At 32.4% G+C, this 66,550-nt stretch overlaps 6 protein-coding genes and 1 pseudogene across 8 annotated transcripts; 2 read left to right on the plus strand and 5 right to left on the minus strand.

The window, feature by feature from the left end:
• Window positions 1–1,969: 1,969 nt before the first annotated feature.
• On the minus strand, window positions 1,970–8,150 carry LOC102601882 (U1 small nuclear ribonucleoprotein 70 kDa). Of its 2 annotated transcripts, none has more exons than XM_006340541.2 (11): window positions 7,871–8,150; window positions 6,988–7,102; window positions 6,823–6,902; window positions 5,975–6,050; window positions 5,815–5,879; window positions 5,633–5,695; window positions 3,990–4,071; window positions 3,767–3,914; window positions 3,196–3,264; window positions 2,370–3,034; window positions 1,970–2,272 (listed from the first exon to the last, which is right to left on the minus strand). In XM_006340541.2, the coding sequence occupies exons 1-10, from the start codon at window positions 7,964–7,966 to the stop codon at window positions 2,404–2,406; spliced, it is 1,425 nt and encodes a 474-aa protein (XP_006340603.1). In that variant the 5' UTR covers window positions 7,967–8,150; the 3' UTR covers window positions 1,970–2,272; window positions 2,370–2,403. The 2 variants fall into 2 exon arrangements, with proteins under 2 accessions (XP_006340603.1, XP_006340602.1); XM_006340540.2 differs by having other exon boundaries at window positions 2,370–3,037.
• Window positions 8,151–11,258: 3,108 nt separating this feature from the next.
• On the minus strand, window positions 11,259–15,153 carry LOC102602438 (proline-rich receptor-like protein kinase PERK5; annotated as a pseudogene).
• A 507-nt stretch (window positions 15,154–15,660) lies between these two features.
• Window positions 15,661–18,686, minus strand: LOC102602776 (F-box protein At5g49610-like). The gene is made up of 3 exons (XM_006340543.2): window positions 18,546–18,686; window positions 17,892–18,009; window positions 15,661–17,131 (listed from the first exon to the last, which is right to left on the minus strand). Exons 2-3 carry the CDS (start codon window positions 18,003–18,005, stop codon window positions 15,980–15,982), a joined length of 1,266 nt encoding a protein of 421 aa, XP_006340605.1. The 5' UTR covers window positions 18,006–18,009; window positions 18,546–18,686; the 3' UTR covers window positions 15,661–15,979.
• Window positions 18,687–27,950: 9,264 nt separating this feature from the next.
• On the minus strand, window positions 27,951–28,938 carry LOC102603112 (uncharacterized). Its single transcript, XM_006340544.2, has 2 exons — window positions 28,255–28,938; window positions 27,951–28,155 (listed from the first exon to the last, which is right to left on the minus strand). Exons 1-2 carry the CDS (start codon window positions 28,915–28,917, stop codon window positions 28,081–28,083), a joined length of 738 nt encoding a protein of 245 aa, XP_006340606.2. The 5' UTR covers window positions 28,918–28,938; the 3' UTR covers window positions 27,951–28,080.
• A 55-nt stretch (window positions 28,939–28,993) lies between these two features.
• Window positions 28,994–31,350, minus strand: LOC102596050 (uncharacterized). 2 transcript variants are annotated; one of them, XM_015304363.1, is made up of 3 exons: window positions 31,138–31,350; window positions 30,956–31,037; window positions 28,994–30,788 (listed from the first exon to the last, which is right to left on the minus strand). In XM_015304363.1, exons 2-3 carry the CDS (start codon window positions 30,999–31,001, stop codon window positions 28,999–29,001), a joined length of 1,836 nt encoding a protein of 611 aa, XP_015159849.1. In that variant the 5' UTR covers window positions 31,002–31,037; window positions 31,138–31,350; the 3' UTR covers window positions 28,994–28,998. The 2 variants fall into 2 exon arrangements, with proteins under 2 accessions (XP_015159849.1, XP_015159853.1); XM_015304367.1 differs by having other exon boundaries at window positions 30,956–31,350.
• Window positions 31,351–31,475: 125 nt separating this feature from the next.
• On the plus strand, window positions 31,476–37,891 carry LOC102603443 (uncharacterized). The gene is made up of 2 exons (XM_006340545.2): window positions 31,476–31,794; window positions 37,124–37,891. Exons 1-2 carry the CDS (start codon window positions 31,685–31,687, stop codon window positions 37,320–37,322), a joined length of 309 nt encoding a protein of 102 aa, XP_006340607.1. The 5' UTR covers window positions 31,476–31,684; the 3' UTR covers window positions 37,323–37,891.
• A 19,742-nt stretch (window positions 37,892–57,633) lies between these two features.
• On the plus strand, window positions 57,634–62,420 carry LOC102603786 (cytochrome P450 90B1). The gene is made up of 8 exons (XM_006340546.2): window positions 57,634–58,026; window positions 58,102–58,426; window positions 58,740–58,892; window positions 59,021–59,257; window positions 59,342–59,434; window positions 59,593–59,671; window positions 59,782–59,888; window positions 61,947–62,420. The coding sequence occupies exons 1-8, from the start codon at window positions 57,824–57,826 to the stop codon at window positions 62,223–62,225; spliced, it is 1,476 nt and encodes a 491-aa protein (XP_006340608.1). The 5' UTR covers window positions 57,634–57,823; the 3' UTR covers window positions 62,226–62,420.
• Window positions 62,421–66,550: the final 4,130 nt, after the last annotated feature.

Genomic DNA, 66,550 nt, shown 5'->3' on the forward strand with positions numbered 1-66,550 from the left:
TTTGTATTACGAATTAAAATAATATAATTTTTACATAGAGATGCATGTAATTACTTGATGATACAGATATTCTTTACACCGTCAATATACAAAAACTTAAGTGATTCTTTCCGATCCTCTGATGAGGCTTAGTTCAGCTAGCCCTAGACAGATCACATCTCATTAGAAAGGCTCTTTTCTTTATAACTATTCCAAAACTTTAAAAATGACAAGTAAAAATGAGCTAGGGCGGAAAATGGAACCATCTAGGAGGACATAGAATTCGAAATTTCTCAACATAAAATTATATAGTAAATTTTCATACCCATCACGTTCAAACTCAATAATGATAGAACTAGTGCTTGTTTCTTAATGTTAATTACTTACGTCTACACTAAACAACCATCGAAAAATTTGCAAAGTTTAGTAGTTTTGTCGTGTATATGCAAATTAAAGGGAGATAGGAAAGAAAGTCCTTATTTATTTTTTTGCTTCTACTCCACAAATTAGGAATTAAAAAAATTAGAGGGAAGCAGTGTTGTTTGTCTTATTAATGTGAAATTTCCAGGAAACCCTCCAATTCATCATCTTACGCACGGATATAACCATGCATGTCTGACAATATATATGTACTTCAGAGCATGAAATTACACTTGATGTTGCTATGAATATCATGATGATAACACGTACATCTGATTACTTAATATTTAGGATTATTAACGGTGAAATCAGGATTTTCACTATGAAAATTATTTGTAATCCGTTCTAAGTTTGGAGTTTCATATCTATTTTCTTGTTGGTTTGGGTTATACATGTATTAGTAATATAATGATTAGTTATGAGAGAATCTATGTATTATTTTTCGTAGGAATTAGTTATGCAATTGCATATTTTATCCAGTATAAAACATTAGTTTCCTCGTTAACTTATACATGCATATACTAATTATACATCGCAAAAGAATAGTACTCACAAAACACTTTATTTCTTATGCGTGATCTAATTAATACATCAATAGCCTAATCAGCAACCAAACGACTAGAGAGAAAATGTAATTAATCAGCGAGGACGGAAAAATAAACATTCGTGAGTTAAGAAATGATAATATACAGTTGGGGATTATGGCGTCTGTATACAAACAATTTAGAGGTTTTCGAGAGAATGAGCGATGAAGATGTAACAAACAGAAATATTTTGGTTGGTTGAATATAAAAGTTATAACAGCCTAAACAATTTGTATCTTTCTGGGAAACTTCTGAAGATGTATCACTACAAGTACAGAAATTTTTAGCTTTCAGCATGGTACCAAATTGTTTAATTTGGATCACATATGTCCTACGCGTTCAACCCCTATCATAAGTTCATGCACATTTACGCGCTATCAATTTGGGGGAAAAGACATATGAAGTAGGATGTTTTGGTTTTTAGCCCTCCAACCTCCACCCATTTTTGCTCCCTTGAATCTTGATGATTCGAACCACCCACAAGACATATTGTAGTCTTGCTAAGATTTTGTGTATAAAAGTTTGCATTTAACGACAAATTAAGTTGATGTAAATGCCATATATGTTCTTATTGAGTTGATATAAATGCCATATATGAAACTCTTTTTACCTTAAATACAACAAAACAAAAAAAGAGGCATGCCTTTGAACAAAGTCAGAGCGGTGTCTTTATTTGGAACTAGACAACTCCAAGTACTTTCTATTCAACATTTTACGTAAAGGAACTGTACATCTTCGCTATCAAAATTCAAAACTCTCACCATCCAAAAATATACATAGCATACAACCCAGAAAGGGAGAGGCATATCACTCAAAAACTCAAAACCTCAAAACCTCTAGTTAAAGGGTAAGAATGAAATCCACAACTTTGAAGCCTTAGAGACACTGTATCATTTAGACGCTGGACGATTTTATTTATTTATTAATATTCTACAGAATCCCAGCCCCCTCAAAGAAATTTCAAACTATTTTCATAGGAGATAATATCCAAAAACAAATATGCTAATAAAGAACCAAAATACCATAACATGAGCGAATAGTCTGTTCAACATACAAGTACTCGTAACAAACACAAAAGCGCACACAAATCCCGAATAAATTCACATTTAACAAGTTCACATAAGAACTCCGCAAGTAATTTACCAAACAATTCCAAAAGCAGATACAAAATTTAAAACATGGGCCGATGCGTCGCACCATCATCTTAGTGTTTCCATTCCCGCACTAGTCAAGCAGGTATTCCAACAGATAGTTGCATTTTCATTGAGGTATCAGTAGGCCATGTCTTCCTGCGAGTCAAAAATTCAGACAAATCTAGTGCAGCAATATTATTGAATGAGATATTAAAATTACCTACATAGCATATGGATTTTATTGCAACCTTACCACAGCAACACAAGCTGAAGCATACTCTTCATCGTCAGTAGTCATATTCACGAGAATGTGACCTATCTGAACGCTTGTAATCCTGGTCCCTTTCTTTTGCCTCAGATGCCCCGTGGTCATAGGCATAATTATCCTCTTCCATTTGATCATAACGATCATGACCACGACTGGCATCTTTATAGCGATCATCACCACCTTGTGCATCTGGATTCTCATAGTCTCCTCGACCTTGGTGGTGATCATAATAGTCATAATGTCCATGATCATCTTCAGGTTCGGCAGGATCATAATTCCTTTCTTTGTCACCGTGTCGTCCCCGCTCGTGTTTTGATTCAACATGCTCATAATCATATTCTCTATCACGAGAACGCTCACGACCCTGGTCAACCTCACCTTCATCCTTACCTTTTTCCCTGTCCTTCTCGCGGTGGCGATCTCGCTCACGGTGACCATCCCGGTCTTTGTCTTTGCCTCGCTCACGGTCACGTGTCCTATCACGTTCGCGATCACGGTCACGACCGCGATCTTTTTCTCTTTCTCTGGTTCTTTCGCGTTCCCTATGATGTTTGTCATCTCTTTCACGTTCCCTTGGTCTGTCATGAGAACGCTCACGAGATTTCTCTCTGTCCTTATCTCGCACCCTTTCACGGGACTTCTCCCGATCCCTGCTAATATGGGAATTCATAATAATATTAGACGTGAAACACATTATAGCATTAACTCACATTTAAACTAAACAGAGTAGTGAATCGGACAACTCATCCTTGGAGAAGTAGAAATTTGTCTGGGAGTTTAATTGCCAGAAAGGAACTCAAAGCCAGCATACCTGTCCCTGTCATCTCGTGCTCTTGGCTCCTCAGAGCGAGATGCTGCCCTTCCCGGCTGAACCACCTCTCTGAAAAATAGAAGAAGTATAGAGTCGACAATAATTAAAATTTCATGTAAGAATTTAAGCTTTTCACTTGACAATCATACCAGCATCTAAACAAGAAAAAACTACTTTGAGAACATTTTATGAGTAATTATCAAACTGAATGCCAAACAATAACAAATTCAACTTGTAGACAAGATATCATACATAGAAGCTCAGAGCAGCAAGTCATTTTTAGGAAAAAGGAACACAAACTGAAGCATCTATATACCCCGAAAGACGGGTTGAAATTCAGAAAAGCAGTTTATGTCAACTACAAGCAAACATGTCTTGTTGTATCTAGCAAATTAGCATTTTAAGCAATATGCAACAATAAAATCAACTCAAACAGAGAAGAGGAGACATTCCCATTGCGATTTTTACTCCATAGACACCACAGGAACACCGTTATTGCACTAAAGAAGAGCTGAGATCAATGTCCTTTTTAGCACTATGCATATGTACATATGACAAGTTCATGCAATACCTATTAGCATCTTCATTTCCAACTCTTGTTGTTCCAAGTCCACCGCCAAGTCTGCGGGGACGCCAATTGGGGACTGTTCTACCACGTTCAACATCAACCAGCACTCTTCTATTATCAATCTTCTTTCCATCAGCTTGTTTATATGCAGCTGAATTATATCCAAAAGAATTAGAGATGGAAGTGAGACTTCCAAAAAGACAGAAGCATAGGAGTTTAGAGAAACCTTTCATATCCCGTGTATGCACAAACTCAATGAAAGCATAACCCCTGGGTTTATTGTTTGTCTTGTCCATAACCAAGCGAACCTGAAACTCGAACAATTTATGGAATTAACACTACTAATAACATTATAATCATGTTTGATGCAGCGGTCAAAAAAGTTTATGTTTTTTATCTACTCAGCACGATTAGGTACAGTAAGCTCCTAATGGCACGGCAGGCACTATGCCTAATTAGCCGTGCTCACCTTTGAATCAAAGAGCTCCCAGGCGAGATGCTTCATCATCACTGCTAGAGTTGAACAAGAACTGTGGCCTTATGTTTGCAATATATTCTAACTCCCCTTACCAGGGAACATTTTAAAATAAAATAAATTATTATAGAAGTATAGTCAAATACCAGGTGTCTCCTGAAATGCTTGAAACTTTTTTGATAGCCTTTGAATCCAAAAGTAAAATCTTAGCAGCATAGATGGGATGTAAGAAGAATAAAGAAGAGAACAAGGTCAATACTCCCAACAATTTTTTACCCAGTAAAGGCAAGTATCAATCTCCGGTGTTGCTTGGAATAAGAGGCCAAAGATATATTGCATCATTGCTCTGCTCATCTAAGTGTTCAGCTTTGTTTCATGTAATGTAGCTCGGACTTGGAAATTGAATGGTCATGTTTGGCAACTCAAAAAAACAAAAGCTACCAGAAAATTAAGTTTTACCCTTACCAGGAAAATACCTAGGAGTCGAACATCTTTACCTTTGTGGTTCTAGAAACTAATGGAATATCAGAATGAATAGCACTTGAAACTAATGATATCCAAACCAGGATAAGAGGATAAAGACATCGAACTGATACTCAATAATTGGAGCACTGTTACCTGAGGAAGGGCATACTGGCAATCTGACCTTTATTTTACAAAGCAAAGAAATGCTAGTAACTTCACAAAAAAATTCACCCATTTTCAGAATGCAGAATGCACCTCGAACACCAGGGAATAGTGCTAGCAGTTCAAACAACAATCCATTTCTTAACTACAGCCTGAGGAGATGCATCCGAAGGTACAATTGAAAAAAAAAAAAGTTCTCCAGATAAAATGTGATTTTGAAAGCTTATAGCATAAACCATTTCTTTTTCTTTTTTAATAATCTGAAGCACTAAGGAAGTCGAGAGCTAATCAGTTTATTACTATTTAACAGACTGCCAAATTCAATAACTTCTCATCAAAATACTGAAGTGCAATCCATGCTATAAGTTTATACACATAAAGAATGCATCGCATGCACCTTAAGTGAAAGTTTGAAACTTAAGTAGAGTAATGTGGGGTACTTCTTTTATGTACTCCATCCTCATTTTGAAGGACTCAACTATAAAGACAACCTTTCAAAAAGTGTATCGACCCCACAGTTCTTTAAATTTTGGTGATTAAAATCTGTTTTGAGATAAGATGCTAATTTTTTTTATGAAGTACATAAAGAGAAGCTGCTAAAAATTGTAAGATGTTCAGTGCTTTCAGAAAATAATAAGTTGTGGAAATATCAATTTGAGAAACGGCTGGATAGTAGGAGGAAGTACCATGCCACCATAAAAGTACACATCTTACCAACCAAAAGCCAGTAACCTGAGCCCCACAAAGGGATGCTCTATAATACCTACCCGCTTGATTGGACCATAAGCCTCGAATTCGCGTTTGACTCTGCTTTCTGTTGTTTCATAATTCTGAGAAAATGTGAAAGACAATCAACAAAATTAAGAAGATATTTCATTGTCAAAAAAAACAAAACTTAGATGATATTCCCAAGTAACAGCAAAATTGATCTAAAAAGATCTTCACTCACAAGTCGTGCAACAAAGAGTGTCTTGTATGGATCTCCGGTAACATTTGGGTCGCTGCTAGGATCATCTGTTCAGCAGAAAAAAACAAAAATTTATTCCATTTTTTATCATAAAATATGGCTCTCAAATATTCAGAAAATAAAAAACTTAGGCACTTCATACATTTTTCAAGCTCCTCAGCAGCCTTTTTAGCACCCTCCTCCAGCCGTAACTTGTGGATCCTAGCTCTTCGTTCAGTCTGCATCCAATAACAAAAGCAATCAATGAGCATAAACAAAAATATACACAGATTCACCATAGTATGTAATTGCACATCTTATGTTACATCTTATTATACTTTGCTGGAATAAAGTAACTCTTCAGAACCGGTTTGGATACCAGAGGATGTAACTGTCTCGATCCCAAATTAGTTGGATTAGATAACCCACATCTCAAGTTAAATAGTAAATATAATCCACTCCTCTAACTACATGCACTACCAATTTACAACAGATTCATCTCTATTGACTTGGGGAGACAACAGTATCTTCCAGATAAGATGAGATCCAATGGTTACAACAGCTCCACACCTTGGGGAGATAATAATAGAAGCTTTCAATTACACAGAAAATTTTGGCATTATTCAGTGCAAGACAAACATAAAACACACAACTAAAACTACCCTGAGGGAAAAATATAAAGAACAAGACATGATATTACCACTAATTCAACTACAACACAATGTTTTAGTGTCATTTGTTGGACATTCAAGATTCATTCATCTCGAGATAGAAAAAAAAATCAGCAGAACATTATATGGCAAAACACACAAATAATCAAGCAAACATCAAATTGATGAAATTAAAATATCACTGTTAAGAGAACATGGATGATTGCTTATTGCTAATTGGTGTTGAAGCAGTTAATAAGGCAAGAAGAAGGGAGAAGAATGAATATCCAACCCTCAATTAAACATAACGACCTACCCAAATAGATCAGAAAAGAAATTGCAGCATATAAAATAATCTTACCGGGGTTTCAACCTCAGGGATTGGTGGAGCATATTCTGGATCACCAGGTTGAGCGAAGTTACTAACAAATTGTGCCATCCCTAAAAAACAAATGAGAATAGTTCTAAGAATTATACAAGATAACTGACGGAACAAGAAATGACTCAATCCATGAAGAATGTTAACCAGTATATGAAGGGCATTTTCTCTTCTCGGGGGGTGGTTTGTACTCCAAAGGTGGGCGGGGCTCAAACAGCTTCAGAAGATTAGCAGTCAACCCAGTTGGATGACTTTGACCAATCTGCATATATTACATATATCAACAAAGAAAATACACAAACTTGCAGCACCAGTGAGGAACAAAGAAAAGGATTGCCAATACTGCAACAGCCTGACAACATAGTTCTACACTTCTACTGTTATTCTAAGCCAACTATCTAGTCACACAGTATATTTAGCTGTCATAAAAGCACAACAAATATGCATCTTAGACAATTTCTAGTCTCATTTCACAAAAACAAAAATAATAAACTTGAGTTGGAATTGGAACAATTCTAAAAATATCACGAAACAAGAAATAAACCACAACACCTTACTCACTACTACATAATGACAAATCATGAAGACATCAAGAAACCAACAACGTTGTTCTAATTTCCCCAAACCACTTGGGGGTTGACATATGAATCCACATCAATTCCACTCCATCTAGGTCTGTTTCCCCCCAGTATTATACAATTAATATTTTGGGAAAGATTAGAGGTACCTAAGACTATGAATTAATAAACATTGAGAATCCATAACCAAACTAAGAGAGGGACTTAATGTGAGTTTACCGACAACAACTGACTAGACCATAATCCTAACAAGTCGGTATAGTCTATATCGATACTTCACTTCTACTCTCTTTTTTTCCTTTGCTAAATCCACACGAACGCAATAAATCACAAATACCAAACAAGTTGAAGCAACAGGGCACAAAATCATCTAAATTTCTAACCTCATATTCATCAAGAAAGAACCTAAGTCAGTAATCAACAAAGACAACAGATCGAATGTTATAACTTACCAGCTTGAGTTGCATGACATTAGCGCGATTCTGGGCCTTTGCACGGGCCTGAACGTTAGGGTTGTTCCGCATGAAGGCATCGTTGAAGTCTCCCATTGAAGCCGACTAGGGTTTTTGCTAGATGCGAATCGCCGCCACAAGAAGTGGAGTTACGTTAATCGGACGATTGGAGAGATGGAGAAGATAGCTGAGAGCGGCACGAAAACCAAAATAGAAACAAGGGTTTATCCGGCGAAGAGAAGCGGCTCATATAAAGACTCCATCAGAGATCTCACTCCATCACTCGCGAGTTCATTTATACCAAAATTTTAGAAATAATTTTTTTAAAACTAAAAATACGAAATATCATTTAATCTTTTAAATATGTCATGTGAAAAGATAAAAAAAAATATCAAAAAATAAAAAGAAATTTTCTTTTTAAAATTAACTAAAAAGAAAAAATAAACAAATAAATTATAACGAATGAAACAATAACGATGAACAAGGGATAAATACAGATTTTTTGTGTCTTGAATACGAAATTTCATGAAGTTGTGAGACTATTGAATTTTAAGGATATATGTATGATACTGAAGAAAAAATAAATATAAAAAGTGAATTCTTAAAGAAAATAAATCAACTCAAAAAGAAAGACATATAAATTGAATGTAATTAATATTTTCTCTAATTCATATTAAGTAAATTATGTTTGAACGAATGTAATTTTAATTCTTGACAAAAGTTCTAGCAAGAAATTATTGTTGTTAACCTTTCAATTCAATATATTTTGATTTATTTTAAAGGAAGATTGTGATATGCTGAGCAGGTGAAAACGAGTTTGCTTAAACACCTTATAATTGTCACTTTGATCAATTGAAAGAAGTCAAAACACAACAAAAAAAAATTATATTACTTTTAAAAAATTCACAATTACAAGTTTTTTAAGCAAGCGGGCTTTCACCTACCCTCTCAGAATCATCCCAATCTTCCTTAATAATTGATAAATATCAATATCAAAATACCTAGAATTGAAAGGTTTTACTACAAAAGCTTATTATTTCCTACTCTTGTTATTTTATTTCCTTTCTCTCCATTTAGGAATTATTTATAGTTAAATATACCTTACAGTGAATGAGCAATTAGAACTGTCAAAAAGGGTCGGTCCAGCCCCATCCAACCCAAGAAATTTGAAGGGCTAGGGCGGGTTGGCCCTTCATTTGGAAGGGAATGTCCAACCCAACCCAACCCTACAAGGGCTGAGGGCTACGGCGGGCTAGCCCTTCTTTTTTTTTTCTTTTCAAGCTTATAATTATATAACATCAAAATAATGAGAAGATTTTCAAATCAATATGACAAACAATGGTAGTGTTTCAATAACACTAGCAAAAACTAAAATGTAATTAGCATGTATCTTGCATACCAAATACGTGAGCGAGATAAGAGAGTGACAAGCAAGATGGGAGGGAGGCGAGGGCGCGAGATTTGTCTATATATCCTATATACATGCGAATCTACTTGGATAAAGTGTATCTAGAACAAATTAACCTAATTTTGAGTCCATATATTATGAGATACATGTATTTGGACATACCAAAATCTGGTAAGATTCATAATATTACAACCTAGCGTGTATTTAAGTAATTAGATTATATACTAGCGAGATTATTGTAAGTTATCCTTAAATAAAAAGTTTTGGTCCATGGGTCGACCCTGATTAAGCCTCAAGGACTAAGGGCTTATATAAACTGAGCTTATAAGCCCTAGTTTTAGATGGGATTGAAAAATCCTATCCCAACCCTACCCCAATAACGGGTTGGGTTGGGCCGGCCCCATGGGCTAAGCCCATTTTTACGACTCTACGTGCAATACACGCTTTTATTGTCCAAAAGACGTCATGTTGGGCATGTGTCAGGGTCCCAATGCGTTGTATTTATCGTCAATAAAAAATTAAAACCTTACGAAGGACGTGCATTGGGACCTTAACATGTTATCTTACAATGTTAACCAACGCTTTTGAAATTTAAGTTTTGACTACTTTTCTCCTGCCAACTGCTCTCATTGTGCACCAAACTTACGTTACTATGTTTCAATATGGGTTTTTCAAAATCAAATTATAACCAATAATTCAATTGTAAATTTGACTTATTGGTATTGGTTATTGAATTAACAATTGATAATTAAACAAATTAAAAGTATATAATTAATAATAATTGATGTAGAGATAAATTACTCAATTTTCTTATATGATAAATTATCAATCCATTAAAATTATTATATTTATAAATTATAATTGTTTCCTAGCATATATTTATACTTTCCCCGCTACTTCTAATTTTTTTTCTTGTTAATGTAGCATAAAGATTTGGTTTGTTCCTGCTGGGGGATAGATCTCGTGATATATTTAATGAAACAAAGAGAAATAAGTTAACTAAAGCAATGATAAGTATTTTCTTGTTGTGATTTTAATTGAAGAAAAGGAATAATATAACAGTAGTACTTAAGATGTAAATTGATGACTGCTCGATAATCGTTAGATAATTGTTAATTTGATATTAAATTAATCAATATTTTATTGGTTAAATTGCAAATTAATACATAAATCTAATCGTTGTTTTATTTTATCTTTTTTTTTTTTTAATTTCATCTTTTGTCTATTTCTTAAATACTATTCCCCCGATTTCAATTTATGTGGCAACTTTCGAATTTCAATCTTATTATTAATTGTTGTGACTTATAGTACTTTTTACGTAATTTACAAATGTATAAATTTCATATTTTTATGTAATTTACAAATATATAAATTTCATTTAAAAAATTGAAAATTTCATGAGCAAATTTCAGTTAAACTTAAATTGATTGACTCTCAAAATATGAAAAGTGTCACATAAATTGTTTGATGGTTGATATTAAGCTATACCTGCATAAATGTTATATGCAAATCTTGATATTGCCTATTTTATATTAAATATGATATTATAATCCTAGATAATCCTATTTCCAACCGAACAACCCATAGATGTTTTGCAAGAATGGGTGAGAAGGAGATCTACCGTCCTTAATCACTCTTAATTAGGGATAAAATTTGTTCATTGGATATTTACACCAAATCAATAGAAGCATGATATGTATTTACACATAATATTAAAAGCCAAACTATAGTTAATTAACATGAATTCTTATCTCATTAGATCACCAAACTAAAATAAATTTACATAATTTAATATAAACACAAAATACGACTAAATATTTACTCTTAATCATACTTAGTGGACAGGCTTTTGGCAGAATAAAAGCGTTTGAAAACCATAAGAAGAAATTATAAAATCAAATATTATATATATAGTACAAATGTACAGAATATTGAGACAAAAATGATACTGTGCTATATATAACGTAATGTAATGTAATATATACATAAGCATATTTTGCTGCTATGCCTTTGATTTTGTATATTTATTTGACAAAATCACGAAAGAGTAAGATCCATTAATTGGATCAGTTCTAGGGAAGAAGTCAAAATGTTAGCTATTCATCCTGTCAAGCTTCAAGTCTTCAGCTAGTTAGCTATTCATCCTCTACCTCTTTGATGATGATCAAGCTCACTGGAATCACCGCTCGAGGAGGAAGGGTTGAGTCCATAGTCACTTGTCCCTCCATATTCACTGCTATCGAATTCTTGGTTTGATATCATTTTCCTAAACTTGACCATGTCAGCGTTGTATGCACCAGTATCGTAGGTATCAGTCTTTGCACCATCGCTCATGTCCTCCAAAGATGAATCGCCATCCAAAGCTCGCATAATCTGTTCATTAGAATGTGCATCACTAATTGTCTCCAGAAAGTAGAAGAGAAGAGGAACATATACAATGAGTCTAATTGCAATGGTATAAGATATAAGTTCACAGTAATAGATAAAGGTAAACCACAAAACCATGTACTAACCGGACTTAACAAAGGAGGGTCTAGTTTGATAGCTCTATTCTAGAAGATGACATACCTGAGTCATCTTTGGACGTCTTTTAGCAGAATGACGAGTGCTAGCAGCAGCACAGACTACTAGCCGATGCAGCTCCTTTGGAACACTGTTTCCTTCAAAAGGAGCACCTACCAATTCGTCATATTTTCCCTCTTCCAAGGTGTTTTAAGAAGCGGCCTAGCCTGTTCATATTCATACATTAGGTTAATAAGGGTATGCATATACAAAAATTGGTGTCTAAATACACGTTAAAATCTAGGTATTGTTGATGCAATGAATAAGATATGGAAACTTGAGATCAAGAGCGAACCCAGTCTACTAAACTGTCTTCCATAATATTGCTAGGATCAATAGGTCGCTTCCCAGTTATGAGTTCCAAAAGCACAATTCCAAATGAAAACACATCTGATCTGTCTGTTAGCTTGCCACTTGATGCATATTCAGGAGCCATGTACCTGCAGTATAAGGATAAGATGGCTTTTTCATTACTGATGCCTAATTTCTTCTAGAATCAAGCACCCGCATTTATTACTTTAACCAAGAGGTCCGAAAAAGTTAAAATGACTTCTAAAACATTTTTCATGTATGTTAAACATTGGTTTTTTTTTTTGCCTTCACTGTGGATATCTCTTGCCTAAGCTACTATGACTAAGCATATGAAAAGTTCTCTGAAAATTAGAGACCTTTAGAACCCCAAAACAAAAACATCAAACTGATTTTCAGGGCATTCTAAATCTTGCTCAGAATTATCAAATTTCTAGGCTTTTTAGATTGATAACATGGTATATGATTGGATTTCGACCAATTAAGATTTTTCGGTAAGTCTGGAAACATTTAAAGATAAAAGATTATATGTCACTTCTAAAGATAAGCACTAACCTTCACCTAGTATTTCTTTTACCTCTCAAAAAGTAGAAAAATGCTATGCTCAACTCACCCGAAAGTTCCCATAACACGGGTGGAGACATGAGTAAAGTTGTCAGAAGAAAGCTTAGCCAATCCAAAATCTGCCACCTGAGAAACCAGAAACACTCTTGTAATTCCCAAGGTTATCATGATTATTAAGCAACACTTCTAATAAAAGTGGAGATTTACGTTGAAAACCAACCTCCCAAGTTTCCTGACACATGCAAAATACATAATAACAAATACACGAGACAATAATGACTACAATAATTTTACCTTAGCTTCAAAGTTGTCCTCAAGTAGAATGTTTGCAGCCTTTATATCACGGTGGATAATTTTAGGATGGCCTGTGTATAGAAACAAGGGTTGAGAAAGAGAAACAAAGAGAAAAAGAAAAGGGGAGCATTGCGAATAGAAAAAATTGTATACAATCTTCATGGAGGTAAGCTAATCCTCTGGCTGATCCCAACGCAATTTTAAGCCTTGTTCCCCAATCCATAACACGATGGCCCTTCCCTGCAAACAAATTTAATTTAACCATTAGCATGGAGAGCATTTTCAACAGTTCAAATGGTTTTTTAAAAGAATTTAACTCATACATATTTACCATGTAAATAATTTTTATGTCATTACTTGGTGTATTTTCTCACTTGTAGTAAGACGTAATTTGTGTTATTCTTTAGGTTACTAATTCCACTTTTTATGAATAGTTACATGTAGTTATATTTAAGGCGACGTGATAGTGTAATAATTCTTTATACTAGCTAGTGTATATAAACTCTTAAGGAAGTCTTTCAATTATGTATCATAAAAGGGAGTATTCAACGACAGGGGAAGTACCATGAAGATGGAATTCCAAGGTTTTGTTGGGAACATACTCATATACCAACATTCGCTGGCTATCAGCAATGCAATATCCAACAAGAGAAACAAGGTGGCGATGATGAACTCTGCTAATGATATCAACCTCTGCCTGAAATTCTCGTTCACCTTGTCCACTGCCTGACTTCAAACTCTTGACAGCTACCACCGTTCCATCAACCAAAACACCTTTATGTACATACCCAAAACCACCTTGGCCTAACAAATTGGCCTTAGAAAATCCAGAAGTTGCTCTAGCTAGCTCCTCATAAGTGAACTGACTCTTAGAGAACCCACCAAGACTCGGAGATGGCACAAGAGCTTGGCCATTAACAGCAAAGGTGCTGTCGCTACTTGTATAAACTATGGTAGGAACCTTTACAATGTGTTCCGTGGGCTTAGGACCTTTGTAGTATGGATCAGTACTACCTGCACCTAAGAACAAAAATATACACTGTTACTAGGATGGTGAAACCTCCTACAGTTTTTGAGTTTCTCATTAAAACAACAAATGTATACTTGAATAATTATGACAGAAATTGGATATGCATATAAGTTAAACTCTTACTTACACAAGAGAGTACTAATTATGCTTTTAAGCGACTCGATAGTTCAAGTTTTTATCAATTTACAATATCAGGATATGTAACTTATACTCGGAAAGAAATAAAGACACATAGGTTACAATTTTACGAACCTTTAGGTGGACGTCTAGGAGGACCAGGAGTACCAGGAGGACCATTGGTATAGTAGTGTTCTTTCTTCTTCCTTCTCCAGTAAATTAAACAAACAATGATAGTGGCAAAAATCATCAATCCTGCCACTGCTATTCCAGCAACTATAAACATATCAGATGAACCTGAATTAGACGAAGGCGAGCCATTGTTGTTTCCTGAAGAACCAGCTGCTGGTTTGCCTGAACGTTGTGCACCGCCTGGTTTTTCAAAAGGTGCTGATTTTTCTGAAGGTGGAGGAGGAGATAATTTTCCAGCAGATAATGAAGGCGGTCCTGAGGAAACTGGGGGTGGGGGATTAAATTTGGATGAGGTAGGAGGAGACGCCTCATCAGGAGCATTGGGTGATGTGGTAGTGTATTCTGACGGAGGTGGTGGTGATTCAGAAGCTGAGGGTGGTGGTGATGACGGAGGAGAAGATTCCTTTGCGGGTGGAGGAGATTCTGGGGGTGGGGAGGTAGGCGGAGCTGGTGGTGGCGGAGATGGGGAGGAATTAGAAGGAGAGGAGGAAGTAGTGTCATTTTTGTCGGACGAAGCAGTACCAGGAGGTGATTGCATATTTCAACAACGGTGAAATTTCCGGCAGCCCAGAAATTCAACCTCTCCCGTTAACTGCTCGTCTCAACAAATCTTCAATGCTCCTATATTTCCATGAAAAACGAAAAAAAGAAAATGTTATGTTAAACAACAAAATTGAAGATCCTATACAATATAGTAACAAAAATGATTCAATTTGGACATGAAGAGAAGAAATTTACCTGAAAGATGTATGAGAACAGAGGGTTCTCAAAAGGGAGAAAGAGAAATCTTAGCATTGTGATGTTCAAAGAAAGCCTACCCCCTTTCCCCTCTCTCACCCTCAAATTGTTTGCTCCTACAAACAAGGACCCTTCTCTCTCTCCCTAGTTTTATTTTATTTTGCATTTTTAACACCGGAGAAAACATTAGTCTATTAACAAGAATATTATGTGGAATTAGTCGAGATGCCCGATATTTTAGTCAACTACAGAGCATTGCAGTAGTAGTACATACTCCAATTAAGTTGGACTATTCTGATTCCTGAATCCTGATCTTTCATAACAAGGCAATATTTCATATTCAAGACTTGATTTCTCTATTTCCCGTTTATTATAAGTATAACTGTGAGTGCATAATTGAGAAGGAATGATTTACTTTATTCTATTTGCTTTATGAAGATTCGAGGCAGTACGTAATTGTGGGAGCAAGCAAAGAGAAGACAATCAGCTCATCTTCTATCAGACCTGATATGACATAGGAGGAAGTTGATGCCAATTGTAGTTCCAAAGTGTAAGTAGTTCTTAACACTTATCTCGTCAAAAGAGAATCTGACTATTCAATTCCAACATTTTGCACTTGTTTATGTAACAATGAAAAGCACCAAAACTAACAACTAGCAGCAAGAAAGTAAAATGAATGAAGGACAAAAACAAATCATACTACTTTGTCCAAATGAAACAATATCATCAAGGGCACTACTTCCTATTCTCCAGATCCTTGTAACATAACGAGGCTATTTATGTAGGGTGAGAACCTCTTATCAGTATCCACTCGTCCCGGACTCCACAGTGTCTCACAGTTCTGCTCCCTTAGGTGACAAGAGTATATCGTCGTATCAGTACAGGGTACTACTTCTTATTCTCCAGAATTGTGTACCGTAACGAGGCTGTTTATGTAGGGTAAGAACCTCTTATCAGTATCCACTCGTCCCGGACTCTGCAGTGTCTCAAGCTTCTGCTCCCTAAGGTGATAAAAGTATATCGTTGTGTCTGTGTGGATCACCACAGTATCACTGTCAGTACAGGGTAGTACCTCACAACACTCCTCCTTGGGTATTCCAAGCACTTGAGTACGAGGCTTCTTGCTTCCAAGATTTACACTGACACTGCGCTTCAGGCCCATGTCCACACCTCCATAGATGTCTATTACGAAAACACTTCCACTGTCATTATAAGCAGTAACATAGCACACCTCATCTCCTATCTGCGTTAAGGCACCACGTTGTTCAGATTGAATATTAGGTACATGTAAAACTGCTGGAATCTCATTTTTCACATCGAACGCTAACACTTCATTCGATGATGTATTCCTCCAGTAAGCCACCCCCTTCATATAAGATCCTCCACCTGCAAGCCTTGTATTTTCCAGCTCTAGACAGTCTGAAGGAGAGCACCTCCATGAATCTGATTCAGAACAGTAAATCTCAAAGCAGACAACTGGATGATCAAGAACAGGGACTGCAGCGACCACGCGATAAAATGATTCAATATTAAACTGAGGATCAAATGCAAGAGCAACTGCAGGATCAGATCCATGGTAATATTGAGGAGGAGGAAGCTTTTTCCAGTGTTTGGTTGCAGGATTGCAAACGTAATAACTGTCCTTCCCCTGACAAAGGAGCAACCCACTGCTAGAACTTAGTACTTTAACAACCTCAGGCAAGAAACCAAGGGAAGGACTCGGGACTCCGTTCGCGGAACGATGCAGAGACAAAAATATAGGAGGATCATCTTTATTTTCCAGTCTTTGATAAAAGTAGCCTGAAAGTTTCTGGAATGTTGAACTTTGATTGTACGCGAGTAATGGACTAGTTATCCACTGATTCCATTCTTTGGACACTGCCCGAAACTTCATCAGTGATTTAGCAGGGAGGAAAGGCAGTACATGTCTCTTCGCTACATCTTTGATTGTCATGTCCACTCTCATTATGATGTCTACAGGATATTTAGAACCATTGTTCCCTTCCTCCACCTTATAAGCGGCAGTCGTCAAGTCAAACTCTGCTAACTGCAATCCAAACCGAAAGACTTGTTAAAAGAGGTACGGTAATCAGAAGCAAGAGCGATTTACTAACTATGCTGCAATCTCGTACTAGTTAGGATGATCAATATTTGTATCCACTCCTCTTTTTAGGCTGGGCATGTTGTTCACTCAGAAAGACTCATTTAAAAAACAATAATTCATAAATGTCAAAAAATAAAAAAATAACAATAGAAGAATATTAGCACTAGAAAGCAAGATCTTATGAAGTAGCTTCCCAGCAAAACAGGGAAGCAGAGATTGCCCATGACATTGTGAAAATAAAAGAATGGCATCCTTGGAATGAGATGGATAGTGGATTAGTACATTTGGCCCCAACTAGCTTGGAATTGAGGCTTAGTCATTGTTACAATTGTAACTTTAGGTAAGGCGGAATATGGAAGAACTGAGATCCAAGGACATTATGAGGACTAACTTACACCACTTTAATACGTCTGCCATCTGCCAATTTTGAAATGGACATCATAGAAATCACCACTTAGAAAGAAAAAACTTGAAAAGACAAAGTATACAGTATACACCATGTTCAGTACAATTCTTTTAAGACACAAAAAAAGGACATTAACAGGCAACAAGAGACTTCAAGTTCTGTTATTGAGACTTCAAGACCTTAACATACCGAAACAAGTAAAGAGTGCATTAACGAGTTTGATCGAAGAGATGATGATAAAAAAAACTGTTGAACAATTGAAACAAGAAAACAAAATAAAAGGGAAGAAAACTATACCGAGTCAATCCCACCACCCTGAGGTTTAATAGCAACGTAAAAGTCAGAGGAGTCAGAATAGATGTCCTCCTCCAAAGATTCATCACTCAGCATGTCAATCTCAGAACATGCCATTTTTCTGCATAGATATATAAAAATTAGAGCCTCTATTACTTAACAAAAAGAATATATGGAAACGAGAAAATCAAGAAATTGATCTCCAATTCACCTATTAGCAGAGCCCTTGATAACTTGGGTTTCAAGAAATCAAGAAATTTCACTATACTATAAATGAGAAAATCACGAAAATCATTAGTAACGCAGAAATAAGAAGAAAAAAAAAAGCAAGAAAATCCCAGATTGAACAGAGCATCTTATCAGGAAAATCCCATGAACAGAGCACTAAATATAGTTACATTTATTTCATCAAGAAAAGCAAGAACATAAAACGATACATTCAAAGAAGTAGAGGAAACAACAACACATTACCAAAAATTGGAACAAAAGAAAAACGAAAATGATCCTATCTTTTCATGCTAAAATTGATCAACAATTGTAAAACGGAGAAATTCAGTGTTTTTTCTTCTTCTTTTTTTTGTTTTGGATAAATAAACAACAGCATGCGATGATCAGTACCGGTAAGCAAACGAAGAATTAAGAAGAGGAAGAACTCACAAAGTGCAATGCGCGCAAATTCTGGTGAGTAAAGTCGCCGGAAAACCAAGGAAGAAATGGCAAAGAATCGCCGGAAAACCCTAACGACGACGGAGACGAGGAAAAACGCGTGGAGATCGGAGAGTTCAAAACTGACGTGAATGAGAGTTATAGTTTGAGGAGGTGTGCATTCTTTGGCTTTAAGGAAATAAATTCACGGGCTTACCCGGTCATTTTAATTTAATTAAATAAATAAACTTCACTTGTGCCTAAAATAAAAAATAGATGTGCATATTTATTTAGGGAAAATATATTTGACATCTTTTTGGCATAAATTGCATGACCGGGCAAGTTCGTAATTAAAGGGTATTATTGCTGTAAATTCATTTTTTCACTCAAAATGTCAATAGATGACTTCAAGAAATTACACTACCCAATAAATTTTTTATTTTTAATAAAAAAACACTTTCCAAGAAAGTATTTATTACTCTTATTTATATTCACTTCAATACTCTACTCACTCTCTTTCTTTCAATTTTTTGATCTTGTTGTTTATTCTTCTATTCTTCTTTCTTTTCAATATCTTAAATACTATTTTCGTTCATAAATCTCATGGGCAAGTATGTTTGTTTTTAAGGGGAAAAAACAAGGTATATTCATTAAATTAATATTTGTTAATTAATATCTCTACAAAATAATAATATTTTACAATTTCAATAATTATATTTCATTTTGAGGAATGAGAATAGGACTATTAGTTTTCATGAAAATTCAGAACGTTTAATGAATTTATTTTTATTTTTTTAAAATGAAGATCACATTAAGAAGAGTAATTTTTTAATATAAGGATATAGTTAGTATTTAGTAACTGTTAATTTCTATATTTTAATTTATTTGTCTTACTTCCTTTCAAATATGTTTTAAAAAGAATATATTTTTTCTTTTAAAAACAAATCTTTAAGTCCATTTTTTCACGTGACATATTTAAAATCTCAAAATTATACATTTTACATATCTTTAATTCACTATGCAATGAATGACATTCTCAACAATCTTTAGTTTAAGATCTAAAGTACTTGAAACTTCCTATCTTTTAAATAATTTTGGATATCCAACTTCATTTCTATATAAATCTCATGAATTACATCACTGAACTTACACTTCAAATATTCACTAAAAGTATTATGGCTAAGTATGGATTAATAGTCTGAAAGATAATATATATAACCTAAATGTATAAATTATACTGAATGTAAAAATAGTTCATATGTGATATCCTTGATTAAATAGTAGTTAACTCTTTGCGTTATCATCAAATCTGATGCTCAACTGTAGTTTAATCAGTTGATTGCATCGGAAATTTATGATATTCTTTCCATCTCAATTTATTTGATATAATTTGTTTGGATACAAAGTTTAAGAAATATAATTTTTTTAAATAATATTTTAAAATTATCATTAAAATAAATAAATTTTCAAATAAATCAGTACATTGTAAACCTTTTGTCAAATAAGTAAAGAGTAAAATATTGATAGTATGGTTTAATATTTATCAGATAATTTTATTTTTTTTGTGGGGGAGTAACTTTAAAAAAAAATGTCAATAGACAAAGAGGGAGTAAATAAATAAGCATTCTTAGCTAGAGAAGTAGGAGATTTTCAAGCCCTCAAGTCCCTTAAGTGCAAGATTTGAATTCAAAATTTGCACATGAATTTACGATGAAGGATAAAAAAAAATGCCTATATATAACAATAAGAAATTGAAATAATTTTGTTCACCATTATAAGGATGTCTCATTCTTATCTATATAGTTAGAAAAAATGGTTCTAATTTGTCTAATCGCAATCGATAAAATATAAATTTAGATTATTCGTAAAGTTCAATTAACATTGATTTGAAAGTAAATGTTTTTTCTGAAGATAATCTGCGGGCTTGGAAACCTACTTTCTGAAGCGGGCCCTACCACGTACTCGTACTACCCCCCATTGCGCATCCTGTGTAACATCAAGGAAAGGGAAAGAGTACCTTCTCATTGGGGCATGCCGAAAGGGACAAGGGCGGTCTTGCTTGGCGCGAAGGCTGCTGGTTCGGGGGTAGAGTACAGTACTAAAGGTCCTCGGACTTCCAGTGTAAAATTTATTTTTTAAGAAGATAATTAATAAGAACATAAAGCAAAATAGTAAAGTTGATCAATCTATTAAGAATTTATTAATAACCATGTAAAATAAAAAATAAATATTATTTGTAAAATATTCACATAAGAAATGTAAATATTAATTCTAATTATTATTTATTCCATATGATGCACTACTTGATCTTGGTTCTTTCTCGACTAAGAAGCAAATTATTGGAGAATGTAACTATCACTTATCCCTAATTAAGAAGAAACATAAAATTAAAAGTAAAAATAGTTAACCTTACTATCCAACGCCAACGGAGAAGACCATTGAACATTGAAGCAAAAAATGAAGGTGAATAACCATTTAGAGAAAACGAAATAAAGCAATACACAAAATTAAAACATAATCGCTATTTTTTTTATAGCATATAGGAAGGCAAGATAGGAACAAAGTGGCATAACCAGTGTCAAACACCTATGCTCTCAAGGCTATAGAAACTAACAAGAAGCTTTCCATAAAATACCAATACATCTTCTAATATGAATTTGCTTCTGTGAAGCAGGCATGTTGATACCATATTTAACTAACTCTTTTAATATAGTAGAAGAAGATGATATATTATATTAGAAGATAGTAGAAACTAGAATAAAGAAAGAAAAAAGGAAAAATATTCCAAACTTAGGCCTTTAAAAATGAGATATATGTTTAGGTCCCCAAATTAGAGGGTATCTATTTTTCTTTTTAAGTAATAATAAAATTATAATAAGTTTTCTTTTAACAAAAAATAATAATATTATATCTTTCTTTTAGTTCGTTTTGAAATATAAAATAATGTTTCTTCTTTTTTATCAATTTTAAAATTTAATTTTCACCTGATATGTTTAACACCACAAGATTAAAAAATATTTTGATATATTATATATTTATATATTAGTTTAAGACCATACAAAGTGGCATAACCAGTGTCAAACACCTATGCTCTCAATGCTATAGGAACAAAGAAGAAGCTTTCCATAAAATACCAATATATCTTCTAATATGAATTTGTTTCGTGAAGCATACATGTCGATACCACGTCTAACTAAATTATTTTTCTAATATAGTAGAAAAGGAATATAGTAGAAATTAGAATAAGAAAAAAGAAAAATATTGTAAACTTTCTTAAACTTTACATTAACAAATACTGCAAAGTGTCTGAAGGACAAAGATAAGATTTCACGATGTTTGATTGGAGAATGGTAATGACAACAACATATTTTGTTAAAGATTGCTATGGAACGCTTAAACGCATGTATTTTTCTTGTATTCGTATTTAGATATGAATTTTGATTACATGGAGAGAGGGGATGGAACAACTGGGAAGTTTTGTAAGTGGTTATTCTTGGAGAAATGGTCGGAACAAGTCGGAAGTTATTTGATTATTTTTCTTTAGTAATTATAGAGAATATGTTTGGAACCTTGAGGAAGAACTAGGAATCTTAGATGCCAATGAGCTTGAAATTGTGAATTGTGCAAAATGACTATTTGTGTGGTTATGTTTTGTTAAATTCTTACTTTTGCTCGTCTTAATAATATTTGATCGGAGAAATGAGATTGAAACCTTACCAAATCGCATGAAACATCTTCATCCCATTTGAACTTGAAAACATTTTCTTTAATTGTGGTTTTACAGCCGTAACAAATCATACTCTTGACATCATTTCACATCTTCCTCAGAAGTTGTTTCAGATCCTTTGCATGCAGGAGTTGTTACGTCACCACTCTATCTATCAGCTTATACATTCAATACCTATGGACATGGTATCACTACTACTCCTATCTCCCCTAATTCTATATTGCATCCGATCTCACTATTGCTACTCCTAAACATCCCACTGGAAATAATGTCTCTCGCTCGGAGCAATCAAAAACCATCTTCTCACCAACTCCAATCTTCCTCCATCCTCCCCAACCATGGTCAAAGGATCAAGTCAAAAGAAAACGGAAAATGAAAATGATAGTCAACAAATCAATCAAAAAATAAAATAAAATGTATTATTTGAGGTTGTGAATCAACATAAACTTGTAACTCTTTATAAATTTATTTTAAATTTTATGTCTTTTAGATAAAATATAGTAATTTATTTTTATCTTTTATTCATAAGAAATCTTCATTTTTATATATCATTCATCGCAAAAATCACAAAAAATCTTTAGTTTACTGCTTGATTCTTCTATTTAATAAGGTAAGTGAGTGCCCTTCCAAAATGCATAGTATTCTGAAGGTGGGCAATCCTTTGAAGATTTTGCTCTCGCTAGAGTAAACTTGCAACATTTTTATATAGATTAGACCTCTGTATTCTATTCTACTTTCGGAAGATAATTTAGTTGTGCATCCTAATTTGTTATTTTCTTTGTTCATTTTCACTTGTCCATCATATTGAAAATAAATGTCCACTTTTACTTATCTAATTTAAAAAATTAAGAGATCTTTTACCATTTAAAACCTATTTGACTTTACATTCAATTGTTTGAAGTGTTATCAATTTCTAATCTGCTAGATATAATAGATCATATCTCACACATAATGATTTTCTTTTTTTTCCCCTGATTCGTTTTTAATACATGCTCTTGATATAGTGTAAATTGAGATAATATCTCATATGGTCGCTCATTTAATTTGATTTTTAATTTCAAAGTCACTCAACTATAGATTTTTCTCTCATAAAGTCATTCAACTTTGAATTTTAACTCAAAAATCACTCAAATATAAACTTTTCTCTTAGAAAGTCACTTAACTTTGAATTTTAACAAAAAATCACCTAACTAACTATGCAAATTTTACTTACAAAACCACTCAATCTATTTTATTATTTTTTAAATTAAAATTACTTATATAATTTTTTTACTTAAAATCAAATTTTAAATAAATAAAAATATGCTTATCTATTTAAATCATTTTAATGACCCACCCAATCAAGTTTACTATGGGTGGATTGGTAAAGCTACTTCCTTTTTTTTGTTCATGCAATAGTCATTTTACCCAAAAATTAAACCAATCTAGAATGTAAATATTTATGTTCTAGTAATTAATCAAATTTATGAAAAAAATGATCTAGGAAACATCAGCATTCGGGCTCTCAAGTCATAGAAGAAAAGAAATTTCGAGATAGTAATTGACTTTTGGCCTTGTTTAGTTGATCCCAAGAAGGGCGATCTAGGAATAGTTGCACCCATTGCAATTGGCTGGTGATATTTTTTAATTTTTTAAAATTTTGACATTAAATAAAATTTTCATATAAATGAAAAAATTGATTAAATAGTTATGAGCATAACTTCACATACCCCAAAGCCTTCGTATATACTCATTTAACACTGCAAATGGTGGGTGACCCCCCAAAACATAACAAACAACAACATTCTTCTCATAATCAATTTCAGTACTAATATATATTCCCTCTAGTGTAAAATAATTGAATGTTAAGACACATTTTTCATATTTCAAATTAATTTAATTTTTCAATCTTTAGAATATTTTTCCATTTTTATTCTTCATTTGAATTTTCTATTTGATGAGTTCATAATCTTTAATTGTTTTAAATTATTCTAAAGATTAATTAAACAATAATCCTTTTGTCCTTAATTACTTATTCACTTTTGAATTGACACACCTATTAAGAAAACAATGATTGACATAATGAGTTTATCATTTTACCCCTATTAATTATGAAGTGGATAAATTAAAAACTTAAGATTTTCAAGAAATTTTACCTTTTTCAAAGTAATTAATTGAGGGGTATAATAAGTAGAAAAAAGGGGATCTCTCATAGATGTATGCTTAAAGTAGATATGCAAAAACCTATGATTCACTAGAATGGATCTTTGTCAAGCAAGTAATGACACATCTGAATTTTCCTACAAAATCATACACTAGATAATGAAGTACCTTCAAACTGTCTCTTACTCAGTCTGTATCAATGGCTGACCTTTTGATGCTAGAAGAGGATTGAGACAAGGGGTCTCTATGTCCCCCTTTCTCTTTGTTTTAGTAATGGAGTACTTCTCATGATTATTGAAGAGCTTAATCACCCGTCCGGACTTTAAATTTCTCTCCAGGTGCTTAAAGATAAAACTTATTTAATTAGGTTTTGCGAACGACTTATTATTATTTTGCAAGGGTGACATAAGGTCTGTACAACTGTTGTTTGATTGTTTTCAATAATTTTCTCATGTTTCATGTCTGATTGCAAACAAAGACCAAAGCGTTGTATATTTTGGAGGTGTGAATGACATAAATCAAACAGTTATCTTGAATATTCTTGTCTTTACTAGAGTGAGATGCCTTTTAGATACTTCAGTGTGCCTCTAAGTACTAAACAACTATCAATCACTCAATGTCAACTCTTGATTGACAAGATGCTAGGAAGAATAACATGTTGAACAACAAAGTTCCTATCTTATGTAGGCAGATAGTAGCTAATTAAATCAAAATATTATTCTCTATCCATATTTATCTGTCACAAATTTTTGTGCTACCCGCCAAGGTGATCAAACTTATAAAGCAACTTGTAAGAGGTTCTTATGGATATAAGGTACAAAAGTAACAAAGAATGCTTTGCTAGCCTGGGATAAAGTGTGCTTACCAAGACCTGCTGGTGTCCTAAACATTTTTGATATTACAGTGTGGAACAGAGTAGCCATTAGCAAATTGCTCTAAAACCTGTGCTCTAGAAAAAAATACTTAATGGGTTAGATAGGTGCATTGTTACTATATAAAATGAAGGCCAATATGGGAATCCAATACCCAACATAAGCATCGTGGGTTGTCCAAAAGATTTTGAAGATGAAGCTATACCTGCAGGATATTGGTTTGCAAGCAAGTGATCTGTCAAACATGCGTACTTATACCATTAGGGTGATGTATGTCTTGCTGAGGGGTGAGTTACGTTTCATTAAGTATAGTAGAGTAAAATTATTTTCAACAATCCAGGTTCCCCAAAATGATTTTTTATCCTTAGATTGACTGCCCTTAGAAAACTACTTACAAAACACAGGTTGCTACAATGGGGTGTAGTTGATGAACAACAATGTGAGTTGTGCAACAATGAGAATAAGACCAGTGAACACCTTTCTTTCAGGTGTGACTACTCTAGTGAAATCTGGTATAGGCTACATCAATAGCAGTGCATTAATAGAGTGACCATGGATTGAAAAGATGAACTTAACTGGGCTTGCACTAATGCCAATGAAAATGGACAAACAACAATCATATTCATGATGACATTTGCTGCAAGCCTGCAACACTATATCAAGTGTAGATAGAGAGAAATCACAGTGAACCTAAAATGGTGGCTAGGAGAATTATGCTGGACATATTCTTCAAAGGATCACTCAAGAAGAAACTTGCGAGAAGACTAAATAGCCTTAATTTCTACCGATAATTAGCTATAGATTACCATAACACATGGATTTTTGATGTCTAGTTGTTTGGTTTGCAGCTGTGTGAATGTCATACAATCACAACTTTACTATGTACAGATCTGCTATTTGGTAATAAAATGTTAGTTTTAATTGCCAAAAAAAGAATAAGTAATTTTTTTTGTCCTTTCTTGATTTATTAAAATAAACAAGTAATTAGGGACAATTAAAAAAAGAAAAAGTGAACAAGTAATTAGAGATAAAGGTAATAATTAATAAAAATAAAAATGGAAAATAATATCTAATTTATGTCATAATCTTCTTTTCTTAGTGGATGTGAAACACCCAACAATTTAACTAATTTTAAAAATTTAATTATTTTAAAATGGAGGAAGTATCAACTTATTCACCATGGATCAGGAAACAGACATATATAAGTTTAAATCCACCAACATAAAAAACGAGCCAATTCCAGGAGTTTCATTAGTTACATTTAGCAACATTAATATTATCATAAAACATAAAACATAAAACATAAAACATAAAACAGAGAGTTTGGTATTTAAGAAAAATATAAGTAGTCCCAATTCCCAAACCCTACAACATTACCTCGGTTTTTTTCCAGTTTAAACCACTGCCGGCTGCCGCTCCTCGCCGTCACTTGTCAGCGATCAGGTTTCTTCTTGCCTTGTATTCTTTGTATTATACTATTTAACAATTTTAATTTAAAACATGCTATCTCGATCTACCCAAATTTCTAAGTATATTTTATGGACCAATTTTGTAATATGAATAAACATCTCATTGGGCTCATACGTATCCCTCTCGAGTTTTTGGCTAAAACCATCCCTCAAGTATAACTCAAACTTAGGGTACATCCTTGTGGTATAATTGTGAACAAAAAACATCCTTCTACTATCTCAAAATTTGCATAAACATCCTTTCTGTTAACTAACTGTTAAAAACTAACAGAAAGAAAAACATATGCTAAGCACGTGACTTTCCTCCCAAAGTCTCCATATACTGTAAATTGATTGCTTCATCTTTTTATAAACAATAGCTCACGTGCAGACTCTTCTTTCATATGTTTGTACAGAAAAATAATTTGCTCTGTCCCACTTTCAGTTTAACCTTCAGAAAATGCGTCCCTAACTGAGGGTTTAAATTGACTGCTTATATAACTCATACATATCCATTCTCCTATGCGAGCAAAGAGGAAGCGAGACAAGCCTAATGTGCCTAGTTGAGAAATGATAAACAACGCTCATAGAAATGCATCGCGTCTGAAAAAGAAGTAAGCCGATAAGAGGAAGGATTGGCCTCACTTTGAAAAGAGAGAAGACGAGAATTTGGAGTTGTAGTAAAAGTAGTCGTTTTATGTTGGATCAGTCTCGCTTTGAGTTTTTCGTATTAAACGTATCTTGTGTGTTTGCCAAGCGCAATGAAAGTACTCTGAGTTGCCTAAAAGCATTTGTTTTTTCTTCTTTTTTCCACCTTGAGCATTTTAACACTTCAAACCAGCAAAAAAGGCTAATATTTCACCTGAAAAATAGGATCAAAACTTGCACAAAAAGCACACTCAAGAATACATCAAGGCAGCTAATTAAAAACAAGGAAAAAGGATTATGAAAACTGGTAAATCAGTACAAAAATAGCATAAAAATCAGCAAAACAATACCAAATTAGCCAAACACAGCAACACATTAGAAAACAACAAAAAAATTGATAAACCAGTATATAAACAACAAGAAAATCAGCAAAACAACACCAAACTAGCATAAAACAACAAAAACAAACAGCAATACAACAGAAAAATTGGTAAACCAATAGTAAACAACAAATTGTTTGCCAAAAAATAAGAAAAGCAACATGAAAAGACCAGCAAAACAATAGAAAAACCAATAAAAATAAGTAGAAACAGAGTCTAGTACCATTAAATTAACAGAATAAGTAAATGAACAGCAAAAACCAGTAGCATATCATCAGTTTGATATACAAGAACAAAAATAACTCAATAAATAAAAAAGAAGTAATTTCTTCAATCGTTCCTGCCATTTTGAGATGTCTGGAAAATGTAACTTTGATGGCCGACTTGAGATTTGCCTTTTCTAACCTGAAATAAGAAATGAAAATATTACATATTTGCATTTATATACTATATTAAAAAACTTAAATAATTGAAATTTAGATGAGAATATTTGAACACTCTTACAGGTAGCTTTTCCACATTATGATAACTTGATGCTCTCTCGATCATGATGGAGTCCAAACTACAAGGATGGTCCGATGGATGAATTTCAACGGCATCAGATGAAGGAGTGCAAGTTCTACTATTATGGCCAGGCCTACCACATTTCTTACAATGAACTGATTTTTGTTTCCTTTTTAACTTCATCCTGCTAGCTCCCGATTCATCATCTTCTTTCTTTCTTAGTTTTTGTTTCTTCCCTTTCTTTGTCTTTTTCAAGTATAAAGGTGGTAATAGTGGAGGATTCTGTGACTTCGGCCATAAATCAGGACCATTCATAGGCAATATTGGAACTTCATAAATTTTTTGATATGTCTCGACCTTGTAACAATCATCGACATAGTTTAAAACTTCATCATTTTTCAACCAAATAGATGATATAGCATGCTTACAAGGGATACCCGAAAGTTCCCATTGCCTACAACTACATGTCCTGTTATATAAATCAACAGCCCAAGTATCACCTTCAACAGGTCCAATCACTTCATAGTTCCACATATTCGACTTTTTAGGAATATAAGTGGCAGCATCCTCCATAATTTTAGTCAACTTCTTCTTAATAGTAGGACAAATATCATTCAAGTTCCATTTTTCAGCTTTCTCCCTATTAGAATTAATTCTTGTCATGAGTAAGTGCCTAATGGTCTCCAGAAGTTTAACAATTGATTTATCTCTTGCATCAAGAATAAACTTATTAAAAACCTCACATTAGTTGTTCAAAAGAATGTCACATTTAGGAAGAGACGAGAAATGTGATCTTGACCATTCACTAGGCAATTTCGTAGAAAGCCATGCATAAGCATCTCTATCTAACTCAAACAAATCAGCCATAGAAGCATCAAACCTGTCAACAGTTGTTGCTAAAGCTGCCTTCCAAAGAGCATTTTTTAATGCCATTCCACAGAACCCAGCTTTCTTGAAATTGTTATGCAAGTGTCGCACACAAAATCTATGAGAAACATCAGGCAACACTAATTCAAAAGCTTCAAGAAGTCCCTTTTGCTTATCTGACATAAAAGTCCACAGGTATTGCTCTTCAATTTCAAGGTCGTTCATTAAATATGTTAAAAACCAACACCATGTTTCCTTATTTTCCTTCTCAACTATTGCATAAGCTATTGGAAAGATGTTGTTATTTCCATCCAAAGTAACCGCTGATAATAACTGTGCCCCATACATGGTGGCCTTCAGCCAACACCCATCGACCCCAACAATCTTCCTACAACCAGCCTTGAATCCTACTTTACATGCTGCAAAACAAATATAAAACCTTTGAAATCTCATCAACTTGTTAGGTATCTCATTTGGAGTTACTTTCAGGAAAACGGAAGTCCCAAGATTGGTTCGAACAATTTCATTGCAATAATTCCATAATATACTAAACTGAACGTTTATATCTCCATCGATCATTGCAATAGCTTTTTCCTTTGCCCTTCTTGCTTGATGCATACTTACATGTAGCCGTAATTCCCTACTCAATGTATCTCTAAATTCTGATGTTTTCCAATTCTTATTTGATCTAACTCTATCAACATACCTCCTTGCAATCCAACTGGAAGTGATATTTTTGTTGTTATAATTCCACCCAAAACAAGTATGGTTGGGGACAAACGTCTTTATTTGAAAAGATGTGTCCCTTTGCATCGATGAACCCAATATCCTCCAGTTACATCCATTTTTCCTACATTTGGCCCTTGCTCTTCTTCTGTCATCTTTGATCCACTCAATTGACTTTCCTATTTTGGCTTGATTTGCAATCACAGCTTCTTTGAATTCTTTCTTGTTACCGAATATCAGTCCCAACTCCAATTTGGGATTAAGGGCATCCGTTTTTGGATTGTGCTTCGGAAAGTTAGAATCTTCATTTTCAGAATTGCAATCACTATTTAAACTCCCTGTATCATCAGAATCTACACAATCTGAATCACCTTCCACATTCTGCATCTTTTCATTTACATAATCTTGATTTACATCATTTTTCTCATGTCTCTGATTTATATTGATCCCAAAAGATTCAGCAGAAGGATCAATATATTTAGAAAATAATATATCATCTTCCTCTAATGAATAATCAAAATCTTCAAAATCATCATCATGAGAATCATCACTATTTGCTTCTGTATCACTTGTTGGCAAAGAATCCATTCCCGTCTTCTCGCAATGTTGATGATCATCATGATAGAAATTCAAATGTTCAAAATATATCTCAATCACTCTATCCTTTGGAATGCAAGTAGCAAATTTAGCTACTTCAATGTTGCTACCAACTAACCGAACCTTATAAAGGGTTAAACCATACTTGTGCCAGAACACCACAGACTCCTTGTCATAACCACATTGTTCGGCCATATTTTTAAAATCTGATAAGCTTATCATTGTTCTGTTTACATAGTCAAAAAATACAACTTTCCCACCTATGTAGCCTCTTGTCGGACCACGCACAAATGATCCGCCATGATGTACTTTAATTGTGAAAAGGGATGCCTCAGAAATAGGATCTACACAAATATAGAACTTGTTCTTATATATAAAAAATATGAAATATATAAATCCAAGAATGAACTACAAGTTCAATAAAACTAATATCATAACATGTATAAGTTACTGAAAAATCTGTTATATATGATATTAACAAATGCTTAAAGGTTTTGAATATCAACAATACCATAGTTGGGTGTGACAGATCTGTCAGTTAATCTTCGAGCCAACATTCTTCGTATTGTTTCTTGTTTTTCAACCTACAAAATCTGATGTTATTGAGAATGAAAACGATGTTTAGTTTGAGAAATAAAAAATATACTACAGTAATGGTAAAACCAAAACTTCTTCAATGACTATTTTGTTTACCTTGTTTGTGAGGCAAGGAAAGAGGAGATAGAAAATAACCCCAGCTTCAGTTCTTCTGTTGAAAAAGAACTTGTCTAGTTGCTTAAGTTCAGAAGAAGATGAAATTTTGTTTTTGGAAGCTGATCGGGCAGGATTTGGGAGGAAATCAATAGTACAATGTATGGGGATTTGGGGAAGTCATGTGCTTGGCACATGTTTTTCTTTCTGTTAGTTTTTAACAGTAGTTAACAGAAGGATGCTTATGCAAGTTTTGGGATACTAGAAGGATGTTTTTTGGTCACAATTATATCATGAGGATGTACTCTGAGTTTGGCTTATACTTGAGGGATGAATTTAGCCAAAAACTCTATCCCTCTCAGTTTAGCATTTTCTTCTTCGTCTTCCTTTTCCGTTGGAACAGTGTAGCAGTTAATTCGGAGGATCGTCTCTTCAATTACGAATCCACCATTAACTAGGTGTAGTTCGTTGCTTCTGAATTTGCAATTGGAATTGAAGGCAAAAATTCGATTGAGATCGGAGAATCAGGTTTTCCGATCGTTTGGGGAACATGATAACAAGGTCTAAACTGGTTGAGCAGCTCAGAGATTATCAGATCCGATCTCAACACAAGTGCCCTCATCTTACTTTCTTTTCCCCAAAGCTTCATCTCTCCAACTGGTACGTCTCCATATTTCTCTCTGTGAATGTATTTATCCCTGCACATAGTAATATCAAGTTTAACAAATTTAGCAGAAGTTTCTGTTTAGACTTTTATTTTTATTTTTTTAATTCAATTTATTTGTGTATACCTGAGCTATTTGTACAAAAGAATTGATTTTGTGATATACTACTTAATTGTTCGCATTACCTGCCACCAGCAGTGGGGATAATTTTGGCCATGTTCTTAGTCCGATGAGGAGAAATCACTGAGCTATTTTTGTTATTTTAACCATGATTTTTACTTACTAAGTTGACAACTAAGCTACACCTTTGGGTGCATTATTTTAAATTTATGAATATTTCCGATGTAATTTGGTAAACTACTTCAGTTATAGATATTCTAGTAGTTCAACTAGAATGTCATAGTTTAATTTATACAAATGATGAATCTAAAGGCGTCTGCTGAGGCGCAAAGCCAACCAGCTTTGAATTGCAAAGGCAGTGGACATGGACTCACTAATTCCAAAAAAAATATGATCTGAAATGATTTTGGCTAGACGGAAAGCCACCTTGGGTACAAATTGCTAAGGCATTCTACAAAATAAGAATCTGATCGATTTTTTTGATAATCAAGAAAACCCTCATACCAATGATACATAATTTGAAACACAGTGAATAATGGGTTTGTTCTTTTATCATTCTCCACTTAAATATCAAGTTTTTATTTGTGGCAAGGTTCGAACCTGTGACATGTGTCTAACTTACACGAGCATTACACTAACCACTAGATCAAAGCCCTGGGGGCCAATTCTCTCCAGATATTTCTCCATCTGTTGTAGTTATTAAAAAGTCTTGTTTTGTCTTTCTTTTATCTTGCATTTATTTTATGGTGGAGGAGGAGTCTTGGGTCTTTACTAAGTTTATTGTGGCGACATTCTCTTCTGATGTGGTCACCCAAATTCTGATCACCTTCCTTAAAAATGTGCTACTTCTGCTCTTCCAACTATCTTCCTGATTACCAAGTAGCATCTGCTGCTCAGATCCCTTTTTCAACCATAAAGCTTGAATGTAGTTTACTGACTTATTCTCTTTTATGGATCTCTCCACATGATGAGTTCCACCAATATGATTTCTCCCCATATAGAGGAAATGGTTTTTGCATGATCTGGTACTCAAGCTTCTGAATTCATCGAACTCTTTTGTCAGTTCAATTTAAGTGGGTTTATCACCTGAAGTTCATGGAATAAATCTATCTTATAATCTAATCCTTGTTGTTTTCTGGTCCATATAATTCTGCTTGGTATATGGTAAAGGGATGTTGGTTTTTGGCCCAAAATGTGAAACCTGTTAGTTTGTTGGGCATCAATAGGAATGGTCGCACTTATTCTAATTTTATTATTTGAACTTGTAAATGATTGCCAGTTTCCTTTCACACAGCTTTCTTTCATCCTTTCCCCATTTGGTTACATCTCTTCCATCCATCTCAATGCTGTTTGAACAGGCAAAGAGATACTCTTATACTGAAGAATGCTCCACCCATCTTCTCATTGATGTAGATCATCCCCGCGAATAATATTTTCCCTGCTAGTTCTGGTCACTGCTCTCCTTTCTTACCTTGCCAGGATCCTTTAAGTTGAACCTACTCAGAGGGAGTTGTTCTTAACGAGTCTCTTAATGTTTTATCCAATCCCCTTCCATCTTTCATCCTAGCCTTTTCAGTATCTCAATTCTTCAGCACTTTCCTCCTCTGTCAACATCAGCCAAGTTGAAACTCCTTTTTCATTTAAAGCTTTGACCCATCAAAACCCCATCTCTCTCTTTAGTGTTTTATTGCCATAGTTATTTTTGCAAATTTACTAAGCTACGGCTCCCGAACCAATAGAAACTCATTCAATTTCTTTCTACATATTTCTCAAATATCCATTAAGTACCACTGTTTTGAAGCTTCATTTTTTCTCACATATATCCATGCTAGACCCCAATTGCTACGGGAATGCCGTTTAATTGGCCTATGCTTGTTTGAATAGCCTCGGTTAATTGCTACGGGAATGCCGTTTAATTGGCCTATGCTTGTTTGAATAGCCTCGGTTAATTGCTACGGGAATGCCGTTTAATTGGCCTATGCTTGTTTGAATAGCCTCGGTTAATTGCTACGGGAATGCCGTTTAATTGGCCTATGCTTGTTTGAATCGCCTCGGTTAATTGCTACGGGAATGCCGTTTAATTGGCCTATGCTTGTTTGAATAGCCTCGGTTAATTGCTACGGGAATGCCGTTTAATTGGCCTATGCTTGTTTGAATAGCCTCGGTTAATTGCTACGGGAATGCCGTTTAATTGGCCTATGCTTGTTTGAATCGCCTCGGTTAATTGCTACGGGAATGCCGTTTAATTGGCCTATGCTTGTTTGAATAGCCTCGGTTAATTGCTACGGGAATGCCGTTTAGTTGGCCTATGCCTGTTTGAACAGCCTCGGTTAATCTTACCTCTTTTTTTTCTCCCAATTGAGTAGGGTTGAAATATCACCTCTCTTTTTTTCGTTTGTGAATATCAATCACTGCACCTTCATCTTCTGATTGTCTAGAACTCTAGATTTCCTATAAGTACATCACTATAGCATCATGTTCATGTTGGTTATTTAATGTAATTAAGCTACCATGACAAATACTTTATATTTTCTCCTTTCCATGTCTAGTTCTTTATTTATTTTTTGTGATGGGGTTGGAGGGAAGCTGTAAGGCTATAACATCACTCATCGATAATTTTGAGTGTATATTTGGTAATTTTAGAATATCAAACTCCTAAGTTTTTTTAAAAATTGTCAAATCAGGACACAAATCCCTCGTTAAATGTTGCAACGGATCATGTGTTGTATCTTGAACAGTATAATGGAATATGGTACAGAGTAATACACATTTTTTCAAATAACTGAATACTGTTTATGGATAACTCACCAACATTATGCTAGAAACCCAAGGTGTTGCCTAGTGGTCGATGAAGTGAGAGGAGAACCATGAGGTCTCAGGTTCAAATCTTAGCGGAGATAAAAAGACTCGGTGGTTTCTTCCCATTTGCCTAAGCCTTTGAGGCAGAATTATCTGGTACCTATGCTGGTGGGAGATAGCAGGTGCCCAATGGAATAATTAAGGCACAAGCAAGCAGGCTCGGACACCACGATTATTTTAACAAGAAGTATGCTGGAAATTGCTTTTTTGTTTTTGCATGTGAATAATTTAGAGAACGCCACAGATGCATCAATATCTCCAGTACACATGTTACCTAGATACTCAACCAACTACCATTCAACTTCAGGCAAAATCTGATCTAAACACACAAACAAATGGAAAACAACAAAATCCAATCTATATATATACCCACGAACAAAAGGTAAACAAAACTTCATCTGGATATTATCTCTTCCCCCAATAGACAAACCCCTGTTAGCTCCTTTCCTTTGTTACCTGACATTACATTCCAGCTATCATAGATGATTTTTCTCCGTCATTCTCTCTTTATAGATGATTTTCATATACTTAGTTGCTATCTTTTTACTGGCCCTTCTCAAATTGCATCATTATTTGCTTAGTCTGACTCCCATAGAATGCCTGGAAATTCCTTGACTGATCCCCATGAAAGTGAAACACCTAAAAATTCCCTAGATTCTTATTACTTTGACATTCTAATCTGAACCGTCCTGGTTCATCAACTCTTTCATTTCATTTACTATTTTTACACGTAATCTCTGTCATAAAAGATTGACTCATTTGCCTTGTTGGCCTTTGTTGGTTCTGTTTCAGTATGATGACTTGTCTTCTTCGTTGTTGGTCTCCTAGCATGAAAATTACTCTCCTCATCTCCTAGAATGTCCCTCTCCGAGATCATTTAGGTTGCTATCTGCTGCAATCTCGCATGTCGCTTTAATTCTCCAATATCAGATGGTTTCCCTGTCTGATCTTTTACTTATTCTCTTTGTGCATCAAATACCATAATCCTCTTTCCCGAGTGACAAGAATGGATATGTAGCATTGAAGGCTCATATCTAGCGTATTAGAGCATAAGTATTGCATTTTGTAAGTTACTCTTATTCTCAGTTTGACTTGCTTTCATCTGCTCTCTCCATTCAAAATCTGGAGTACCGTTTGACTTGGTCGCTTATCAGAGAAAATACTAGCTGCTTAACATCTGTCAAGGAAACATCGTGGACTGTAATTTGATTAATGTATTTTTAAGGAGAAAATAGAAAAAGGAAATGTATTGAATAGTGTTAAATGGATCCCACAGAAACAAAGTTGTAGTATATAATAAAAAAAATTAAAGAGAAATTGTTTGATGAATTACTATTTCAGATACAAAATTTTGCTGGAAGATTTATGATTCTATCAGTATTGTATATTAACAGTGGTGGAAGTAAAAAGGTACATTTAGTTGCTCCATCCATCACAATTTATATCTTAATTCATGTGTTCTCAAGGAGTAAGTTGTAAAAGGAGAAGATGTACTGAAAGATATTACAGGTTCATTCTGTAAAATTAGTGTTATAATTGCGGAAAGTGAACACCGATGAGACGACAATAAAAGTAGACTAATTATTTTTAGAATCACAATATCAGATGTTGATAAAATATTATAAACAACTTTTTATTACTCCCTCCATATATTATATTACGTAGTAATGTTTGACTTGGTACAAAATTAAAATGTTTGTTTACAATTTGTTTTATATTAGATGTGGTGGAAGTAACTACTAAAAGAGTTTAAGAAGTTATTTTAGAGAGATAAAATTTAACTTTTTGAAAGTTGTATAGCATAATATTTTTAGTGTAATGGCTCAGACATTTTAGGACGTTGTGAAAGGGAGTGGTTGTCATAAAATTGGGACAAATGGCAAAGTAGATGCTCTTCACTATCAACTTAATCCTTCACTTTCTATACCTGATTATTTTCTTGTTTTAATTCCTTATTCTGTATCCTAATATTGTCTAATGTTTCGAACTTCTCCTGGTTGTTGGAAATTCCTTCACTCCTTTGTTAATGGTATGTCAGGCAATTGCACTTGTAAATGGATGCAGTGCTAGTAGTAGTATATTAACCCATCATCTGTTATGTGTAACTTGAAAATTTCTTTTCTAGTATATTTACGAACTTGGATGCACAAGATCTGGATCTACTCGCACACTCAAAACTAAATTACCCTATGCTTTGCACCTTCAGTTTTGCCTTGTCATTAGAATAATATTTGCATGATGCAACCTTCATTCCACAAGTTTATAAAACCTTCTAAATAGTTTTGGGAGACCTGTGCATTTGTTAATAGTGTTACAAATTTGTAATTGTCTCAATTTTTATGTAGGGCTGATGTTGCAGTTGCTGTGTTCTGCGCCTTGTTATTTGGTGTGCTTATATTATCATCATATGTGGCCCTTTATTTACAACATTACTGGAGTTCCTTTCTCATTATAAGCCTTGCCATTACCTTTCCAGTGCGTCTGAGAATGTTACGACAGGCTCATGCAAGAAAGAAAGTAAGACAGTTACCTTTGTCTATGTGAACTTCCTTCTACTTCTGCAAGCACCAAACATCGGTTTAAGTTAAAGGAATACCTCTTGCACAAAAGTGCTCTCTGATTGTAGTAATACAGTTCTTTGATCTTCGTCACATAAGCTGACCGATCTTCTTCTGTGAAAGATGGGACACACCCTTCATATTACTCTTGATGACCCATTCATTAAGAAACATGATTTAGACGAGCAATTAGCTCCCTGTGAAATGAACAACCAGAGTCCAGAGCTCAAGGTTTCAGCTATTTTAATAATTCTTGCTTTGTTGTAAACTAAACTTGGTGGGTAAAAAAGATGCTCAGTTCTAGATAATTTCCAAGCAGATGCGCTGATTGTAGTAAACTTTGAAGCGTATGTAGAGATTAACACATAGTATCTGAATGATCAGAATCATCAGATAATAGTCGTTGAACGGTTGAAATGACTTAGGTTCAGGAATATTATACTGAACCGTGTTGAAAAGATGAGTTACGTAAGAGAAATAGTATTGTGCTTCCCATTACTTCGTAATTTATGTTTAAAAGTTAGATATTTTAGAAGGAATTTGATTGCTAAACTTCTTTCCAGAGTTATACTATTGTTTTAATGAAAGCAAATTCTTAAATTTTAGAGCTGTTAGTTCAGATGCATAATCAATTGAAGTGAATCACTGGTAAATCAAGACTTCTGTATGGAAGACTTGACCCATGGAGTTGCCAATTTCTAATCTGCACATCCTCTAGTTTCTAGAGCCGCCTATTACGACTTGTCACAATTCACAAAATTGACAAATCAGTTTTCCAATGTTACGTTGCCATTTGGATTTTGTAGACATGTAGGAATTTATTTCTTCTTGGTGTTTGGTCTAATTTTCTTGGGGGAAAAGTCTACCAAAATCCAAAACACTTTCTTTCAAATATCAAACTCAATCTATCGAATAGTCACAACCCAATGCCTTTTCACTTGCTGATTTTAGTGTTTTCTTGAAGCCACCCCGCAAAACTTAATTGGGTTTCTTGTTTTTCCTTTTGTAGTTTTCTGAAAATTCTTCTAAAATCTTCATCAACATTATCGTTGTGGAAAACATTTCGAATATGTGCAATGCAACCTTTCACTTTGTTCATGGAAAAACACTTGACTCATAACGTGTTTAATCACCCTTGACTCAACATCGAAAAATTATATTGTGTATATAAAATTAAATATTATTTTTAATATGTTTATATCAAAAACTTCGTCACTGCCTGTTCCTAAAACTTTGTTTATCTAGCTAGTTTTCTTGTAGTAGCAATGTACCACTTAATTATTATCTGAGCTAAATATGACTATTAATTAGTAGCTTGATCACGGCGGCTTTGGCATTTTGTTAATAGAAAAGATGGAAAACCTGCTCAACTACACAACTATTCAGTCGGTTTGCCGGAACCAAGTGCTTTGAAGTCAAATTCTACGTACGATGTACAAAAAATGTGTGTAAATAAAACTGATATAGTTCGAATTCTGAACAGTCATGTCATTGTTTAAAGTTATTGCGATTTTGACTTATCAAACTATGAGTCAAATGGTGATCACCTATTGACTGTTGTATACTCCCTTTCATTTTTCTATATCTATGATTGAAAGAACTAATATTGTTTAAATTCTTGATCCGTCATGTCACTATTTAAGATTATTGCAAATATTAGCAATTTAAACTTTATCAAACTATGATTCAACAGGACTTATTGGCCGTGGTATGCCTTTCATTTTTTGTATTGACATAGGAGTAGAACTAATATTGTCAAAATTTTAGTTGCGTCTCGTCTCTATTCAAAATTATTACAGATTGGACTTATCAAACTACGATTCAAATGGTGACCTGTTGACTATTGTATACCTTTCATTTTCTATAGAGAAATTTAAAAAATAATCAAGATTATTAATTGCAATTTGGACTTATCAAACTACGATTAAAATGGTGACCTATTAAACGTTGTATACTTTTCATTTTCTATAGAGAAATGAACAGAACTAATATTGTTCAAATTCTAGACGTGTCATGTCACTATTCAAGATTGCTACAATTTGAATTTATCAAACTACGATTCAAATGGTGACCTATTAACCGTTGTATACCTTTCATTCTTTATAGAGATATGAGTAAAACTAATAGAGATAAGTGTCAAAAACACACCTTAACTATCTCATTTTTCGAGTTTCATACCTAAACTATCACTTTTTAGTTTGAGAAACACATCTCTCTTTTCTTGTTTAATTTTCTTTTATAAAAAATTTTAATTTTGTTTTTGACTTCATCTCCCCCTCCCCCTCAAATACTAATTTAGATATTATTTTATTTTCTTAAAATAATTTTACCCACTCCACCTAACCCCCGCTTCCAATTTTTTTTCTCGTTTTGTGTTAGATATATACATATCGAATATATTTTTTACTTGCCGCCGCAAGACTTTTTTTAAAATAATTTTTTTTATTTATGTTATATTCGGTACACAAGTAGAAAAAATTCCTAAAAATATATGTACATATCTAACACAGAACGAGAAAATGTAAAAATAAAATAAATAAATTAGGAGCGGAGGGTTAAAAAGGATGGGGTGAAATTTTTATTTTTTTTAAAATAAAATAATATCAATTTTTTGGGGGGAATGAGTGGGTGGTTTGGGGGGAGGAGGGGGCGGGGGTGAAGTATGATTTTTAAAAAATATTTTATAAAAAAAAAAACCGAACCGATGAATTATATACATATATTTTATTAATATACATACTTAATATATTGTTTTTATAAACAATTTTAAAGATCTTATACATATTTTCATTAAAATTTCTTTATAATTTACTTATTGAAAACAAAAATGCCCAAGATGAAACATTTATCTTATTGATTTCATGTATATGAGAGTCTATGACAATTCTTTGTGGGACTGAAAATATTATTGTCTCTTCCTTCTAGGCCAATATAGTGAATTTTAAAGCTTTAATGATAGTAAATTTAGTAATCGAAAATTCAGTAATTTAAGTCATTCTAACTATTTTTCATTTTGAATGGATTGTTGTCACTTTTTGAATGAATTGTTTCTTTTATTTTTGTGTATGGTTAATAACCGAGTAACCAAACCAAACCAAACCGAAACCGATAACCACCAAACCGATAAATGTATATTATATTTGGTTTGGTTTGATTTTGATAATTTAAAAATCGATTAAGTTGGTTTGGTTTTGGTTTTAACCAATAACCGATCCAAACCAACCCGTGAACACCCCTAGATACGGGGAGGTGTTGGTGGAGTGGGGTAAGAAAAATAATTAAAAAAATATTTTTTTGGAAATAGTAATACTTTAATCTCTAATTTTTAATTAATATTAATAGTTTATTATTTAATTTTTGTCAAGGTGAAATATTTTATCCAAGTGGATTGTCATGTGTTAAGGTTTTTTCAAATAAAAGAGAGAGTGTATACTATACACACAACTGAGATGTGTTTCTCAAACTAATAAATAATAGTTTAGGTATGAAACTCAAACTTTCAATAGTTTAGGTATGAAACATAAAAAAAAAAATAGTTTAGATGTATTTTGACGCTTATCTCAAACTAATATTATTCAAATTATACAAGATTATTACAAATTGAACTTATTATATTGACAGTTGTTTACCTTTCATTTTTTTTTTCCTAATAGAGATATGAATAGACGACTTAAATATTGTTGAATGTGGTATCTAAGGCCGAAATTCTCGGTCAATCAATACTCCACTAAGTTATAAAAAAAAAATATTACGTAGGGCTTCATTGCCCATAACGCCATCATTGAAGTTTCAATAATAACTAAACACTATATTGATTGATTAAACTGATGTTGATTTTACCGGCACCCTTAATTCTAAAGCTTATTAAATAATTCATAATAAAATGAAGTTCTCATCCTTTAGCAAATCAGTGGGTTGGAGAGTGGGACCTAAATGATGCATGTCCGATGTAACATTGCCAAACTTAAAAGTGATCACTAAATTCTTATCATTACAACGAATTTTACCCCTTTTCTGCTTTTCTTTTATAGTTATTTCTTGTAGAGAATCATGCATTGAGTTGTGAGTTCAATGCATGATTCTCAATATGGTATCAGAGTATGACTCATTTTAATTCTCAGTTTTGATATTGGGTACTTATATTAAATTTTCTATGCATTTGATGTTTAGAACTACTGAGCTTGAGGGAATGTGAAGAATCCCACATCAATCTTTAAAGGAATTGGTGATCTTTTTAATATGACTTGGATAATTCTTTACTCATGAGCTAGTTTTTAATTAATTTTGGCTCAAATCCATTTGATATTAATTTCCTTCCATCAAAGATAAACTTTTTGCCATTTTTGGGGTTTGGAACTTTTATAGAGGGAAGATTAATTTACCATGATTTATTACTATTAGGAAATGATTCAACTTATTTATCTCACTGTAACAATTCTTTTACACTCACTACTTTCTTTACCTATTACCTACTTTTATTTTCTGAGTTACGTATATGCTAATCTCATTGTCACTAGAAGTGGATCTACTATATATGGTTATTATGGCTTCACATGAACCCTATATTTTTTGTATATGTATAAATATTTTAGTGTGAACTCATTTAATATTATTACTATATTAACTTAAATCACTCTGTGAATAATCAAAATTCTCACTTATGGACACTTACGTTCACTTTTTGTAACTTCTTTTTTTGGGTGAGTTGCATGATAGATGCTTGCTTGCTATAGGCATCTAGGTAGGTACTCCCTATATGCTATACATATGGAAAGTGAAGACAAAAAAGTTGTTTGCTTGCCATTCATGAGTAATTAAGTTGAAAACTCAAGCCCGCGCACTGCGTATGCTTATATATTAAGTTATAAGTCCGCTAATTTTATTAATTATACAGACACGAGATGCTTGGCTTTATCATCTCAGTGTGACACAGTGAACCTCAAATATAGAGACATGCCTACATAAAAATCCAAAATTGTTGCTTAATTAATTAATCAAGTCAACCCCCTTTACTAATTTATATGATACACTTTTTTTTAGTTTGTCCAAAAAAAAAAAATAATACCTCCGTCCACTTTTAATTGTCATGGTTTCCTTTTTTAGAGTCAAATGATAAGTACTTTGACTAACATTTTATGATGTATATTTTCATCATATTGATATGAAAAAAATTACAATTTATATAGGTTTTGAATTTTTTTGTTTAAAATATCAAATTAATGTAATCTAATTTCACTTTGAAAATTAGTCAAATTGACTTCGAAAAGCACAACATGAAAATTAAAAGTGGACGAAGGGAGTATGTTTTCTTATTTAGCAAATATTTAATGACATTATCAACATTTCCATGTGGATTCCACTTATTCGGTAAAAAGGTCTAATCTTCTATATAAAAAATCATTCATCTTACGGATAGTTTTGTAATATGCTAAAGTTTTCACATATTTCTTAAACTATGTACTCAGTCAGACTATGTCACATAAATTGGAATGGACAGTAGCAGAGCCAAATATACTGGTTGACGCTCCTTCGTCAGAAAATTACATTGTGTAGTTAGGTAAATATTTTTTTTTATGTATAGACATTACATATCGACACTCATTTACTTCTACTCAGTTTTACTTCTTTATATTTTGATACCCTTTAGTTAAAATTCTGACTTCGCCACTCGACCGACCGAGGGAGTAGTAGAATTATTTGAAGGTTGATGTGGATTAGTAATTGGAGAATGGGGGTTCATTATTATCTAGAATATGGAAAAATATTGTAGTGAGTAGTAGTCTATTCGTGATTAATGATGGTAACAGAAAAGAAAAGTAAGGTAATGATTCAAAATGGGCACACAATGCTTAGAATTCTCTGAGCATAATGTAGCCACGTTTTACGAAACAAGGCGTGCGCAATGATTTTTAATGCCCTTTGCCTTGCAAAATTATGATTTTTATGGTCTCTACAATTCTTGTGGACCATTATTAAATCGACCTATTTTTTGACCGACTCTGAAATAGAAAGACAAAATAATTGACAAAATTGCTAGTAACTCTTCTTCTCTCTTCCTTTTTTTATCTATGCATTTTTCTTCTTCTTCATCTACTCATTAAAAGGGAATTTGGTCTCTTTTTATTATGTTGCCTCGACATACTTACTTTTCAAACAGGAGTTTTGGCTTATGTTTTGAGATGAAAATTAGAGGATAACATGGAAGCGTGTCTGCTTACAAAAACACTCATGAAAATGCTCTTTTTCTAGTTTTTCATTTACTAAATTTGTCTCGACAAAGCGTTTTAGCATGACCCCTACCAGGTAAATAAAATTTAAAAGATGACTAATTTATCGCAGCACTAGTAGAAAATAGTGTTGGTGTCTCAAATGAACCACACTAGATGCCAACGAAAGGATCGATCTAGGATTCTATAATTTCTCTTAATATTATATAGTTTAAATAAAAGTTATTATGGTTGGCCCCTGGTGAGGTTGATTTATTCATTAAAGGCGTAACATGTGCATGCAATTAGCCCATGTTTGTTTCCTATCGAGAGAATGTTATGGAATTAAATGGATTTGGCCCTTATGGGGTAGTACATTGAAATGTGTGTACAAAAATAACTAACATGATAAAATCAAGATCGAACATGATATTAAGATACAAGAATAAATTTAGACTCATAAGGATAATTAATTAGTCTTCCTCTCTAGAACTTTTTCACAACATGGATGGATATACAATTACCACATCCAACATATATATTCAAATTAGCCCATGCTTGGATGTGAAATATTGTGATGCTCAATCTTCTAAAGGGGTCACGTAATGAATTTGCTTAGACGTGTGTGTGAGTGTGTGATAAGTCGTTGTTGGAGTCGCTTATTGAACCAATATGCAATAATTAAAAACTCCCACCCCACTAAACATACAGATAAGGGTCAATTTATTGCCCTCTTAAGGGTCATCATACATATATATAGCTCATTTGGTGCACCAAATGCATGCACTTAAAGGAAGCCTATAGATAACATGTTTAATTTGAACCATGTAATGCTGAATGCATCCTCCCTTAACATAAAGTGGGATTAGTTAGGCCAGGGGCGAATGCTACAAATTTGATTACGGTCCTATAGATTCAGGATAACTCAATAATTTTAGCCTAGACCTTGGATTTGTATTTTAAATTTCACTTAATATGTATAAATAGCTCGATCGCGTTTAGATTTTACGTAACTCAACTAGGCTTGTTCCTGATTATTATCAAAGTAATTGGCCACGCTTACAAGATTGAAAATGATATGGACTACATGTCTCCAACTCAAACACATATGAGCAAGTGCCCTACTTATATACATACAATCAATTTTAGTAGTGATATTTGACTTACTTTTTAATAAATCAGTAGCCACATGTAGTGAAGGGTGCGTCAGTCAAACATCATTCATAAAAAAATCATTCTACTATATATAATTTTTTTATATAAAGTATATAAATTAAAAATTATTTTTCGTACATGTATATTAAATCTTGAACACTCTTTAAATACCTAACACAACTTCAAAACCCATCATTTTGTTATGAATTGGGTGTTGAAGTCCCATCCTATTCAATGAATACTATTAGCATTCCTTTTGAGCTTCATCATATAAAACAAAAGTCAATTCTCAACAACTATTTAATAAAAACAAAAATAATCAATTAGATCCTGTTTTTTCTCACTTGACGAGACGTATACAATCGAGGATGTTTGTCCTTTTGTAACAATAAAAGATCCTTTTTTCTTTCTTTGATGATTGATTGTTTTTATTTGAATTTGTTATATTGCAAAGTCTAATCAAATGTGGCTGTAAAGAAAGTCGATCGATAAAACTCTATTTGTCCCCAACTCATGACATGAATCACGGCCGGCGATATGGCCTACATTTAAAGTACGCAGTTGGTGCGCATTTAAACTTATATGACCCCTCCCCCTATCTCACACGTGTGGTGCTGGCACGTGGGACTTGACAGTGTGGCAATGATTGGGTAAGGATAAAAAATAATAATATTTTATTTTTAAAAAAATGAAAAAAGGTCCACCCCGCACGAATGGTGAGTTGTTTTCTCCTATTGGTTGGTGTGTTTGGTTCCATAATTATGGAGAATACAGCTTATTGGGCCAGGTGGATAATCTATCTTTAATATGAAAAGCCACTTTTCTTTTATTAACATTATTGAGTTGCCATATATATAGGGAAGGAGAGTTTTCGGAGTTGTATTGGTTGATAAAGTTATTTTTGTGTGACCTATAAATCATAAGTTGAGTTAAAATCGACCACTAATTAATGAATGTAACATGTAGATTATGATTTGAGTTGGAATCGACCATTGATGAACGCATTAAGGTGAATTATTGATATCTTACTTTCTTGAAGTGACAATTTCAAAATCTTGTGTGAACACGACAAGCTTTTAAGGGGTCGTTTGGTACAAAGATGCATCACAATGCAGGAATTACTAACGGATATATTAGTAATGTAGGGATTAGTAACGCAGGATTTAGTAATGCAGGGATTGATTTTTATCAAGTGTTTGGTTCATTGATTCCCACCTAATTTTATGTTTGGTTTAAGACTCTGGAAAAATCTTCTTTCCTATTAAACCCTTGGGTTATTATGAGATTTTCTAATTCATTTAACTAGTCAATTTAAATACTATAATATATTTAAAAAATCATTATTAATTTTGAGGTGTGATGTGCCACTATCCATGATAGCACGGTATATTTCTAATTTTTTGTTGGTCAAATATACCTTAAACTTAACATAGATTTAAGGCTATTTAAATTGTTCAAATAGACGAAACTTATTTTTTTTTAAAAAGAATAAATAGTTCATGTGGTCAATCGACGAACTACATTTTTTAAAAATCAAGAAAAAAAATCAACCTAATATAGCAAATCAAACATGGAGAAAAAAATATTAGTTTGTGAAATCATCAAATTACATGGAACGAATTTGGAGAATTTAAAAGAATATTTATAACTATTCTAATATAAATAAATAAAAACATTAAAATACATAAGAAATTTAGGAAAAAAGATTTGGGGATAGTTTAGTCATTTAGGGGTCTTATCCAAGGATTGTTAAACCTTGGATTAGTTATCCCTCCCTTTTCTAGGGATAACATAAGACCTTGTATGCAAAGGCCTATCCAAGATTTCGAGATGATGAGTGCATTATTACAAAAAGGTTGATCTAATATATAAATTTGATCGGTTGGACATTTAGATTCTTATTACTGAAAACCGTTAAAAATTAATATTATAGGTCCAAAATTAATTAAAATGTCAAAAGTGCTACCAATAACCATTTAGAGAGGTGTTATCTAATTTTACAAAGAAAAATAAAAGAAGATGAATATAGAATTCAAATTTCTAACATCACGTAGAGAGGTGCACCCAGTCATCATCGCATTATATGATATCCGGAGTGTGAATTCACATATCTATATTTCAAACAATATAACACTACTATATATGATCTCGAGAGGGGAGCATGAGTTCACGTGAACCCGGTGACCCCTCCTTGAATACGCCTCTGCTTGTATGAGGTATAACTAATTCATGAATTAGGTTAAATAAAATAATCAAATAATATTTTTATTGGACTAAAATTTAATCCATAAACTATTTTGATTAATACCTCCTACCAAACGGATCCTAATTACACTACTCTTATAAAGAGTGTGTATGCTCACAGTGATTAATTATCATATTATTGTATGCAACTCTTCATGTCTTACAAATTGCATTATTAACCTCCAATTATACTTTTTTTACTTCCAATGAAACTTGTCTCGCTTAACAAGAAAAGCAAATATGTCAAACATACAATTCAAGAAATCATTATGATAAGTTAAAAGTATTTTTTTTAAGGGAAGTGCTAAGGGCATCTTCAACCCAAACATCAAATTTTACACTAAATTTGGTGTCAGCATTATTTTTGGTGTAATCAACTCTCATTCACTGTACCAAATTTTACATCAAAAAGAAATATTTCTCTCTCTTTATTATTATATTATTATTTCTTATTTCATTTATATTTTCTTATTTCATAAAACAAATTCTTTCTAAAACATTCATCATATATAATTCATATTATTTCCTTTTATAACCATTTAATATAAAATTATTTTGTATCATAATTTTTTAAATAATATAAATTGCTAGCAAATATTATACATTATACATAATAATGGATAATACAAATAAAAGTGAAATCATTAATGAAATACAATTAAATAAACATTACATAATTGAAAAAATTATTTTAAATTCTACATAAATATTCAACTTTCAAGATCACTACGGTGCTCCCATAAATACTCTATTAATGCATTACGTAGTTTAAAATGAGCAATGTTTGCATTTTTACTTTTGGTGAAGGTTAATTGTAGGTATATCCAATTATAATTTATAGTAGATTTAACATAAATTTAATCTTTTTTAAAAATCATATATAGAAAAATTAATTTATAAAAAAGTTAAATTTTATATCTAAAATTAATATTATGAAAATATTACATAAAAATAATTAAATATACAAGAGATATTTAATTAAAACATACAATTTATATAATGTTTAATTAAAAGTTTGTATAATGAAATAATATTAAAATATTCAAAAAAGTGAATTGGTGTAATGAATAGTGTTAAATTGGTGTGGGTTGGAGCTCAAAACATCAAATTTTACACCAAATTTAGGATTTGGTGTTGGGTTGGAGATGGTCTTAATGACCAGAAAATTTAAAAAACTATAATATTTTTTAAATTTTAAAATAAACTGATTTTTTTTCCATTTTTTAGTTAAAAGGTATTAAAGTTAAAATGATAAAAATATTTAAAAAGGTAAAATAACATAGATAAAATATCATTTTGGCTAAATTCTAGCCAAAATGATTTTTTCTTTTTTATAGGTAGAAAATACTTATTTCAGAGATTTAGTCTTTTTGAATAGTAATAAAAAAGTTTTCATAAGTTGAATAGAGTAAATTAGCCTCGAGAACAGTTTTTAAATCTTGGTCAAACATAAAGTATTGCTCTAATATTAATAAAAGTGTTTTTAAAATAATTAATCAAACTCAAATTGCTACTCTCTCGATGTAGTTTTTCAAAAAGTATTTATAACCCCAAAAAAAGAACTCTTTCCAAAATAAGAAAAATTTGAAAACTTTGCCCAAACAAATTGATTAATGCGGACACGGTAAAGATAAATATTAAAATTATAATTATAGTATTTTTATAAGATATAGGTTGTGGTGTATTGTATTTTCAGTTTATATGGTATTGTTTTGTTATTTTGTTATCCTATATATTCGATACATTATTTCGTAGTAATAACGCTAGTATATTGTTGTGTCTCGGATGTACCTTTTCGATTTTGCCTTTGTCCTTGTCTCACGACTAAAGCATGGTACGAGTCAATAGTGAAACATCAATATAGTACACATCGTTGTAATTGATGTATTCAATCCAAATATAAGACTACTTCTACACGGAATTATTTGTCTTGTCCCACTTGATAAACACCATTGCATTTTTTTTTCTAATATGAATTAAGTAATAGATTATAACTTGGTGAAAATAGTAGTTAATCGTACCCAAAAAAAAAAGTAGTCAGTCTTTGAAAAAGTAGTAACATTATCAAATATTATAGGAAAATTCTCAATATGAGTTGTGGACTGTGGTTAGATAATTTGGAATTCATTCAAGGGTTTCAAATTCGTCATTCAAGTCCATGTGAATTGAGAAAAATTTATTGGGACTGTCATTCATAAAAATGGTTTTTAGTATAATACATGAATGCGAATTTAACTAAGAGTGAAAAATTAATATGAAAATCAAATTTCATAAAATTAAAGATAGTGTTGTTATATGTGAAAGTACTCCTAGTAGTTAGGTTAGAAGAAAAGCCAAAGAAGCACGGATCCGTTGGTACGTGGTCAATTTCTCACTGCTTGAGAAAACACCATTATTGGAGCGGTCTGCAACTAGACTTTTGACTGGTTTTTTTTTGTTTTTTTGTTTAAGATTCCATCGCTCGTCTACGGTCTAACTCAATCTCAACAATTAATTTATGAGAGGAAGATTGCCAAGTTTATCTCAAGAGACTATTCATCCACTTTTTTATCCAATATAAGACTTTGATCAACACACGGCCATCTCACACCGAGCTAGACATCTATAATATGGATAATTTAACCTAAAGGCTCATCATGGCTAAACATTAATTGATATGAATTGCGCTAAATAATCTCAACTTGAGTTAAAATGTCTAATAAAATAATTTTATTCAGAACTTGAACTCAAAAAGTCTAATTAAAGAATACATAATACTCATCACTTTTTTCTTCTATTAATATAATAAATCCGCTGAATGATTCGCCAGTAGATAAGTGTAGAAATCAGACTATTGATACTTACTTGATGTCCTTATCCTCTAGGTATAATTTTAAAATAAAAAAGAACTTTTCAGCCTTATTAGCATGATTTTCGACTATAATTTGCTGAAATTGGAAGAAAAAAAATTGAAGGTAGAAACCATTGTAAAAGTTAAGATATTACTTGGACATAATTTTTTTTTTAAAAAAGTTAGAAAATTTATTAGTGAAGTTAAATGTTAAAGTTATAAAATAGTAATTTTATAAGATATAGGCTGTGGTGTATTGTATTTTCAGTTTCTATGGTATTGTTTTGTTATTTTGTTGTCCTATATATTCGATATATTATTTCGTAGTAATAACGCTAGTATACTGTTGTGTCTCGGATGTACCTTTTCGATTTTTGCCTTTGTCCTTGTCTCACGACTAAAGCATGGTACGAGTCAATAGTGAAACATCAATATAGTACACATCGTTGTAATTGATGTATTCAATCCAAATATAAGACTACTTCTACACGGAATTATTTGCCTTTGTCCCACTTGATAAACACCATTTACCAAATTATAAAAGTTCATCCAAAAAAAAACAAAGAATTTTACGTTAAACTACTTCAACTATATATTTTTCAATGTATGTCTGAATTTTAAGAATTACTATTAGACGTTAATTAATGTGAAGCATATATAAATGTCACATGACAAATTAAAGTACAGTGAATAAACTTTGATAATTGAAAAAGTCAAGAAGATGTTAAATTGAAAGTACAATGAATTGTTGGGTATTAATTGTCTTTCTCACCATAAATAAGTTTTCATTTTAGGAAAAAGTTTAGGATTGACTAGTCATTTTCTTGTAGGAAAAAATTTAGGACTCTATAAATAGAAGTTTGTTCTTTCTAACTTAATCAGCATTCACAATGTAGTTCTAGGGTTTTCAGAGTTTTGGTTATGTTAGAGAATTTGCGAACCTCCTTGTATTCCGAGTGAATTGGTTAAGGTTGTTTCTTTTTATATCTTGTACTTTTATATTTATAGTGGATTTCTTATCTCCTTTGTGAACGTAGGTTGATTGACCGAACCACGTTAAATCTATGTCTTTTGGTATATTTCTCGTTTATCTTCTTACTCGTGGTCTTTCAAAGTTTGTTTTGCTAGCTTCCGCATTACACCTAATTATTTTGATCCTAACATGAATTAGCTTTTGTTTCCTAACAAAACCAACTATACTGGACTAGTGGGCTCTTATTCAAAATAGAAAGTTTTTTCTTATTGCAATTTGCACATTATTGATGAAAGAAGGTTGCTCGTATGATAAACAATTTTTATTTTTAATTTGAAGATTGTGAGTTTGAGTTACTAAGGAAATAAAAGGGAGGGGTTAAAAAAACATTATTTAAAAAAAAAATATATGCATAGACAGGCATACCAGTTATTTATATATTCACTCACGTAAGCATTCTTTTTCTATTATGAATTAAGTAATAGATTATAACTTGGTGAAAATAATAGTAAATCGTACCAATTTTTTTTTTAAAAAAGTAGTTAGTCTTTCAAAAAAAGTAGTTATATTATCAAATATTATAGGCCTATGTGAGTGTGAAAGTAGGTCGCCTTCTATGAGAATGAGCTTGTTTTCAAAAACACTCATGAAATCGGGATAACACAAGGCCGTAATGTGCTGGCTAATAATGCTTATGTCAACACCTTGATTATTGTGTGTAAGCAGTAATACTTTATTTCCCTTAAGCAGTCATAGTTCAAGTCTGAGACCACTACTGACTCTGGAGTAAAAGTTATTGTTTTACTAAGTGAAGGTTCAATGCAGAGCACACCTTCATTATGCATGATAGTCTACCTTCAACTAAATTGTGGAACAGTTTCTTATTTTAATATTAAAATGAGTGGGGAATGTTGGTGTATGTGTATTTTATTATTAAATAAAATATTGAAGGCATATGTTAGTGGGTATAAATTGTGGTAGAAGATGACTATTGGTTCTTGTAACTTATATGACCATTAGTTCTTGTAACTTTCAAGGTCATTAGTTTCTTGTAACTCATATGACCATTAGTTTCTTGTAACTCATGTAACATCTATCACATTTATCTACCCACATTACTACCCCTCATTCTACAGACTTCTTCACCTATAAATAGTGGTGTTTCTTCCTTTGTGAAGTATCCTGAGATACAAGAGAAAAAGTGTAAGAAAATGTGAAAAGTTTATATTGTTGTTAGTATAGTGAAAGAGAGATTTGAGACATAGAAAAATATTCTAAGTCTTCAACAATATTCATTATACAAAAGAGAGTATTTATATGTTGAAGGAAGGTGTTCTTATGTGGAGCTTTGAACTCTTCAACTAATCCGGAGTTGCTTGAGTTGTACACTTTGTTGGGTTGTTGTATCCTAGAGGGGATAAGTCAAGAGTATTACTGTTGGATCGGTGTAGATTATGCCGCAGTGCGCTTGAATCTCCTTAAAGAGAGCGAGATATCCGTGCCTCAGCCTAAAGAATTATTTATTCATTTTTTGTCATTTTATTTTTAACTCTAATATTTTGTATTTGTGGTATAATACACCAACAGTTTCTAATATAATACATGAATATAAATTTAATTAAGAGTGAAAATTAATACGAAATTCAAATTTCATAAAATTAAAGATAGCGTTGTTGTTATATGTGAAAGTACTCTTAGTAGTTAGGCTAGAAGAAAAGCCAAGAAGAACGGATTCCAGGGATGGCAATAGGGCGGGTTAGGAGGGGTTTGGGCGGGATAAGAGTTCCCCTATTAAAATTTTGCCCTATCCTGCCCCTTTTAAGTCACTACACTATTTAGATCAAGCCCGACTCTGCCTTATTTATCCCTGCCTTACCTTACTTAACCTCACATTACTTAAGTGAAATATAATATTTACTAATTTAAATTAAATGAAACATGTCGATGTCATCACTGCATTAGTAGCATATGCCTTAAAGAACTGAAACAAAAAATGGAAAAAATAATTAGAATAATTACATGGAAGAAGAATGTAATTCAAAATTTAGAACTGAAAATTAATAACCAGATGTATCCATGCTCAACAAGTTTATTAAAAAAATTAAAAGTTAAAGTCAAACTTTACCCAGATTTAGGAAGAGAAAAATTCAAATAAATCAGTAAAACAGATCCACGAGAATCAATTAGACTGCAAAATAAAATTGTATCATTTTGTCTCATGACACATATAGCTATGATATTATCACCAAATGCTACGAAATATCTTTATATTTTCTCCATTTTAATTCATGTAATTTTATATTTATAAAACCGTTTAAAAAAGAATTGTTTTTTAAAGCAATTAAATTTAAACTTTTTTTCACCCTCACGAAAAACTTTTATAAAAAAACAAATATTAAATCATTTTAGGATCATAAAATCAAAAATCTTACTATCACAAATGTTATGACATGGTAAAACTTGAGTGTCTTGGCCCTTGGGTATGAAAGAAAGTATTATCTACAGAAGTTGTCTTCCTAAAAAATAGGTAATTTTCTTCAAATATTTTTAAAAAAAAAATGAAAACAAATGTTTATTCACTCCACCTTAATTATTGGAATATAACATTACATGTGAAACATGTTTTTCCTATTTTAAATAGAATAATTATTTTTTTTATTTTTAAAAAAATTATTTTTCTTTAAAAAATATTTATAAACAAAATGAAAACCTAATACTTCTTTGTCTCGGTTTATATGATTTACTTTTTTTTGTCAGTTTCAAGTGACACATTTTTATATTGAATAACAAGTTAACTTTAAAATACTCATTTTATTATTAATAAAATGATTTATAGTCATACAAATATTTATCACTTATTTTAAACCATAAATTTCAAAAGTCTTTCTTTTTTTGTTAAAACTTGGTGGTGCCGAATCAAGCTAGCTTATATAAAATGTGACGGAGGGAGTATCTAAAAATTCTTCCATTCCATACCAAACACAACGTAGCTAGATATAATTCTCCTGGCCGTAGGCAGTCGTACGTGCAGCTTAGGGATGGGAGACGAGGACAATTGCCTAACTTTTTAGAACTTATGCTGTTTCATTTGATTCCACTACAAGCTTTAGAACAAATTATAATTCTATCTAGTGTCTAAAATCGAAAGATGATGTAATAGCTTAGAATGCTTTCCGAAAACGGAAAAAAGTATATACTTTAATTGTTGGCTAGAATTATGTAAATATTACTTTGACTAGTATTGATCGATGATTAGAATAATGCAAATATTACTGAAATAATATCTCCAAGGTTTGAGGTAATGTGGAGTTGGAGAGAGTTTTTGGCCAAAAACTCTGAAGTGGGACATATAACAATTTAAATGCATTAGAAGAGCGAACAATATAATATTAATATTATTATAACTCGTTATAAAATAAATTTCGATATATTTCAATATTAAAAGCTAATTCATGAAGTAACAAGATAGTGTCACATTCTTGGGCCATGAATAGTTGTTTTGTGTAGAAAATAGCAGAAGAAAAGGATAATTCGGGAAGCCTTCTGCTAGCCCAAGATCATTAACAAAGATCAGAGGATTCAACTAAAGAAGAGGAAGCTATAAAGGAGAACTTGTTATGGAAGAAGCCTCTTGAATTGTCTTTGATTTTGGTTGGGTTGGTTACAAATGACTAAGACAATCCTTATTTATACTTGTGTAGGGATGATTCTAGATACTATAAGGATCTAGACTATTCTAATCTTTTCTATAAATATCTCCCTTAAATATTTAATACTCTAGACTATCTAGATTTTTCTTAAGTACAAATATCAAAGATATTTACTCTACAAAATTCTACCAAATATCTAAGATATTTTTTGTACCTCCAAAAAATCAACTTTAATTTTTCGCACTCCCCTTAAAATGATTTTTTGGAAACTACCCCATACTTGTCGGGGAAGAACTCAAACGAAACTTTGCGCCACGTCTTGGTGAAGATCTTATCAATTTCATCTGGACTCCTCTTGCTTCATCAAATAATAAAGATTTTCCATTATCGAATGATCCATGTAAATTATCTCCATGTTGAGTTCCTGAACTCCCTCTTCCTCTAATCCAAAAAAAATGAATTTTCTAATTAAAGTAAGAAAAAACATGTTTCACAAGTAATATTACATCCTACACATTAATTATTGGAATATAACATTATTTGTGAAACATGCTTTTCCTACTTTTACTAGAATAATCATTTTTTTTCATTTTTAAGAAAGTTATTTTTCTAAAAAAAATTATTTATAAGCAAAATAAAAACCTAATATTCCCTTGCCTCATTTTGTACTCCCTCCCTCCGTCCATTTTTATTTATCATGTTGCCCTTTTCGAAAGTCAATTTGACTAATTTTTAAAGTTAAATTAGATTACATTAATTCGATATTTTAAACAAAAAAATTAGATATTCAAAAACTATACGAAAAGTACTATAAATTATAATTTTTGATATCAAAATGATCAAAAAATATATCGTAAAATATTAGTCAAAGTTTTTATAGTTTGACTCCAAAAAAAGAAACTATGACAATTAAAAGTGGATGAAAGTAGTATGATTTACTTTCTTTTTTTGTCAGTTTCAAATGACACATTTCTATATTAAATAATAATTTAACTTTAAAATACTCATTTTATCTTTAATGAAATGATTTATAGTCACACAAATATTTATTACTTATTTTAGACCACAAATTTTATAAGTCTTTTTTAAAAAAACGGAAAAGGGCCAAAAATACTCCTAAACTATAGGAAAAGATTTAAAAATACCCTTCATCCATCTTTTTAGTTTAAAAATACCCTTCCATTCACCTTTTTGACTCACGTATACCCTTGAACTAACAATTCTCTCTTTTTTAAAAATATTTATTATGTGTCATTCTCCTATTGGATAATATAAAGAGCCCACCTCAATTAGATTGTTTCTCATTATTTATCCAAACCAAAGCAATATACCTCTTCAAGACCTCAATTTTTTTATATAAAAAAATATTGTAGTTTTTTATTATTTATTTATTTTTGGATTCATTTCCTCAAATTTTTACTTAGATTGAAGACTCAAGACATAAGAAAAAATTAACGGCCAATATTTAATTAATTAAATCAAGATTCTAAACATGATATAGATGATTAATATTATATAAACAAATTTATTATGTCATAATCATAACAATATATTATCTTATCCAGAAAAACATTACACACAATTTTCTCTATTTTCCTACTTAAATTTTCCCTAGGGCTACAACCGTCCATCTGCTTTTTTTTTCTTTTTTTAACGAATTAATTTTTAAGTAAAATTGTTTGTGGAACTTCTTCTTTGAAAAGTATTTATCACAGATTAGCAAAAAAAAATAAGTTAACAATTTTTTCTTTATTTTAAGAAGGAAGATAGATATTGTGGCACTATTTATATTCTTATAATATATTAATTATTTAAAACAAACTTTTTTAAATTATTTTTTTAGAGCAAATACAAAAATTACTAGTTTTTTTTTTAAAAAGAAAATTGAGGTCTTGAAGTTGTATATATTTTTTTATTTGAATTTGGGGAAAAATATTAATAGAGATGAGATTTTTATTTTATCTAATAAGAAAATGGCAAATAATAATTTTTTTTTAAAAATAAAACAAAATAAACTTTGATTGTAGTCATAAAGGTAGAAGTTAGTCAAAAAGGTGAATGAAAGGGTATAATGAGCCAAAAAGGTGAGTGGAGGTGTATAGGTGAGCCAAAAAGGTGAATGGAAGGGTATTTTTAAACCAAGGATGAAGGGTATTTTTAGACTTTTTCCTATAATTTAAGGATGGTTTTGATCCTTTTCCGTTTAAAATAAAATAAAATTATGGAGTCAAACTAAATTTTATAAGATGAGACGGAGGGAGTATCTAAGAACTCTTTGATACCAAACTCAACCTAGCTAAGATATAATTAGCTGTGGCCGTAGGCAGTCGTACGTGCAGCTCAGGGATGGCAAACGGGGACAATAGCAGACAGAGAAAATCTCCCTTTCTGATCTCCGTATACTGTCACTTTTAAGTACTTATGCTGTTTCTTTTCTTCTCATATTATAATTCTTTCTAGTGTCTAAAATCCAAAGATGATGCATTAGCTTAGAATGCTTTTACAAAACAGAAAAACTATATTAACGGAAAAAAAGTATATACTCACAATTATTTTACACTGATATCAATGATTTGATTGTTGGTTAGAGTTGTGCAAATATTATTATGAATTGCATTTATTGTTGATTAGAGTTATGCAAATATTACTCTGAGAAAATATCTCCAAAGGTTGAGATAATGTGGAGATGGACAGATAACAATTTAAAGACATTTGAAGAGCGAACAATACAATATTATTATAATTCATTATAAGATAAATTTCGATATATTTCAATATTAAAAACTAAATTCATGAAGTAACAAGATAGCGTCACATTCTCGGACTATGAATATCCGTTCTTGTTGGAGTAATCAAGAAGGAAATTCTCGTTAATAGTAAAACATCATAATCTTTTAATAGTTTTAGTGTAATCAAGACTCAAGAGTAATAAATTAAGATAGTCTAGTATTTAATTAGTGAATAAATTAGTTGTTCAATTATAAAAGTGTGAAGGAAGTGAACGGCGTAAATGATAAACGACAAGAAAGAAGCCTATAAAAAGCAAGATACTTTCCAAAAAGAGCTTCAGAAAACAGAAAGTTTCTTTATAGCAGCATCTCAGAAGATTCATAGTCGATGCTGCACATAATATAATACTTTTTTAAAAAAATTTATTCAGTGTACGATACCTATATTGGAGCTTAATTATTTTAAATTCATGTCATGTAGGCCCCATTTGGAAAGAAACGCTTCCTACCAAAGAAATTTTATATTTTCAAAATTTCTGATTAATGGAGAAGCAGTCTCATACGCTATATTACTCTTATAAATACTGAGTACTATCTTGTTCGAACCTCTGCTTCAGAAACAGAGCTTATTGAGTATTGAAACTGAAAAAAAAGGAAAAAAAAACAGAGAAGAAGAAAAGGAAAAACAGTGAAATCATCAATGTCTGACTTAGAGTTTTTTCTTTTTCTTGTTCCTCCAATCTTGGCAGTCCTTATTATTCTTAATCTATTCAAAAGAAAACACAAATTTCAAAATCTTCCACCAGGGGATATGGGTTGGCCTTTTCTTGGTGAAACTATTGGTTATTTGAGACCTTACTCAGTTACTACTATTGGAGATTTCATGCAAGATCATATCTCAAGGTAAAAAATTTTACCCCTTTTTTTATTTTTTTCTGTTTCTTGAATTTTTGTGCTGAAAATTTTGATATTTTTCAGGTATGGGAAAATTTTCAAGTCAAATTTGTTTGGAGAGCCAACAATTGTTTCAGCAGATGCAGGGCTTAACAGATACATTCTGCAGAATGAAGGGAGATTATTTGAGTGTAATTATCCAAGAAGTATAGGTGGGATACTTGGTAAATGGTCTATGTTGGTTCAAGTTGGACAAATGCATAGAGATATGAGGATGATTTCTCTGAATTTTTTGAGCAATGCTAGACTCAGGAATCAACTTTTAAGTGAAGTTGAAAAGCATACTGTGCTTGTTCTTGGCTCTTGGAAACAGGATTCTGTTGTTTGTGCACAAGATGAAGCAAAGAAGGTAAATAAGTGGAGTTATATTTTTTTCACGGTAGTTCATTATTGCACTATTTCATTGTACAGTAGTTACTATTCTTTTCTTTTTTTTTCTTCCTAATGCTTTTTTAATATTTTGTTATGATTTCTTCACTTTCGTAATTTTCTTACCGTTTTCTTAAACCGAGTTTATCTGAAACAATCACTCTACCTTTCAAAGCAGGGATAAAGTTTGCATACACTGCGTCCTTTCAGACCTCACTTGTATGATAACACTTGTTGTTGTTGCTGCTCTAACTTTGGAAATTGTTGTTGTTATGTGTGTGAAATTTCTACAGTTTACATTCAACTTTATGGCAGAGCATATCATGAGTCTACAACCTGGAAATCCAGAGACAGAGAAGCTGAAGAAAGAGTACATCACATTTATGAAAGGAGTGGTTTCTGCTCCATTGAATTTTCCAGGAACAGCTTACAGAAAGGCCTTACAGGTACTATTATAAATTATCATATCAGTTTAAGTGATTAAAAGCGAGGTAGAACATGCTTACCGTCTGAACAACCCCTTTTATGTGTTTACTTATTTTCAAGTTATGAATTATTTTTCTCTTTTCTACAGTCTCGATCAACAATTCTTGGATTTATTGAGAGAAAAATGGAGGAGAGGCGTAATGAAATGAACGGAAACGAAAACGACCTTCTAGGTTGGGTTCTGAAAAATTCAAATCTCTCAAAGGAGCAAATTCTTGATTTGCTACTAAGTTTGCTCTTTGCTGGCCATGAAACTTCATCAGTAGCAATAGCTCTGTCTATTTTCTTCTTAGAAAGCTGTCCTGCTGCTGTTCAACAACTAACAGTAAGCTCAAATAATCAAATACTTTTAGTGAATTTTCTTGAAATCCACTCTTTAATTTTTTTTTCTTGCTGGTAATAAATTCAGGAAGAGCACTTGGAGATTTCCAGGGCAAAAAAGCAGTCAGGAGAAACAGAATTAAATTGGGATGACTACAAGAAAATGGAATTCACCCAATGTGTAAGTTTATACCCTTTAGCTTATCAACGCATTTAAAAGATAATTGTTGTACACAAAGTACGATTGTAGTTACATGTTACATACATTAATAGTGTAAAAATTCTATCTACATTGATAACACATAAGTTATGCTAATTTTTTTTTTCCTTCACTTGTAGGTTATTAATGAGACTCTAAGGCTTGGGAATGTAGTCAGGTTTCTTCACAGGAAAGCTGTGAAAGATGTTCGATACAAAGGTATTATTGTATGATGATGCATGGCTGCAGCTTTAATATCTGATTTGGTTTTGCCTTTTTAACAATCTTTTTGTTATTGTTCTGTTTTTCAACTTGAAAACTCAAAAAAGGTTATGACATTCCATGTGGATGGAAAGTATTGCCGGTGATTTCAGCAGCGCATTTAGATCCTTCACTTTTTGACCGACCTCACGACTTTGATCCTTGGAGATGGCAGGTTAGTCAATTTTGCATTTAAACCGACACTCAGTTTAGTGTACAAAGCATCCCGTGTTATTAAGGTCTGGGAACAGTCTTTAACTCAAACTACTCAAGGGTGTGATGTATACCCAAATAGAAGCATTAGTAAAAGCTTTCACAACTCGAACTCGTAATCTATAAAATCACACAAAGATAACCTTATCATTGCTTCAAGTGTCGGTCCAATTCTAAAAATCTTTAATGGATAAATGCAACTTAGTAAAGTAAACTTGCAACTTTTTATTTTTATTTTTATAATAGACGTGAGAAGAGGTAAAGGAGAGTTAAGTTTGAAAGCAAAAAGTAGTCTTTAATGTTTTAATGCATCCACTTACAATCCACCAAGTTTAGTCGTCTTACTTGAGGTTGCACATGAGAGTCGTGGGATGATGTGACAAAAAATTAAAGGAAGTCACACCTCTAATTTCAAGAACCAAATATGTGCTTTAAGATTGGAACAAGGGATGATATTTTTCCCAAAGAAGAAACAATAATTAAATGGATAAGGGAGTGAATTAAGACAAGTTTGGGGAGAGTGGAAAAGAACATTCTATGTAGGCCTTTTGTTGGGTCGCATGATAGATCATATAAAATACCATCAATCAAAAGCAAGGTGGGATTTAGTCGTCCTGATAATCATAATAATCCACAGAAAGGGACCCAAACCAAAATGAACTGTCACAATCAATTCTTGCACAGATGCTGCATTATACACGAAGAAAAACCCCACCTTAAGCTTAAAGATGTGCAAATAATAAGCAAGGACTCTACCGGCAAGAAATATGGTAGGATGGATGAAATTCTCTTTTGAGTTCAAATGTGAAGGGTAAGTGTTCGATTTTAAAAACTTCATCAAAGAAGTATAAATATTTAATTTAAAACTCATATCAAATGAAATTGTAGTAGAATCCTTTAATTAAGCCAATAAAGCTCAATCTTGAATTCTCACGAGATTTTCAAGGTCCTGTAATGAATACTTCTCCTTAAATGAGTCACATGCCATAAAAATATAAATTAATCGGAAAATCACTTTAATAAGTATATATTGGGTGATTTCTTATTTATTTATTCTTTTTTTTTTAAATTGTCTCCATTTGACCTATATGAATCGTTGAGGCAATCATTATAATATCTATTTACATAACACTCTTCGAAATAAAGTCTTTTTCCAAATTGTGTTAATGCAAAATGCTTTATAGATGGAATTATCTTTTTTTCTTGTTTATCGTCCATCCATATATATTCCAACCCAAAGTCCTAGAAGGGGTGGGGGTGGGAGGACCCAATCGAGGTAATTACAGACTTAAAAGACTTGTCCAAACCCAACCCACATGTGGGTGGTGGGGTTTTCATGTGCACGTGCACCTGTGCTTTTCATGGTGGCTCACCTCCACTCTACTCCATGCTGGTCCATCCATTTCCCATTCTATCCTCTTTCTTGGGGCCACAATTACATGTACCTACAAGTTATTTTAAATCTTATTTGTCAAAAATATTCAAAGTGCATTTACTGCTTAAAAAAAACACAGCAAGTGCATTTACTGCTTGCAGTACCAGTACCCGTTCCTCAGGATTTCAATGCAAATACTCATGCAATTTTATTTTTCTTCTGAAATCTGACTTAATTGTCTAATGGGAAGTACTGTACCGCACAATGTGAAATGCCTTGATAATGTCGGCAATATAGTTGAGAGGACCAAAGGATACTTTATGTTGCGATTAGTTATTTTAATAGGAGTATTATTTTTTTATTAACTATGTTAATTTTTAAGAAAAAATTATTGGTTTACCATTTAAAGGATCTCAAAAGTATTCTTTGTCATCTTCATTGCTTCATTTCGAATAACAAAATCTCGATACTATGAGTAATCACTTATTGGGTATTAATTATTAATCCTGATATAACTTCTGAATTTTTTGTCTCGGGACTAACTATATATGCATGTATGTCCAGCGTACCAAACGACCCTTAGAACTATATATGTATATATGTGTATGGTAAAATTTAGAAGTGATGAATAGTGCGTTAATGCAGAATGCAGAAGAGTCGCCTTCAGGTAAAGGAGGAAGCACAGGCACAAGCAGCACAACAAAAAGTAGTAATAATTTCATGCCATTTGGGGGAGGTCCACGTCTATGTGCAGGATCTGAACTGGCCAAACTTGAGATGGCCATTTTCATTCACTATCTTGTTCTTAATTTTCACTGGAAATTAGCTGCACCTGATCAGGCTTTTGCCTATCCTTACGTAGATTTTCCCAATGCCCTACCTATCACTATCCAACATCGATCCTCAACTAAATTGCATGACTAGTCCTAATTCATCGTATTAAAACTGCGTTCGCGCGTCGTCTATGGGTAAACATTATATTATATTGTATAAATAAAAAATAGTAGCTGAACAAATGGGAAAGAGGATGGTACTTGAAATGGTTCAATCCAAAGAGATGTTTTGTAAATCTAGCTATTTATTATCTAGGAGGTGAAGCAGCTGCTACAGTTTTTGTTCTCTTTTTTTGTTGCTTAATCTCTTCTCTTGTTTCCTTTTTTTTTTTTCTCTATGTTACGTAGTACATAATTTTCTATGTAATTAAATACAGCAAGTTATTCGATTCCCCTTAAGTAATCGCGGGTGTAAACTTTAAATATGGGAAGGGTGATTTGCACAAATATGATATTTCCATGCCATCTTTTAAATGTCGCCCATGTTAAGAGAAGTGTTGGAAAAATAGCCTTCGCTCCAAAATTTGGAAGCACGCTCTTGGCACAATTATCAAGAGTTTTTATTTGAAATTCGATCAAGATTTCACTTAACAGTACCAGTAAGTTATATCTATTTATGGGAATATTTGGTCAAATCTCACTGGGTCGCCTGAATTTTAATTTTTCAATATTCGTGGCTGAAATTCTGGTGATCCACTTGTTAGTTTGAAATTCACCATCACATTTTTGCTTTAAATTAAATTTGGTATACAACTTTCTAATACCCAATCCCAACAATTTTCAATAATTAGATTCAACATGAACCTTGCTCCACAAATTAATAGACCAACTTTGTCATATAAAAAAATCCATGCTTAACAAAATCCATCAATGTATATCTAATATCTTCGGGATGTCCTCCCAACTTCTTGTTGAATTAATATGTAACACCAATGCATGGTCAAAATTCAATTAATTTTGTGTGTTGGTACATAATTTATATTCTAAGTGATTCGCAATATCTAATAAAAATGCTCATAAGTCATAAATCGTGGATTTCCATGTTCAAATTGCATGGCCACATTTCACTAATCTTTTTTGGTTGGTACATACTTTTCTGATTGACTCCTTATTAAACAATATATGATGCTAATAGATTGACGTACGTGGATGTATGTTTAGAATACACGACACCGTTAATTGCATGGCCAAATTTCAATTAATTTATGCTCATCACTCCTGAGTCACGTCGACGGATTGTTGGTTAATTAACTACTCCCTCTTTAAATAAACATACCTGATACATATAATAAAAATAAATTGTAGTATCTATATTTGAATAATGATGAATATATATTCATCAACTATAATTGGGGGGGGGCGGCGGCTGTGAATCGTCTTATTATTCTGAAAAAAGGTGGAGAGGACAGAAAAAGAACATAATCTAATGGAATAATTGTCAAATAGATATGAAACTTTGGGAAGATCTTGTTAGGTACTGTATATTGCATGTGAAGTCCAATCAGATAACAACCTAACGGTAGATAGGAGCAAATAAAGACTATTATAACCTTGTCCGCTTTAAATTTAGATTTATTTGGTTGGATAGGCTTATAACTTATGTTATAAAGTTAGTAATATAAACTTATAATTTATAATTTTTTATTATTTTAATTTTAATATTTTTTATTTTATTTAAAATATTTAAAAGTTATTTTAATTTAAAAACAATTGAAATATATTAATCGGCTTTTAATCTCTGACATACTTCCTTATATATCACATCTTTTTTATTTATTTCCAGGACCCACCCCTAATAATTCTTTTTGTCCTTCAATAAACTAGTGGGCATGCACTGCCGCACTTTTGTTTTCCTTTTTCTGAAAAAAAAAATGGGTAGGGGAAAGAAAAATAATGAAGAGGATGTTTATAAAATTAGAATCAAACCCTAGTTAATAAGATATAAATTTAGATATTTAATTAATTATTAAGTTATTAAAATCTTTCCTCACTATCTTCTTTTTTAATTAAAAGGATTGTAATAAAAGTAATTATTAAATTAGGTTTTGACTTAACTCACGTTTAAAAGCTAGCTTAAAGAGAGGAGGATCACTGAAGCCTTATAACAAGTTCATTCATCTCATTAACCATGCAATGTGGAACTTTTGTTACTTATTCAACAGTAAAATGATAACAATGATTAGTGTGAACATAATATTTAATCTCGATTTGAAGAAAATGATATATAATCATTGATGAGCCTCATGTAAGTCTTTAACTTTTAACTATATCAGAATATTAATCTCAACTATGCAAATACAAATCAATTAACATGGGTTATTTATAGTGGAGGTCAGTTAAATCCTCCTCATAAGAAAATATATTGAGTCAATAAGGTGGAAATGATTTTTCTTGTGTTATATATATAAACTGATGAAGCAGTAACAGAAAATTCTAGCATAGCGCAAAGAGAGTTCAAAAATTATTTTAGACAGATCCAAAATGCATGTATGACATTCTAGTAAAAAAAAGATTGACATTCAAATTAAAATATATACTAGTTCACTTTGAAATATGACTGAATCCAGGCTGATTGAACCAATAAATTAATTTCATCTAGTATTTAATTAAGAATTAGGACCTTACCTGCATCATTTTAAATTTTGTTAAAAGGAGATTTTTTTAATATGGAAATTAATATAAAGGGTTGCACGTGATTTTCATTATCTTGAAGTAGGTTGGTGAGAGGGAAGCTTTGGTTAATTTTCAACTTGAACTCCACATTTACGAGCTGCATTCAAATACAGAAATATCATGTAATATTACGGTCTAATAGGTTGAAGAAGGTGCATTTCCAACCCAAAAAATAACATCCAATAAATAAAAGAATGACAAATTTAAGCAATTTTCAATACGTTAGCAATATTTTTGACACTTGTACTTAGTTTGTTAATTTTGGAAATGCAAATGACATGCAATTATGCTGCAAGTTGAATTTTTTAAAATGTTGATGGATTTATATTTTAAAATATAAATAAAAGGAGAGGAAACAAATGAATAAATAGGTTATCCAAATTGACATGCATATTAGGTCTCTAGCTCCTTTCATTTTCTGACGTGTGAGAAGTTCGTTTTATTGCTCCCTTCTCTATTTGTGTACTATATATTCGAAAATTGACTCCACCACTCTTTGGTCTCAGAAGCAGCACGTTCCATTTTATTTTATTTTTGGTTTTCCACCCGGTGTCCGAAGTCCATATTGGAGCTCCGACTAAATTCGAATCGCGCTCTACAGGGCCCATTCGGAGGTGGCGCTCCCAACAAGATTTCCTCCATACCCAGGGCTCAAATTCGAGACCTCTGGTTAAGGGTGAAGCACTCCCACCAGTGCACCACAACCCATGTTGGTAGCACATTCCATTTTCAATACTTCTTTTATTTTATTATGGGGTATGTTGTCTGAAAATGTCTCACATAATAAAAATTATACAATATGAAAGAGAAATAGTACGTATTTGAATAGTTATTGTTTTTACAAGTGGAGTTCTATCCATAAATTTTCTTATGGAAAAGGCGTTGGAAGTTTTTTTTTCCAAGTAAAAGCCTAACACTTAGATGGATTGCTTAGATGGTAAGCATCCTCCACCTCCAACTCTGATATTCTTTAAAAACATCTCTTGTTCCGACACTTCAATTATCTAGGAAAACTTGATATATATTTATGCCAAACCAATAATAACATAACATATACGTTTTCTGCTTACACTTTTTTCACTTAATCATATGATTACTTAGCCTTTTTTCACCTTGTTTTTTTAATTTATTTTTTTTAACTTTGGTGAAATATAATGTAATTTAGGTGTCAACAACATGTGTCATTATGGGCCTAGATACTTGACTGGCCTGGTTTCTGTATGACACCTTGTCTTCTACAAATGCCCACTTTCTTTGGGCTCCAGAAAATTGAGATAGCCCATACGGCCACCAATAAAATGGTGGTGGTTAACACTTAACATAACAAGCAGACCAATCTTGATGAGTATACTATCTTTGGGCCTTTTGTCCAACTCTTTACTCGGCCTCCTTTCATATTTTCTGGCTTTTGGACCTTAAAATTGAGACGAGTACTATCCGGTCCGAAAGAGTTTTCTCGATGAAGTATGTTAAAAATAAGAGCAACTTTCACATATAGCAAACAAAAAAATCATATTTGTATGCTATAGCAAAGTTTGCATAATTGTGCTCCATAGCAAACATATATATGTATAATTCGCTATACATATACAATTGAAAGCTGTCTATTTCGCTATACATATATACAAAAAGAAGCAATTGTATAATTCGTTGGCTCCTCTTCAGAATTGTATAATTTCGCTGGCAGGCCATTTGTATAAATTGTTGTTAGCCTCTCGTTTGTATAAATCGTTGACAAAAATA

Source organism: Solanum tuberosum, unplaced genomic scaffold (assembly GCF_000226075.1).
Source record: "Solanum tuberosum cultivar DM 1-3 516 R44 unplaced genomic scaffold, SolTub_3.0 scf00020, whole genome shotgun sequence".
NCBI classification, from domain to species: Eukaryota; Viridiplantae; Streptophyta; class Magnoliopsida; order Solanales; family Solanaceae; genus Solanum; species Solanum tuberosum.

Excerpts from the sequence above, each read along its gene's own strand:
- LOC102603786 (XM_006340546.2), top strand. The coding sequence starts at position 57,824 with ATGTCTGACTTAGAGTTTTTTCTTTTTCTTGTTCCTCCAATCTTGGCA. Across the intron at positions 58,027-58,101 it reads ATGCAAGATCATATCTCAAG|GTATGGGAAAATTTTCAAGT; the intron begins GTAAAAAATTTT and ends GATATTTTTCAG. Across the intron at positions 58,893-59,020 it reads CTTACAGAAAGGCCTTACAG|TCTCGATCAACAATTCTTGG; the intron begins GTACTATTATAA and ends TCTTTTCTACAG.
- LOC102603443 (XM_006340545.2), top strand. The coding sequence starts at position 31,685 with ATGATAACAAGGTCTAAACTGGTTGAGCAGCTCAGAGATTATCAGATC. Across the intron at positions 31,795-37,123 it reads AAGCTTCATCTCTCCAACTG|GGCTGATGTTGCAGTTGCTG; the intron begins GTACGTCTCCAT and ends ATTTTTATGTAG.
- LOC102596050 (XM_015304363.1), bottom strand. The coding sequence starts at position 31,001 with ATGTTGGCTCGAAGATTAACTGACAGATCTGTCACACCCAACTATG. Across the intron at positions 30,789-30,955 it reads ATCTGTCACACCCAACTATG|ATCCTATTTCTGAGGCATCC; the intron begins GTATTGTTGATA and ends ATATTTGTGTAG.
- LOC102602776 (XM_006340543.2), bottom strand. The coding sequence starts at position 18,005 with ATGGCATGTTCTGAGATTGACATGCTGAGTGATGAATCTTTGGAGGAG. Across the intron at positions 17,132-17,891 it reads AGGGTGGTGGGATTGACTCG|TTAGCAGAGTTTGACTTGAC; the intron begins GTATAGTTTTCT and ends TTTGGATTGCAG.
- LOC102601882 (XM_006340540.2), bottom strand. The coding sequence starts at position 7,966 with ATGGGAGACTTCAACGATGCCTTCATGCGGAACAACCCTAACGTTCAG. Across the intron at positions 6,051-6,822 it reads TCCCTGAGGTTGAAACCCCG|ACTGAACGAAGAGCTAGGAT; the intron begins GTAAGATTATTT and ends TATTGGATGCAG. Across the intron at positions 4,072-5,632 it reads CTTATGGTCCAATCAAGCGG|GTTCGCTTGGTTATGGACAA; the intron begins GTAGGTATTATA and ends TTCGAGTTTCAG.
- LOC102603112 (XM_006340544.2), bottom strand. The coding sequence starts at position 28,917 with ATGACAAGAATTAATTCTAATAGGGAGAAAGCTGAAAAATGGAACTTG. Across the intron at positions 28,156-28,254 it reads ATAATGTGGAAAAGCTACCT|GTTAGAAAAGGCAAATCTCA; the intron begins GTAAGAGTGTTC and ends TTCTTATTTCAG.